General features: G+C 42.1%; 1 protein-coding gene across 1 annotated transcript; it reads right to left on the bottom strand.

Moving 5' to 3' along the window:
- Positions 1 to 36,551: 36,551 nt before the first annotated feature.
- ZPLD1 (zona pellucida like domain containing 1) lies at positions 36,552 to 71,718 on the bottom strand. Its single transcript, XM_014570362.3, has 10 exons — positions 71,611 to 71,718; positions 62,541 to 62,761; positions 57,467 to 57,648; positions 56,687 to 56,759; positions 51,427 to 51,524; positions 49,819 to 49,899; positions 47,353 to 47,524; positions 44,416 to 44,524; positions 39,797 to 39,826; positions 36,552 to 38,182 (listed from the first exon to the last, which is right to left on the bottom strand). The coding sequence occupies exons 1-10, from the start codon at positions 71,714 to 71,716 to the stop codon at positions 38,007 to 38,009; spliced, it is 1,248 nt and encodes a 415-aa protein (XP_014425848.2). The 5' UTR covers positions 71,717 to 71,718; the 3' UTR covers positions 36,552 to 38,006.
- Positions 71,719 to 72,089: the final 371 nt, after the last annotated feature.

Below are 72,089 nucleotides of genomic sequence, written 5' to 3'. Positions count from 1 at the left end.
CTTACACTAGCTCCACCCTCAACCTCCAGCACAGAAGATATGTGTATTCATCAGGGTGGGAGGAGGACTTATAGTATGGTATGGGCAAAGCTGTACAGCATTGTGTTTTCTCTATTCTCAGCTTTCCCTGGGTCCTTGGCAAGCTAACAAGTTCGATCACCCTGAGGCTGTTCTGACTGGCAATAGGGACTGCAGTGACCCCCAAATGGTCACGGATTACAGGGAGTGTAATGGTGGCCCAAAGCATTAGGTACAGGAATAGCATTCATGAGAAGTGAGTCACAGGCACAATTTAAGGTTAGCTTGTTGAGGATCAGGGAAAGCACAGTGTGCTTTTATCTTCCGGGGAAGAAGCCAGAACTGAATGGCAAAAAAGTGCCACCGTGGCTTAACAATCAGGTAAAAGAAGCAATGACAGATAAAAAGATATCCTTTAAAAAGTGGAAGTCAAATCCTAATGAGAAAAATAGAAAGGACCATAAACGTTGTCAAGTTAAGTGTAAAAATATAATAAGAAAAGCCAAAAAGGAGTTTGAAGAACAGGTAGCCAAAAACTCAAAAAGTAATAATAAAATGTTTTTTAAGTACATCTGAAGCAGGAAGCCAGCTAAACATCCAATGGGGCCCTGGATGTTTAGACGATCAAGATGCTAAAGGAGCACTCAAAGATGATAAAGTCATAGCGGAGAAGCTAAATGAATTCTTTGCTTCAGTCTTCACAGCTGAAGATATTGGAGAGATTCCCAAACCAGAGCCATTCTTGTTAGGTGACAAATCTGAGGAATTGACCCAGATTGAGGTATCATTAGAGGAGGTTTTGGAACACATTGATAAACTTAACAGTAACAAGTCACCGGGACCAGATGGCATTCACCCAAGAGTTCTGAAAGAACTCAAATGGGAAATTGAGGAACTATTAACAGTGGTTTATAACATATCCTTTAAATCGACTTCTGTACCTAATGATTGGAAGATAGCTAACATGACACCAATATTTAAAAAAGGGTTCTAGAAGTGATCCTGGCAATTACAGACCAGTAAGTTTAATGTCAGTACCAGGCAAATTAGTTGAGACTATAGGAAAAAATACAATTGTCAGGCACATGGATGAATATAATATGTTGTGAGAAAGTCAACATAGTTTCTGTAAAGGGAAATCATGCCTTACTAATCTGCTAGAGTTCTTTGAGGGGTCAACATACATGTGGACAAGCCAGATCTAGTGGCTATAGTATACTTAGATTTCCAGAAAGCCTTTGACGAGGTCCCTCACCAAAGGCTCTTAAGTAAAGTAAGTTGTCACAGGCTAAGAGAGAACGTCCTTTTGTGGATTGATAATTGATGAAAAGACAGGAAACAAAGGGTAGGAATAAACGGTTAAGTTTTCCGAGTGGAGAGAGATAACTAGTGGGGTCCCCAAGTGTCTGTCCTGGGACCCATCCTATTCAACTTATTTATAAATGATCTAGAGAAAGGAGTAAACAGTGAAGTGGCAAAATTTGCAGATGATACCAAACTGCTCAAGATTGTTAAGACCAAACCAGACTGTGAAGAGCTTAAAAAAAATAAAATCTCAAACTAAGTGATTAGGCAACAAAATGGCAAATAAAATTTAATGTAGATAAATGTAAAGTAATGCACATTGGAAAAAATAATACCAAGTATATATATATATACACACACCATATGATGGGAACTAATTTGTCTATAACTATTCAAGAGAAAAGATTTTGGAGTCATTGTGGATAGTTCTCTGAAAACATCCACTCAGTGTGCAGCGACAGTCAAAAAAGCAAATAGAATGTTAGGAATCATTAAAAAAGGGATAGAGAATAAGACAAAATATCTTAATGCCTCTATATAAAACCATGATACGCACACATCTTGAATACTGCGTTCAGATGTGGTGGCCTCATCACAAAAAAGATATACTAGCATTGGAAAAGGTTCAGAAAAGGGCAATAAAAAGGATAGGGGATTGGAACGGGTCACATATGAAGAGAGATTAAAAAGACTTGGATTTTTCATCTTAGAAAAGAGGAGACTAAGGGAGGCTATGATAGAGGTCTATATAATCATGACTGGCATGGAAAAAGTGAATAAGGAAAAGTTATTTATTTATTCCCACAATAAAAGAACTAGGGGTCACCAAATGAAATTAATGGGCAGCAGGTTTAAAACAAACAAAAGGAAGTTTTTCTTCACGCAGTGCAGAATCAACCAGTGGAACTCCTTGCCAGAGGATGCAGTGAAGGCTAACACTTTAACAGGGTTCAGAAAAGAGATAGATAGAGTCATGGAAGTTAGGTCCATCAATGGCTATTAGCCAGGATGGGTAGGAATGGTGTCCCTAACCTCTGTTTCTCTGGAGGTGGGTGACCGGGGTGGGATCACATGAGGATTATCTGTTGTAATCCCTCCCTCTGGGGCATCTGAATTTAGCCACTGTCGACAGACAGGACACTGGTCTTGATGGACCTTTGGTCTGACCCTGTATGACGGTTCTTATGTGCTTATGAGTGAGAATTTAAAACCAGGAAATAGGGAAGAGATGGTTTTGAGGGATCAAGAACTTGGAAGGATGGGGTTCAGATGCAAGGCTGAAGGACTAAAACAGAAGAACAGGCAAGAGTCCTGCTCCAATTCCCCTCTGTCCTTGGATCCAGCCCTTATTATATTAGTTGGACTTCATGTTTGTACTTGCTACAATGAGTCAGCAGAAATTCCACGTCACCTCCATAAAGCAACAGATAGCAGGATTCTTAAAGAGAAGATTCTACATCCATGCTCCATTTTCTACAGCATGTTATGGGCTGGAAAGTATGAAAATGTTTAAGTACTGCCAAATAGTGTTCCCGGTAAACTGTGCACTCATGCTGCCACTCAGAAGACATGCAAATGCCACCCAGCTGATTAGCAGAGTGCTCACAGCTAGGGTTTTTGTGTGTGTTTGTTGCTGTGGATGGTGCCCTCTCGCACATGCCTTGGTACACAAACAAATTATTGTATATGTGAATGGAAAGAATTAGAAGAAACATTGCTGCAGAACCCCCTGGAACACACAATTCACTAGCTGCTCTTTAACAGGGATATTGCTTCCCCCGCTTCTTAGGATGATAGTAGTTAGAAACGTAAAAGATCTATTAGATATTGATCTATTGCCTCTATTTTCATGCAGGACTGTTGGCTTTTAACTCCTCAGCATTTGCAATGTGCAGAAGGCTTACAGTGTTATTTACGGAATAATGATTAACATCACTGCTTCGGAGGCATCACAACTCTGTTCCTTTTTATTAGGCTGGTTTAATGAAAATATTCCCATTGGCTTCAATGAGCTATGGATCAGGCCCAGAGTGACATCCTCAACAGACAATGGACAATGATTTAATAGCTCTTTGACATTTCTAACTGCTATGACCCTAATAAGTAGGAAGAAGTAAGATTGCTAGAAAGGCGAAGAGTGGGAACCATGTAAGAAAATTAGTGTCTAACTCCCCTAGGTGTTTTTGAATGTTGTGTGCCAAAAGACCTAAATATGGATAGCTTGGCTAAGTGACAACTAAAATGATAGGACATAGGCATGTGAGGCACAGAAATAAGATGGAATTAAGTGAGTGAGTAACAGAAAGTGAATAGCAGTGAAAAATTCCTACTGTTAGATTATGGAATAATTTCTCCGGGAAACTAATGCCAGCCCATCACTTGGTAGATTTAAATGTGGACAAAACAATAGCAAAAGTGCTAGAGAGAAAAATTCTGCAATGGTAGGGAAATGGTTATCTAGATGATCTAATGGTTTTTTTCACCTTTAGATTTTATGGATATTAGGATATTAAATACATGAGTTAAACACTGAAAGTTCAGTGACAAATTATGTACACTTTATGCAAATTTCTGAATACAAATTATGTGGTTATTCTTGTGCACATTCCCAAAGAATCATGCCATCTTTTATGTCCTTTCTACTGCACAGAGAATAGAGGTAGTCGCCCATGACAAATCTGTGCTTTCAGAGAAGCAATATACTGTATTCCTCAGTGGCAAAGAACTGAATGGAACTGCCATTTGAAAATGTAAATATTCATGTAGAGAGGACAATTAAGACAGTCTTATATGCTGTTATCAATGAAATGCTAATAAGTACTGCAAATGGCCATGAACTCACACCCTGTTATTTGCCAATGATTTAACATGAAATGTTACTTTAGATGAGCAAATACAAGTACCATATGATGTGCAATTTAAATTGTAGTGTTTTATGCTATTTGGGCTTCATAGCTACTTTTCCTGGCAATGTCTAATTTCACCCTTTTATTGTGTCAGTAATAATAATAATTTGCTCAGAAACTGTTCTCTTTCAAATGGCTCAAAGTGACTTATAGACCTGATTTTTAAAGGAGCTTAAGCAACTTAGGGGCCTTTATTCTACTGAAATTCAGTTGAGGTCCTAAATCCCATGGACTTCTTTGAAAATCTCAGTTTAAAATCTCGGATCCTGATCCTGCAAGTTGCATGTGGTCCCATATGCCCACAATGACCTGCATTAAAATCCATTGGGCTGTGCATGAGATTAGGGGTCTGTTTACATAGCCCAGCTTGGAGATTCAGGGTCTTAATAAAGCTTGATGGTATGCATTAGGAATTGTAGAAAGTATTGCCAAACCCATTTTACAGGTAGGTGAAGAGAAGTTAGAGATTTTAAGGACCAGAACTAAACTTCTTTTCAAAGCAATGGAGAGACTCAACGGAAGCCAGATCATGCCAGGGCTCTCAAATATTGTAAATAATTACTCATGAATAATTTATTCAATGACTAATGAAAAACATCAATACGTTATTTGTCAGACTGTTCCAGCTGATTAAACAGTTGCTCGAATAATGGGAAAAGGTTATTTGTTGGGTTATTCAAATGATTAAAAACACCCCCAAATCCATCAAACTGTTGGCTGAATATTCTTTCACCTATCTATTATAAAATGGGTGACTGGCAATGAAAACTTGATTCGCTGAGCCATACTCTAGCCACTCTAGAAAAATAGGTCAGATAATAGTAGATAACCTTACAGAGGGTAAAAAACTATACAAATCATGGTTGTGGCTTGTGGGCAGCAGTAGATAATAGGCTATGTCCAAGAGTGGGGTTGAGGAGCAAGGATAAGATGCTGAGCGCTTGCATACACTTAAAATGCTCCCATTAGACTGAAAATAAGTCTAGAACGAAATGTGCATATAGTTTATCGCAATCTTTTGTAAAACTAAAAGGTGTGAGAAACAAAGTAGCTACAAAACCCAAATGGTTCAGTCTACATGTGATAAAAACAAACATTTCAGGATCTGCAAATATTACAAGAATTCACCAGCGTGCCAAGTTTGGGTGGGCGAGAGAAGAAATTCATAGTATCAAAAATGAAGTAATAAAATCCGACGTACCCTGAAAATGTTATACTCTGGATCCTAAGGATTAAAGGTTTGTCTACACTTAAAATGGGACAGCAACACAGCTGCACTATGGTAGTGCTGCATTTTAGAAACTACCTTTGCCAACAGGAGGCATTCTATCATTCATGTAGGTAATCCACCTCTCCAAGAAGAGAATTTTCTCATCAACCTAGTGTTCTCTACACTAAGTGCTTAGATTGGTTTAGCTGTATATCTCCAGGATGACCTAACTTCCTAGCATAGATAAGGGCTGTCTACTCCGGCTTGTGCAACAAAATAATTATGAGGTGGGTTGAGTTAAAAATGTATTCAAGATGATGCATGAACAAGCCCTCCATTTAAAGACAGTTATAAGAGACAGATAAGAGGCCAAACTTAAAACAAAACCTGGTGAAGTCTGCCAAGGAACTAGCACTTTGGAAGTGGCAGGTTCAATTAGGTCTTATGACCAGGTGGGTGTAGATGTATAAGACAGCACACAGAAAGAAGCTGAAAATAGACAAGACTGCAAGGGGCATGGGAGCAGAGGAGTAAGAAAGTCCAAAACAATAGCCTGTGAGAAAGAATGGGTGATTTCAGATCTGATGCATTGGCTATAAAGACTTGGGTGTTATAAGTTAAGAAACTGCTCTTTTTGTTCTTTGAGCCCAGAAGGAACCAAGACACTGGAATTTGTATGTTCTTTGTAAATAAACAACACTACACCAGTGAAATACCTGACTATCACCAATTCCTACTTCCAACCGGAACATCTTCAGAGCCCTGAACTTTGACTAGCAGCTTGGGTCACAATGGGGAAACAATACAATGTAAGTGGCATTTTTAGAACATGATCATGCCCCTAAATCAATGAAAGTCTTTCCATCAAGTGGCGGTCTTAAGACTTAGATCAGGTGCGCCTTTCAAAAAGCACGTTAGGCCATTTTTTTAAATGATACTGTAACAGGTTCGGTCCCATGTGCGTGTGCCCCTTGGTGGCTGAAGGGGGTCTTTCAGTGTTTAACTTGCCTGTTTGTAGGTGAGTCAAAGTCCAGTCCATGGCCAAGTTCCCCTTGTCCGGGGTTCTGCAGAGTTGTCACTGGCTAGCCTTTAGCCACAGGATCCAGCTCCACTTAGTTACGAGGGCCCACCTCCCACTCGGAGTTGTCCAAGATTCTGGTGTTCCCAGTCAGCCCAGAGTCTGCTTGGGTTGAGCTCCAGGAAGGAACTGACAGGTCTTAACTAGCAGCTCTTTATATAGCAGCCTGCCGCATCCTATAATTGGCTTCAGTGAAAGCTGCCCCTCTACCTTGCTCGGAGGACCTCTCCACTGCTCTTGCTGCTGGCTAGGGTGCTGAAAGGCCTCCAGCAGAGAGGTCGGGCTTTGTCTGCCCCATCACAGATACATTTGGAGTTCTTTTTATTGGCCACTGAGATTCTCATTTTCATACTCTATATCAGGTGAATTAAAAACTCTAAGTGAAACACAAGTTTCTCACATAGTCACATGACTACAAGGATGGGGGCTTTAAGGAAATACAACTAATATCTGGAGACACCCAATAATTTCATGAGAGTTGGAAAGATTGTTAATGGGTAAAAAAATGGGCAAGGACAAGGAGCTTGATTCGAGGTTAAACAATATGACATAGGAACACAACAAATATCTTACCACAAAATAAACTCAGAGCTTTTACCTTCCTCCACAATGTGCAATCGGAGACCTCTCCATCAGAGTAGGGTGTCTGGATTATGGTGCCCCCCAAACAATATATCTACAAAAGAGAAAGTGGCCAGTGTCTCAGAGTTCCCCTTTCTGTGAGGTTTGCAGAGATCATCCTTTTTGATTTCCAGGAGGTTCTGGTGCTCTGGAAGTTTTGCAGTTTTCCAGAACAATACAGTCAGGTCCATGTCTAGAATAGTGATCAAAGCAGCTTCCTTCTCTCTTTCCACTTCCCAGTCTACAATCATCTCTCTCCAAGGCTACCATTATGCACAGAACTAGGGGTATGATTCCTCCACTTGTGTGCACATATACTGGTGGGAGCTAAGATGTAGGCTAAGATGGATGCCAGGGATCCTCTAAAGAGGCAGGGTCTTACGTGAAGCTTATCTGGGAAACTCCACTACTCTGATTCACAACTGGGCCATCTAAAGTCTGTGAAGAGGTGACATGAAGTGGATTATAGTGGTTGATTTTGCATTTTATGCTGAAAAAATATAAAGAAATCTTGCACTGACTTTTCTGCTGGGACACAGCTTATTCTACATCCTGGTCCATTATGCCGGAATTGATTATAAGCATTTATCAGGAGAGTACAATAAACATATATAAATATTGCACAGAAGAGAGTTAGTCCACTTAGATGGATGGTAGTTAAATTGCAGTCAACAATTTAAAATATTGCATTTGGTTTAAAAACATTATGCATATTTTCTTCCAGCTTGGGCATCACAGACAAAGCCAGAAGAAGAGTTTGCTGAGAACTGACATTCTGAGCTCACAAAAATTTCCTATTAGACTGAAAATATGGTGATATTTGACCCTCACTGTCTGGAGGTCGGCAGATGCAGAAAGAGGACATGAAATTTCCCTTTCATACCCCCACAGCACACCACAGCACAACTGAACACTGCCCCGCAATATTCTAGTTAAACTTTCATGCACAACAGTTTGAACATACATTTGATTTTTCTAGGTTTCTGCCTCACTACAAATTCAATTATCTATTTCCCTTAGTAGATTAAAGCCATGCAGTTGCCTAACAGCATGGCCTAGACCTGCAATTGGTTTTAACAATATTATCAGTAGAGTTGTAAAAAAGCTTGATCATTTTTTCTTTCCTCCCAGGATCTAAAATCTTGTTCTGCTCTGTTTTATTCATTCCCTTCTCTCATTATCACATACAGTAACACCGCAGTGCAAACAAAAATTGGCTGGCAAGATGAATATTTAAAAGAGGGAGCTTTAGATGCGTCACTTGACTACATACGACTGCGTGTTTTAACATGGGTAATCAATACATCTTAAAGTGCCAACATGTTTCACTTGGGTTAACAAATGTTTTACAAATGACCAGATCCTGACCTTGGTAATGCCCAGACACAGCCAAAAAAGCCAAGTTTCAATGGCACTGCAGAACCAAGCAATGGGGAACATGCACAAAGAACTCCAAAAAATATTCCGCTATGAATAAGAGATCTCCTTAGTAGCTCTAGCATTGCATTGAAGAATAGTAAGAACAACTTTGGAGCTCCAGGCCTTCAGGTTTGCACACAGAGAGGTTGCACTGACCACTTCTCCTGTTTCTCCACAGCTGCACCAGTTGCATGTGCAGGGTGCACCACCCGGGACATGCTCCTGCACCCAAGGGCTCCGCAGGACCATCTGTGCAGTGGGGGGGGGGGTACCAACAGCAGCACCTGAGGGCACTGCAAACCCTGCACCACACCCTCCAGCACTGGGTGCAAGAAGACCGCAGCTCTGGCGGGAGCAGCTTGCCCAGGGCCGTGCCATTTGCCAGAACCTGCAGACCCTGGTGCAGAGCATGCTGTGTCCTGCCGCTCCAGCTCCTGCTGCCTCCCCAGCTACCGCTCCTCCACCCACTCCTTCTCCCCCACCCGCTTCTCCCTCCACCTCTTCCCCACCCTCCATCCCCCCGGGACACCAAGGCCCCCGCACCCACGGTGCTGGGAGACCATTGGCCCGGCGAGACCCCCTACCGTGAGCCCTGAGCTTCCCCACCCCCTTCGTTCCTTTGCTTCCCCCTTCCAGCTCCCTCCTCCCAGGTTTTTCCTTCCCCTGTACCACCCTCTCTCCCCCTTCTCCTGCCTCCTTTCCCCAGTCTCACCAAAGTTTCATCCTCCCCTCCTCGTTTTGTTAAGTAAAGAGAGTTTGTATTTATGAAAATATATGTATTTTATTTTACACCAGCATGGGGTTAGGGAGGGGTAAGTGGAAGGAGGAATGAGGCACAAGTCCAGTGGGGCAGACCAGGGAGACTGTTAGTGCTCCTCAGGGTGGAAGCTCTCCTGCAGGGCCTCCTGGATACTGATAGCCCCCGATGGACCTTCCAGATGGCAGCCTGCAGCAAGTGCAGCCAGGCTCGCAACAACACATCCAAGAGAAGCACCAGAGCACCCAGGGACAGCTCTGGCTCCATGTTGCAGAGTGCTGTGATGTCTTGAGTGAGGACAACGAGAGCACGCGGAGACAAAAATGCTTTGCTGTCCCTCATCGAGGTAGACAAGCAAACAAGGAACCCTGAGAACTGGCTGTCTGGGGGTGAGGGAGCCCTTTAAGAACAGACCTCAGTTAGCCTCAGGCAGTAGCCCCACACTGTAAGTTCTGACCTGGTGCCCTGGCAGAAGTGGTTCCAGCCAGCCTTAAATGCAATTCAGTGTCCACTCAGTGTGGACACGCTATTTTGAAATAGCAAAACGCTATTTCGAAATGCATTTTGTGTGTAGGTGCGTTATTTCAAAATAACTTATTTCAAATTAACTATTTCGAAATCAGATATTTCAAAATAACGCTGTAGTGTAGACATACCCCAAGAAGTAATTAAGAAGTAACTGACAGCGACAAAGCTTGCATTGTATCGTGCTTGTCCACCTTCTTTCTGATAGTTCTATAATTATTGATATCAAAATCCAGCACAATTTTTCCAAAAGACTGAATGTGTTAAATACATAGAGTGACCATCCGCCCCGTTTTTACCAGGGCAGCTCCGTATTTAAGGGCTGTTCCCGGCATTCTGACTTTTTCTAAAAAACAGGCACATTGTCCAGCATTTCACCTATAGTAGGGGATCGGGAGGAGCTGCCAGCCCTCAGGACTTCAGACACTGAAGCCCCAAGCACCAGAGGCTCCTCTCCCCTCCCCCGTTTGCATGCTGCAGGGCTGAACTTCATCCCTGCAGTGGGGCAGGATGGGTGGGGAGCCACTGATACTTGGAGTTTCAACTGCTGGAGCCCCGAGCACTGGTGGCTCCTCCCCCCGACCTCTCTGGGGCTGGAGCTCTGAGCAGCAGTAGGTTCTTTCCTCCCTCCCCTGCACGATTGTAACCCTCAGTGCCACTTCCCTCCCTCCCCCCACACACACACACACTGCTGCAGGGCTGAAGCCCCAAGCGCCGCCCGCCCTCCCTGCAGAGTTGAAGCCCCAAGCACCAGCAGCCTCCCTCCTAGTGTCTCGTATTTGGCATGAGGAAATATAATCACCCTATAAATACTAGAAAAATGCTATTAAACATAACCTAGCTGAATGGCATAGCACACCGGTTGGGGGGGAATTTGCAAATCTAGTGTGTGTTAGTTATCACTTTATCCATGTGGTTAGGGATTTTGAAGAGTGATTGTAAAACTGACCTTTATTGTCCTTTATAATTTCTAAATCAAATCTGATCAGCTTACAAGATTTTTATTTCCCCAGCTATGAGCCATACAAATTCAGCCTGGCACTTGAAGTCATCTTGACTGTCTTTCTGGCTAATGCAGCATCAAGAAAAAAAGATTCTGCTATCTAAATTTTGTTCAAACAATTTTGCTGATGCTGCATGCACCTGAAAAGAATCAGGTCATTGTCCTATTGTTCAATTGCTTCTCAAGCTCTAAAAGGAGTATCAAGTAATAAAAATGTGTTTCATTCATTAAAGTAAATGTATATGACTCAAGGCACATAGCAGCAAACCTGCTAAATGCTATTTTTACACACCATAGTTATTTTTCAACATAAAACTTCATACTTTTAAAGAAAAAAGAGCATAATAGCATTAGTCCAGAAAAAATATTTTCAACAGTTGGGACCCATGTAAAAATTATTACATTACTAGGTTGTTGAACCCAGTCCTAAGTATGTAAAAAGATATTATGCTTTCAGAAAACCACAACATTCTCGTAACACAGTCTGCAGTAGCTAGTCATTGCAGGTGCCATAAGGAGCGAAAAGGTGGGCAATTAGAATTGAGCATCACATAGCTAGCAGCCAAAGTATAAAGAATGTGTAGAGCCTTAGGATTTTAGAATGAGTAGGGTAATATATTCTTTTTATTAAGATGCATTAGGGTCTCATTTGTCTGATTCCTAGTTTAATGATACAGCCTCTTGGCAGAAAAATATTTTTCCATTATTTAACCTGATTCTGCTGAGGGGTTTTTGTAAACAGAAAAGCCTTAACACCAAATTGATTTTTGTTTTATTCAAAATACATTAGTGCAAATAGAAAGATGTTTTCTGAGACAATTGGTTTTGTTTTGGTTGGGTTGATATTTTTGTTTTGTTTTGCTTTTTTTCCTCCCTCTGAAATGGATCATCACTAATTTAAGGTATTTTTAATTGTAGGAGCTCATTTCCATGGACTCATTCCTTAATGAGATATAGCTTTGTTTCAGTGAAAAAATAACTGTGGGGATGCCTCATTTGCTCCTATTTATTTGAACAACAGCCAAAGTCTTAAAGCCCTTTTGTGAATTTCTGTTACAGGGCAATAAATTATTGATGTAAACAACCTCAACATAAAAATACTAAACAGTCATAGTTAGAGAGACTTATTGAGCATTATTTGACTCGGAAGGACAATAGGAAAGGTTGCAAAGCCCAACATGTTACGTACCATGTTTGTCATTGTCAGTGTTTCCTTGCAAAATCTCTTTAATTTTGATATAAATTGTGTATTTCTTTTTTCCAGATTAATGCTAGAATGCTCCACTTTCCAAAAATTAGAACACAAATTAAAGCCAGCAACATAGCTAAGCCATGCCAGATTCACTGAAAGAGGGGTCTTCTGTTGTTTAGGGGAGAAAGAAAAGGTAGAAGAATTTGGGGTGAAAGAAGGGGATGGAAAATAAGTTCCTGAAGTCTAAGACAAGAAGGTCCGTAGTTGCCTCACCCCTGTTAGCTAGTGAAATAGAATTTACTGTGGTACTACAATACTTTCCCAGGCTTTGGCAAGCCAATAAAGAATTGTTTATTATGACAATGTAATTCTGTCTTTTGTGGCACCACACTCAGTCACTGGCTAACCCCTACGCTTTAAATGTTGAGTTAAAGTATAGCCAACATGAGGCAGAGGTGATGTATCCCTTCGGCCGGTACCACTCAGCAACCAGAAGGGCCGGGTTCAATGTCTAGGGGGGTTCCTTCAACAAGGTGACTAAAACTGGCTCAAGACCCCACCCAGTAAACTGGGAAAATTCCAACCTACCCGCTGGGTGCCTTTAGAGGCAATTCTTCCTCTCTCGCAAGCACGGAGTCAGAGATAGAAACAGTCTGCTTAATCACAGTAGGCAAGCAGGACCACACATAAACAGTGAAAAACCATAACACAAACTACCTGTGAGCAAAGTACCATCCCCAGGGTCTACAGGGTGAAGTCTTTTGCCTAAAGGTCTTTAGTCCAACCCTGCTTCAATCACCTCACTTACAGCTCCGTCCAGTCAGTGCAGACACATCGCCCTGATGACTCCCCTCATAGAGCCGGATGTGATGCTGCCTGTGTGCTGCCCCTGCTGGCCGGTCGCTCAAGCCAGCCCCCTGCTGGCCACCTGCTGCTGCTCCTACCGGCTGCCCACCAGTTGTTCCCGCCAGCCGCTCCACTGGCTGCAGTGGGTCTGGCTCCAGGACAAACCAGTGACTTCAGCTCTTAGTTATTTCAATTCTTTAGCCACCACCTAGGCTGGCAAAAGAGTCCAGCTTCCACTGGATTAGCAAAAAGACTCTTGATGGAGTCTGCTTTAGGTCTATCCTTAAAACAAGGGGAAAGAGGCAGGTTGAACTAGTCTTACAGCTCACACCTGGCAGGCATGAAACAGGCTGGCTCAAGCCCTTTCCCCCCAACTCAGTTCACTCAACTCTGAAATGGGGAGGCTTGTTCATCTGAGACCTCTTACAATGATAGTGTCTCTCCTGCAAGCACTGGTGTCTTATTTTACAGTTCCCACCTTTAGGGGTAGCACAGTCCAAATTAGCTACAATACATCACATTCCATTCTAACAACCAATCCTCTATCAGCCCTGGCTGATTTGGATTTACATAACCGCACCTCGGATTCCTTCGCCATCCTAGCATGAGCTGTGTTTACATATCAGCAGTTAATTATTTTGCAAGGCTAAACAACTTCAATGGGCTGCATTTCAAGCAGTCCTTCAGACCCCTGGCTTACATCGAAATTAAACTTCTCATGAAGGAAAGTGCTTTTTCCCCTACACACAACTGTTCTGGAGAACAATCCATTGTGGAACATCTTATCGGGCTGTTATGGGAAGTAGATTAGTGCAGCTCAGCCTATTCAAATGTCACCACCCGCTTCTGAGAATCAATTGCCACCAGATCTCAGGTAATAAATGGACATTCTGTAGCACAAGCAAAATAAAGCAAAGCAATTTCCTAAAACATCAGTGGCCTCTCACAAACATGCTATTGACTTTCCACTATCTGCTGATAGATAATTGTTATAAGAAATAACGGGAGTGTCTCCTAGAAGATACCTTTTTTCCAAATACTTCTGATTTACTTGTGCATTGTTTGATGTTGAAGGAGGTTACTTGGCAACTTAGGTATTGCTTAAGAATGACTTTTTGTATGCCACTGTTGCTTTTGTTATTAAGCATGGATTAGGTCCATCCCATCATTGTAGGCCATTTGCTTCTCCCACCTTTCAACCTACCACGAATTGACAAATGGAATAACATATCTGTCTCCTGTGGTACGGAAAGAAACATGGCTCACAAGCATTAACAGGATGGCTCAAGTTTCTACAGGCCATTGTACTGTTTCTCTTCAACTTATATTCTGTCCTGCCCTTCTCACAGAGAACATTAACGAGATAAGAATGTTAGAAAATCGTTAAATGTGATAAGCATGTGTGTGGCTTATTTACTGTGTTTCAGTATAGTAAAAAACAAGGCTAAATAAAAAGGGATTGTCTGCAGCCAAAAAAGCTTGAGATTTGTTTTAGCTGAGGCTGCACAATTTAAAATCCAGTATTTGACACAGGCCAGGTCTACGCTCACAGGGAATGTTGAAGCAATATATGCAACTACAGCTACATTAATTATGTAGCTGGAGTCGATGTACCTTGTTTCATGTTTCCCTGCTGTCCCCACAGCAGGAAGCCAACAGGCGCAAACTCTCCTGTCAGCTTCCCTTACTTCTTGCACAAGCAGGAATACTGGCAGTCAGCGGGGGCAGCAATCTTCCGTCTAGCGAAGGCATGGCCTCAATGAATATCTATTGAATTATTTCTGTGGACATCCATCATTGTTGGTACCCAAGCTCCTCTGTGTGTGCAAATTCCCCAAGTTGATTCTATGCTACCGAGATGTAAAATAGTATTTCCTTTTATTGCTTGTTCCGTTCCGTTAAATAGCCCCTTACTCTTATAGTTAGCTGCTTGGATGAGAAACATTCGAATGTCCTGATCCTGAAAGGCTCTGAGCACCTGCAACATACACAGTAATTACTTGTTTAACACGTACCCGCTTAACATGTTTTCGCAATAGCACAATTTTTTTTAGGGAACGTTTTTTGAATAACACGACCATCCCTGAAATAACACGAAAATAATCAAGTGGCAGATGACTTCGTGCAGCGGTATAAGTTGGTGAGAACAGTGATAATACGCATGAGCAGATAAATACACATGGTCATAGCGCGCCTCCGCTCACGTGTTTATCTTTGTATTTTAACAAACAGCGGCGACTTGTGTTGCTAGATATCTAATGTTGACGTTGACGACAGAGCACCAACAAAAAATTGACTTTGCCGCCACCCCCACCTGAAATGCAACCCCCACCTTTTCCATTATTTTTAATGGAAAAATTGACCCCGCATAGCACGTTTTTGCTTAGCACGAACATTTTCAGAAACACATCTATAGTGTTAAATGAGGAATTACTGTACTGAAGTAAGGAATTAAAAGAAATACATGATATGATGGAGAGGGCGATGGGCCACTTTCCATTAGTTTCATCAAGTCACCTCACAGGGCATATCAGCCTTTCTAGATGTGCTTTAGTCAGATGCAAGCTATTGGGCTTTTATTGGGTGAAATTCGATGGTCACAATATTTAGGAGGTCAGACCAGATAGTCTAACAGTCCCTTCCAGCCTTTAAAAACTATAAATTTAAATGATCTAATGATCTCTTCTGGCCTTAAAATCCATGAATCTATTTATCAGAATTACTTTCCTCCTCCCTACTGGCTACTTAGCAACAGTGAATCAATTAGCATAAATAATGCTCAACCTTTGGGGAGGAAAGTTTGTGTTCTCTGCTTCTGCCAACATTGTTGCCTTGCTGATGTACAAAAATTGAACTTTAAGGAATAGCCCAAACCTATAGACTCAGCTTGAGTCCACATGATAAATAAATGCCCCATTCCAACTCAAAATCTTATGTATTTCACTAGGGGATAGAAGGAGTTTTCAGTGGGCATTTTGCCTGATTAAGGAGTTCAGGACTGGCACTCAAGAGAATATTCATGCATCAAGTGAAGCCAAAATTAGTGTAGATTAAACCCAAAGGTTATGCTTCTGCTATCAAATGTAAATTAAATGGGTAACGCTCCACCAGATATTTCTGGTGTTTAACCTGAATTTCCCCTATAAACAGTTGACAGGATAGATCATCTACTAGAGACAAAGCAGGTGGAACAGACTGGGCACTATACTCCGTCCAACTCACAAGCATGTTAACAGAATATACCTTTATTTATAAAGGAGCAAAGTGCATATAGTATTGAGATGTTATAGCAGCTGACCAAAAAACAAAACAAAACCCCCAGACAAAACCCCTTTGCTGACTGAGTAAGCAAAAGTATACCCCTTTCAGCTTGTGTGCTGACCTAACTGAAATTGATTATAAAACGTAAGAAATATTCCACTAACTAGGCTTTAAATTCAGAATCCTTTTAGATGACATCTCAAGATAGCGGAGAGGACTGATTGCATAGCAATATTAAAGTACCAGGTTAGCACTCCCTACAATGGATGGCTCGTGCCCCATTCCACATCCCTGAGCAGACAAAACCCACAGATCCCAGAGAGGGAGTTATTGAAAGAAAGCGATTTTTCCTTCCCCCTAGCTTCATAGAAAACATGGTGGGGGTGTGCTGCAAGGTTCCAGGTCCACAGGCCACTGGATTCTTCTCCTTCCTCAACCCGTTGGGCAAGCATCCATGTCCCATCTTGGTGCTTGCACCAGTTAACACCAGGGCTGAATTCAGGATGATAGATTTATAGTGAAAGTTCCCTCCAAAGACAGGCTTTATGGCTTTGTGCTTGGAAGGGGAGTGGTTAGTTCAAAACTTAATCTGGTACAAATAGCTGTTTGTCTACATAGAATAAATTAATTTCTATAGAACACAAAATGCACATCCTTACTATAGCTACTGCTAGCTTCCCAAACAGTAGCTTTACTGCCAGCAAAGGAATACTTCACAGTAGTTTACACACACAAAAAATGCTATTTTGATGCAAGGTGAAGTAAGTATCCATCTTCTCTGTGCATATGGAGAAATATAATGCCACCAGGATACAACAACAAAATCACAGCATCATAATGCAATACAATGGAGAGTTTTTACTTGTGTATGTTGTGGAAAAACCTCTTCACCTTGTCATGCCACATTGTGATAGCATTTTAATTTTCAAGCCCAAAATTCATTCTGGGGCTGTAACATGGCCCTGCCAAGTTTTATGATGACAGGCACTTTATAACGTGTGACGATAACTCACTTTGCCAGATTCAGACTCCTTCCACTGTTCTTGGGATGAACTAGTCTTAAGATGACAGATGGTGTTGAGGTATCACTGAAATTTGCAGGAAACCATGTTCATGTCTTCCAAACAAAAGCCAAATGATAAGCTCAAGATTTCAGGCTATTTATTTACACAGTGGCACATCAGTTCCTGACATTTCACCCATTTCATTTCATTTTAATACTGATCTTTAACGCCATTACATTTCTTTTCCCGACAGCTGGTTGCTAAATGTGATAACTGCCAAAGAAGTATTCCCCCAAACATCAGTATTATGAGCAGCACAGCCTGATATAAACAATGCTATAAGCAATGTTAATTTGAACAGCTTCTGAGCTTACATCTACATTGCTGACACCATGACATTATGTATACTAACCTTAATGGCTCCAGTTATATGATGCCTCAGTAAATTTGCTAACATTAACTTACAACAGTGGCAACTTAGCATTCCCTCATGCTGACTTATATTGATTTGGAAACCTGCTGGTTCAGGAACAAAATAGCACAACCGTTAAACTGATTGCAGCTGTATATCAGTCATAAAGATTTGCTTGTTGGGCGATGTTATAGTTTAGTCTCTGTGTGCTCAAAAATGAAATACAGAATCTGTTACTCTGATCTAGTTTGCTGATGTGCCCATGCTGAAAGGTGCTGTAATCCATAATGAAAAATATTGTTTCAGAAAAAAAGAACCAGGCCTGATCCATTTTCAAGTTGCATCTGAAAAAAAACCCCTTCTTTTCATGCTTGCTTGCATATCTGACGGTCTCTGCCTCTGTGTTCTTGCTGCTATTTAAACTTGACTGTTTAACCCCCTTTGGTATCCAGTTTCTTTGAAACACCCTGTGGAAAATAAATTGTGCTGTATAGTAACACAGTGTTTTCTTTAGGATGTCAACAGTTGCAGGTTGTGCACTTGTGTGCTTTCCCATGCAAGGTCAGCTGAAGCATTTTATAAATTGTCCCCCAGAGAGGTGGATATTAGCATTCAATGGGGCTGAGGGCACGGTGGCCAGTTTTCAAGGACCTGTCCTCAAGGAGACCTGTGAGATGAAGGATCCTAACTGGCTACTCACTCTCCTATAGCTGCAGCCCAGGCTATGTCAACACCGCAATTAAAACCCTACTGTTAGCCCAAGGCTGAGTCATTTGGCATGGACCACGAGACAGTGCTATAAAACCTAAACTAGATACAGCTTGCCCCCTGCACTTCCCTGCCATTACCACATTACAAGTGGAATAGTTTATCATGGTTCATGAACAAAATTAAATATTCCATCGACACTGGAACGGGAGGAAGAACTGTTGCATCCAGATCAAGTGATAGCTTTGACTTTGTGCTAGTCATCAGGCTTGATGGTCCATCTCAAATATTGTAGCAAGGTTGCTGCTAATGGAAATAATACACTTGTCCTGCAAGAGCTTCACTTTACATCTAGCAACAGGAGCTGGTAGATACAAATCATAAAATCGGAGGATTAAAAGGGACCACTAGAGATAATATAGTCCAGTCCCATACAATCATGGCGGAACTAGTCTGCAAACCATAGGGCTACTTCTAGACTGCCCCCTCTTGTGCAAGAGAATATGCAAATTAGGTGAAGCAGTGAATATTGCCACATCTCATTTGCATACTTAATGAGCTGCCATTTTAGCCCAAGGAGCTTTTGTGCAAAAAGGAGCCATCTACATGGCTCCTTTTTGCACAAAACCCCCCTCTTGCACAAAAGCCTTTCTGCCACTTTTTTTCAGAAAGAACAGCTCTTGTGCAAGAGGAGGGGTTTGCATAAAAAGGAGCCATGTAGACGGCTCAGTTTTGCGCAAAAATGAGCCATGTTGATGGCTCCTTTTTGCACAAAAGCCCCTTGTGCAAAAATAGCAGCTCATTAAGTATGCAAATGAGGCATGGTGATATTCACCGCTTTGCCTCATTTGCATATTCGCTTGCACAAGAGGGGACAGTCTAGATGTAGTCTAGGCATTTGTCTAACTTGCTCTTAAAAATCTCCAGTTATGAAGATTCCACAACTTCCCTGGGCAATTTATTCCAGTGCTTAACTACCTGACAGAGAGGAAGATTTTTCCTAACGTCTAACCTACCCCACCCTTGCTGCAATTTCACTCCGTTGTATCTTGTCTAATCTGCAGAGATAAGAGAGAACCATTTTATGTACTGGAAAATTGTTATGACCCTCTCAGTCTTCTCTTCTGCAGATTAAATAAACCCATTTTTTTCCCAGTCTTCCCTCATAGGTCATGTCTTCCAGATCTTTGATCATTTTTTGTTGTTCTTCTCTGAACTTTCTCCTATTTGTCCACATCTTCCCTGAAATGTGGTGCCCAGAACTGGACACAATACTCTAGTTGAGCCCTAATCAGTATGAGCTAGCATGGAAGAATTACTTCTCATGTCTTGCTTACAACACTTCTGATAATACTGTAACATTGTTGACTCATATTTAACTTGTGGTCCACTATGACCTCCACGCCTTTTTCTGCAAAACTCCTTCCTAGGCTGTCATTTCCCATTTTGTATGTGAATAACAGATTGTTCCTTCCTAATTGGAATATTTTGCATTTGTCCAAAATGAAAGTTATCCTATTCACTTCAGACCATTACAGTTTGTCTAGATCATTTTGAATTTTAACCCTATCTTCCAAAGCATTTGCAATGCCTCCCAGATTGGTAACAGCCACAAGAATTATAAGTGTGCTCTCTTCTACACCATTGATGAAGATACTGAACAGACCCAAAGCAGGACACTATTCAATATTCTCTTTCAGCATGACTGGCCCACTGATAACCATTCTCTAGGAATAGATTTCTGACCAGTTATGCTCTGACTATACTAAACTATACAATACACCAGTTATAGTAGCTACATCTAGGTTGTATTTCCCGTTGGTTCATGAGAAGGTCATGCAAGGCAATATCGAAAGCCTTACTAAAGTTAAGATATACCAAATCTACCACTTCCCCCATTCACAAAGTTTGTTACCCTGTCAAAGAAAGCTATTTGGCTGGTCTTACTCAATTTGTTCTTGACTAATCCATGATGTCGGTCACTTATCTTATTATCTTCTAGGTGTCTGAAAATTGACTGCTTAATTATTTGCTGCTTACTATTGGCAAGGCAGAAGCTGAAACCAATGAGAGGGTTGTGTTTTAGAGGTATTGAGAAGCTAAAAAGGGGACTGACAGGAAAGGAAGAAAGGCAATAGAGAGATAAAGAGGTAAGAAACTGCAGTGTCTGAGGAAAGAAAGGGGAGGAACACAAAAGGAGAGTGGCAAGAAAAGGAAACATAGAATTTATTACAGAAAAATCCACATTTTCTTCCATAAAACAGGCACTTTTTAGCATTTCAGCCAACGATTCAAGTAGGGATCCCTTTATGAGATTCACTGGAGCCTGAACTACAGCGCTGTTTTCATCACATCGAATCAACACACATGGATGTTAACATTTATTGCATTGTGAGTTCACTGCCTGGAAATTGTCGCAGGCATATGCCTCACAGGGGGTGTTGGGTTTATGCCGTACCAACGGCAGCAAAGATCCAGCTCAGTTGCTTTGTCCTATTAAGCTGCAGGTAGTGAAATAACATGCATATCACAATTAAGAGACATTATTGTCTATCCCTCTGGCAATTAGCAGCGTCAATCCCAGCATCGAGCACTACGAGTATAGAGCAGGATTTCATCTCACAAAGCAATGAGTATCGCATCCAGCCTCTCTAGCACCAGACCAAGCCCATTGAAATCATCCGAACAAACAGCTGAAAGTGTTTGGTTGGTTTTTAAAGGAGAGGAGGGCGCCTTTTGAAAATTCAAATTCAATGATAAAGGCTCAGATTCTGATTTCACACAAAGTATAAATTGAGACTAATGCCACTGAAGACATTAGGCTGTATGTGAAACCAGGCTGTATGGGAGAGGGATAGCTCAGTGGTTTGAGCATTGACCTGCTAAACCTGAGGTTGTGAGTTCAATCCTTGTGGAGGCCATTTGGGGCAAAAATTCATCAGGGTGGTACTTGGTCCTGCTGTGTAGGCAGGGGACGGGACTCAATGACCTTTCAAGGTCCCTTCCAGTTCTAGGAGATAGGCAATCTCCATTATTTTATTTTTTTAAAAAAGCCCCAGAAAAGAATAGCTGAAAGGCAATGTACTAGATTTTTTACATGTATGATTTACAGTAACTACAAAACTAAACTATATTCATGCCATACAAAAGAACAAACGCAGGAAATACAAAAAAGTTAATGTTCCTATAGCAACAACTCCAAGGCAACATTGTTGAGAAGTAGAATTTTCTATTCCTATTTACCGGAAGGCCTCAATCCCCCAAAGATTTTTGCCCATGTTTAATCTTTATATGCCAGAATAGTCCCACTGAAGTCAGTTCTCTGGATACCTACATTGTACTACAAAAAGTGCAAAATATTGATAAATGTGATTGTGACATACTATGGACTTCCACATTCCTCTAGTGGATGGCTGCTTTTATCTGTGGTACATTTTATCTGTTGGATGTCCTTCAACACCTGCCCTGAAAAGACAAGGTCAGGACAATATCTCTACTACAGAAGCAAAGAGAAGGTTTACTTGTCCATTCATGAAAGACATGAACTCAGAGCAACAATTCTAAAGGTCATAACAGAGATCTCCTAAAAAACTCTCCAAGGGAATACAAAACAACAGCATTAGTGAAAGTACCCATAAGAGCACATAGTTGGTTTATATAGTATAACTGGTCAAAAACTCCCATGGAACATTTCTCAAGAGCTATGTCTACACTATAGTCTTTTCTGCAAAAAAATATGCAAATGAGGCAAAGAGTGGACTAGCGTGGTACCTCATTTGCATAATTAATGAGGCTCCATTTTTGCACAAGAGGCTTTTGTGCAACAAGGAGCTATCTATACAGAAATGCGGAAGAATGGCTCTTGTGCAAGAGGGGGGTTTTGTGCAAAAAGGAGCTGTGTAGATGGCTCCTTTTTGCACAAAAGCCTCTTGCACAAAAACGGAGCCTCATTAATTATGCAAATGAGGTGTGGCGATATTCCACGCTTTGCCTCATTTGCATATGTTTGTGAGGAAAAGAAGGGTAGTGTAGACATAGCCCTGGTTTCCTTCCACCCAGCTCCCTGATAATCCAGCTAGTGGACTGTCAGGGAACCAAGAGTCTGGAAGCCATTTCTTATGCACCCAAAATTCCTAGCAGCTAACCTGACAAGCTGCAGGGGAATGGGCTACCTGGCTCACCATCAGTCCACCAGGCAGTCAGAGGGAAGGCCTCCCAGCAACTCCCAAGGTTCTGGAACAGCCAGGACTTCCTAGCCCAGCTGTCCTACAAAGCTCCAGGAGGGAAGATGGAATGATTCCATAATTATGGGGCAGCACGCCAGGCAGACTGAGCCCGAGCAGGGAACCACAGGGCTTTCCTGGAACCATAACTCCAGGTCCACCCACCACTTGAACTGCTCCAGAGCCAGGACTCCATTCCCTTTCATGGAGCATTTTGAAATTGGGACACAGTAAGGTTTCAAAATATCAAAATCCACTGCAAAGTGGAATTACCTTTCTTCCCCAGCATGGCTGTGTAGAAAGAGAATGTTTTGGGGATGGCATCTAACAGGTACATGCCTTTACTGAGGCCACGCTGCTGAGTTCTGGACATACACCCCAAGTTCTGACTGTAGAAACTCTCATCCTGAAAGCAGCTGAAAGGGGAGATTAAAGGGCTCTGTACAAGAATCATTTCAGACATTTTGTCCAGAAAATGACGTTTGCGTTCCTTAGGTCATACTCCTCCTGACCAGCGGGGAAGCCAAGCATTTAGCATCTGTATTGATTTCCAGCAGTGAGAACTGTGCTTCTTCCAGGAGGAGGAAGTGTCTGGGTATGTCTACACTACAGAGTTTTGTCAGAAAAACAGCTGACAAAACTTGAGGAACATCCACACTGCAATTGCATTCTTCCGCAAGAAAATTGAAAGAATAGAGGGGTTTTTCCGACATTGGTAATCCTCATTCTCTGAGGAAGAAGCCTTTTTCTGAAAGAGCTCTTTCACAAAAAGGCATGTGTGGCTGTGGAGGAGGGAGTTCTTTCGAAAGAAGAGGAAAGAGGAAAAAGCACAGGTGCCCTGGTGGCCACTCCGTCCAAAGTAATCACAGCTTACATACAAGAGAGTACCTATTCAGTCTGGATGCTCTCTTTCGAAAAAAGCAAATTGCTTTTTCAATGCACTTTTGCAGTTTGGATACTCTCTTTTGGAATAAGTTTTTCTGAAAGATCTCTTCCAAAAAAAGCTTCTTCCAAAAGAAGCCTGTAGTCTAGATGTAGTCTCTGTGTAAGAGGAAGTCAGACTATAACATTTCTGGGATTGTGGCAGTCAAAAAGGATTAAAAAGGCACTCGAGAGAGAGTTAAAGGCTTCAGAGTTCCTTCCATTCTGCTTTGATCAGGGAGGGAGACCCACAAAGAAGCTCAGAGCTGATAGCCACATTTCAAATATACATAAGCTCCCTTGTGCTTACCAATAGGGGCAGCCTCCAGTTTCTCTCCTTTGCTGTGGGAAGAGGTGCCAATGGTATGGGGAGCACATACCAGCTCTGCTTCCACTGAACGGCATGCCAAAGTGTGTATGCTAATCCCTGCTGGTATAGAAGTAGGCCCCAGTTTCTATCTCTCTGGAAAAGGGTGGGCATAAGATGAGCATCTGAGGGAGCATCACTTGGCCTTGTTTGGTAGGTGTTTGCTTAGCCAGCCTGCAATTTTTAGTGTGGGTTAGGACTGAAATGTTTTCTATCCTGGGCTGCAAAACAGGGCCAGCCCTGCATCTTTCCCTTCAAAACATATCAATAGTCCCCTCAGAAAAATAATTTTGCCCCTGCCACCAAAGCAAATAATTCTGCCTCTGCACCTGGCTCTCCCCATATGCATTATTTATTAGTTCCTCTGTCACTGCTTCCCTCCAATGTTCCTACTTGCAGAGCCTCAACCACTGCCATTAAGAGCTGTTGGCTTCTTGGATAAGTTCATCTTCACAACACGAGCATGACTTACTATTATCAGGTTTCCCATTTTAAGGCCAAAAATGTCAGATGCATCCACTTATCCTGTGTGTTCCGTGTGAAACACCTAGGCCTTGATTTTCCACAAAAAGTAATCTGTTCAAACAACAGTTCCAAGTGATTTTAAGTACATCTGTGACAGCTGAGCACTTCTATAAAAGTTGGACCCAAATATCTCACACTGGGCATCGTATAATAAGGGATAACCAGCTAGTAACCAGCTGTGAACGGTTTGGTTTAAGAGTATGTTTACCATTCGTGGCAGAGGCTGAGAAAGAGTCCAGTCCTCCAGAGAGCATTCAGCTGTCTTAACCACGAGACTGCCCTGTCTCTCAACCAAGCATTCGGGTGCTGGGAAGCTTAAGGTAGATAGGAAGCCACTTTGAGATCCTCTGATGAAAAGTGGTAAGGAAATACACTGTGTTAATATAAAGTTCGAGCCCCTACCTCAAAAGAAAATATACGTTACACATGAAAGCTCGTGATTCTATACATTTTTGTTAGTCTCTAAGGGTAAGTCTACACTGCCACCCTAGTTTGAACTAGGGTGGCTAATGTAGGCATTCGAATTTGCAAATGAAGCCCGGGATTTAAATATCCCAGGCTTCATTTGCATCTTACCGGGCGCCGCCATTTTTAAATCCCCCTTAGTGCGGACTCCGTGCCTGCGGCTACACGCGGCACGGAGTAGGTAGTTCGAATTAGGCTCTCTAATTCAAACTACCGGTACACCTCTTTCCACGAGGAGTAACGGTAGTTCGAATTAGAGAGCCTAATTCGAACTACCTACTCCGTGCCGCGTGTAGCCGCGGGCACGGAGTCCGCACTAAGGGGGATTTAAAAATGGTGGCGCCCGGCAAGATGCAAATGAAGCCCGGGATATTTAAATCCCGGCCTTCATTTGCAACTTCGAATGCCTACATTAGCCACCCTAGTTTGAATGAGGGTGGCAGTGTAGACATACCCTAAGGTACTAGAGGACTACTCTGTGTTTTTAAAGTTGCAGACTAATATGGCTGCTTCTCTGTTCTCAAGGGGTTAAACTACAGACAAAGCTGCTATTGAGACAATTCTATGCTTTAGAGCTGTTTTCTACTTGCACCAGTACATTCTCCACAATAGTATCACTCTGATTCAGGCTGCAACCACAAGTTTGGACAAGTGGAAATATACATTTGTCTTCATTTAGCAAACTTAACTTAATGAAAGGCTCTCAGCCCCAGCAGCATTCGATGTTTAACCAATCAATATACCAATACCAGTCTCTGCTAATGCTGATAATCAGTTCTCAGCATTTCTTGCCATTTTCAAAACTCTGCAAAAACAGTAAGGCACATCCTGAGGTGCAGTTGATCTGCTTCAAGGGGCAGGCTGCTTAGATTTCACTTTTGCATGCCTCTGAGCCTGCTGCAGCCTCCCTGTGAGGTTGGTCTCCCTGATACAGACAGCCTGGGTGGCTCCTCTATCGCATCCCAGCCACAAACTGCCTCAATAGGCTAAAGCCATGGTCAAGAGTGGTCAGGGAGCGGCATTATAATTTAGCAGCTGATCCAGCATTCACTGAAGTCAGAGGATAATGGCTCCCGTTCATTTGGCAAGGAATTAACTTTTGTAACTCAGCTGCCCAGCTGAGTCTTTTCTCCACAATCCGGGTCACTGGGCCACCCAGTTGTTTAGTTAAACAAATTCCTTCTCAGTTCAGTATTTGATGGACTTCCCAGAAAACGTATGTCTGCTCCCTGAAGCAGGACCATGCAAACAGATGCTACTGCCTGCTCGGAATTATAAGCCTGACAGCATGACAACAGGCATAAGAACAACAATTTGTTTTCAAATGAAGAGGCATGGGACCAAATACATACTCTTATCTACCCAGGGAAAAACACATGCAACAATCAGATGGAGGGGTAGTGGATGTCATGCAGTTTCTTAACAGTGAGAGGACATAGCTCTGTACTGCATTGATGTGAGTGTCATATGTGCGATGCACATGCTATATTCATGGGGATCTCCTCTGGCCTAACCTTTCTGAAACAAAACGGTTTCATTTATTTGAAAAATATGAAAATTACAAAGAAACAACCTCAGAGAACTGCTTTTAGGCATCAATAAAACTAGCCCAAATTATATGCAGAGATGCTACATGCGGCTTCTGGTATTCAGGCACAAAAAGCCATCTTGGTCACAGAGTGTTTGCCACACTAAAACCACATAAGAATGTAAAAATAGCCATATGTATCCCTCCATGAAGTTATCTGATTCTTTTTTAACCCAGTTATACTTTTGTCCTTCACAAAATCCCCTAGCAATGAGTTCCACAGATGGAGCGTGCGTCATGTGAAGAAGTACTTCCCTCTTACGTTTTTAACCTTTTACCTATTGATTTTACTGAGTAACCCCTGGTTCTTGTGTTACGTAAAGGGGCAAATAACACTTCCTTATTCATTTTTCCCCACACCTGTCATGATTTTATAGACCTCTAGCCTATTCTCTGCCCACTCCTTGGCTGTCTTTTCTAAAGTGAAGCATTTCTGTCTTTTTAATCTCTCGAGTGGAAGCTGTTCAATACTCCAATCATTTCTTTTTCCCTTCTCTGCACCTTTCCCAATTCTAATGTATCTTTTAACCTGGATGACCTAAGTCTTTTTTTTAAACATTCCTGATTTCTACTAATTAATTTGTAAACACAGCTGGTTATTGTAACTCTGGACCGGTCTGTGAAGTCATCTAAACCACTTTATTAGGTCCAGAATTCAGTGTCTCACCGTCTACACCTCATCTGTCCCAAATTCTTCTACTCTACCAAGTCTGAAGCCTGTGTCTTCAGTCTCGTAACATGGATTTGGAGGGAACGAGAGAATGCATCCAGAACTAGGCTGTTTGTTCATAGAGGGAGACAGCAGAACAGTGGATATAGGTTTTCTATTAAATCAGAAGGTGGTTTATGTAAAAAGCCAGAGGCCAGGGGCTACTAAGAAAAAGCTTCACCCTAATTTATCACAAAGCAGTATATGCCTCATACCAGGTTGCCCTAAAGTATGCCATTTGCATTTCAACCTGTGCCTAGGACCCAGAGGTCCTCTGCAGCTGTAAATCTGTAGCTATATACTGATCAAGCCCTATTCATAAAGCATTCACCATATGGCGCAGATGAATAGCATTCATCCAGTGTCGTTTCATGAGCTGTTCTATTTGTGGAGAGCAGTTCCTAATCACTCAAACAGCATCCTTTAAAAACTCATACTGGAGCATACAGTACAAGATTTCATGGATGACTGGCAAATCGTCTACTTGTGGCACAAAGTCACAGAAGTTTTTGGAGTGCCACACCCTTTCACAAATAGCAGCCCTTATTCAAATAAAGAGTATGACCCCATAAGGTCTAGTATATCAAACAGGGGGAATTTAGTCACATACCTTTGTAGATTTGTTTTTCTCCAACAAAAATTATCATCTATGCTCTGAAGGCACTTGGAAAGATTTCAAGATTTACTTACATAAGGAGTGCCAGGAATCTGCACGATCATTTGCATGCAACACTGAGAACTTTCCATGCTTTAATATTGTGCTCTTCTATCCTGTTTGCCCTTTAGATAACTTATAGGCTAGAGCATCACCTAATCATTTTAGTATCTATGGTACCTGCTTGTGGAATACACTGGTGCACTAACGATACCAAAAGGCAGCCATCAGAAACTTTGCCTTCCCAACCAAGAGGGAAATGTGTTATACCCTGAACTTTCCTTATCCAGGAGCTAGTTGCCAAAAAAAACTGAAATACATTAGCAGCTGGGATGGGTTAACTCCAGCTGGTTATGCTATTCATTTCTTCCAAATTAGGGGGCCAAAAGTACTCACAATTCTCCATAGCTTTATTAAGTTCCCTTGGACCTAGGCCAATCCTCAGAACCTTCTGTGGTTATTCTACCAACCACTAATCAATTGGTTCACTGGCTTTATAGCTTTTTAAGCTTACCAGCTTGTCTGCTGGACTTAGGATCCACAGGAGTATTGGAATAGCTGGAGTTATCCTGAGGGTCTACAGAAATATCATGCACAGCCTTTATACAACCAGTTTTATTAGCACCGCTAAACATTTTTCTAGTTTATTATTTTCACTTAAAAGCCAGGAGAAGCCCATTATGTGTGTGTGAGAAAAGGCTGAGTTTTCACACCCAGAAAAAGTCACCAAATCAGATGACCTTGTGATTTTTCTAATTTATACCTGCGGCAGACCCTGCAGTTACTGGTATCAGTGGAGTAGCCATGTTAGTCTGAATCTGCAAAAGTGACTAGTAGTCCTGTGGCACCTTATAGACTAACAGATTTATTGGAGCATAAGCTTTTGTGGGCAAAAACCCACTTTATCAGATGCATGTAGTGGAAATTCCAGAGGCAGGTATAAATATACCGTAATTTGGCAAATATACTCTGCGTTTTTTTCTATTTCTGTAAAAAAAATCTTGCATACCCCATGCATGAGTATAACCCGCAGAGTATACAAGACTGTGCTGGGGGTATATTTATGGTGCGGGGGGGTTAGGCTCCCAGCCCATGACAGAACAATGCGGGGAAACTTACAAGCAGCTGGGAATGCTCCGGAGCTGGGGCAGAGGCATCCCCAACAGAGAAGCAAGGCGGGAGGCTTCCAGCCTAGGCTGACAAAGGGAAGGAGCCCAGAGCAGGCGGCCCCGCCGCCCCGAACCATGCCCCAGCCCAGGAGCAACAAGCGAGCGCGCAGCGGGTCCAGCGTGCGGTGGCAGCGGCTGCAGGCAGGGGAGGGCGCCTCTCTGGATTGTACAGGAGCAACGAGCACCATGCCCTGGCCCCGTTTCTGAGAGCTGTGGCTGCCTGCAGACTCCAGCCGCTGCTGCTGGCTGCCGAGACCTGCTCCAGCAACTTGCTCCGGGCTCCTTCCCTTTGTCAGCCCAGGCTGGGAGCCTCCCACCTTGTGCCTCTTCTGGGGATGCCTCTGTCCCAGCTCCGGAGTGTTCCCGGCTGCTGCGTCCCTTGTAAGTTTCCCCGTGTTCTTTGGTCTTGGGCTGGGATAACCCCAGCTTGGCAAAATTAGTGAAAGGGGCAGGGGAAGAGGATCCTCTGCTATTTCAGTTAAAAAAAAAAAAACCTATATAACTCGTGCACAACTATAGCCTGTGGTGGGGGGGTTGTGCGGGGTTTGTAAAAATAAATATAACCCACTGCTAAATTATGGTACTCTGTATACTGTACACAGTCTTGGAGTAGGTCCATATGAGGTGGGGAAGCCAAAGTGGTGTGTGCGCATGCGCGCACGCCCGCACATCTCTGGAATTTCCACTACCTGCATCTGATAAAGTGGGTCTTTGCCCACGAAAGCTTATGCTCCAGTAAATCTGTTTATCTATAAGGTGCCACAGGACTCCTCGTCATTTTTGCAATACTGGGGGTATCTCTCCATTCTGTGTCACTCATATTCCCTTCAGGCAGGCCAGCATTAGGACATTCTAACTGGAATTTACTTTCCTCTGCCCTTGCTATGTAACATGAGTCCTAGCTCATGCTATAGCTCCATTCATCACTTTGGCTTCCCCACCCCATATGGGCCCACTCCAAGGCTGTGTCAACACTACAAAGAAAAGTTGGGAAAAGGTACGCAAATTGCGAAGTGCAATTTGAGTATCGTTTTCCGCTTTTCTTCCGAGAGAGGCTTTTCCAACATTTGGCCCATCAAATGTCGGAAAAAAACCCTCTTTCAGAACATCCCTTCTTCCTCGTGAAACAAGGTTTACTGAAAAACGCATCTGCTTTTCCAAAAAAAATTTCAGAAAGCAAACGTGTTCCTTGGATATGGCAGAGCTTTTCCGGGATATCAAAGGTATCCCGGAAAAGCTCTGTAGTCTAGACATATCCCTAGAATAAAGAGTGGGGAGGGCATCAAGAGGCACAGAAACCATGAAAGGCCAGGAATAATTGAAAGAAAAGGAATGGCTGGAGTGGCTTTTTGGAGGCTATACTCCAGGCCTAGGCAGAGATGTGGGCAAGCCCAACCTTAAACTGCACCATCATAAGCAAAATCCCCCACCCTGGAAACCCAGATTACACTCTTCAAGGCAGAACAGAGTGATTATTTGATCCTATGTAAATTCCCAGTGTTTTTGAAAAATTCCTTGAATACATCTTATAGAAACAAACTTTAAAGGCTTGCTTTACTGGCTTTGTGTAATTGTGTACCTTGTGGTACATCTCTGAAGCACTTCTACTAAGGTTACCAATACCACTGCTTGATGCTCTCAGTGTTAAAGGTTATACAGTATATATTTTAAGAACATTGCTTTCATAAGCAATTAGAACTTGAGGATACATCAGTGCGACTTGTCCCTTCTGGTTATTTTTATCTCTGATGGACAAGCGTGCTGGGATCATTTGACACATTGGTGTGCAAACTAAACAAAATCATCCAAAGCCAGATCATTTCATTGCAATTCTGTTTTTGCATTGATATCTATCACTTGCCACTTGTAGATCACAAAGTGCTTCTCAAATAGAGTAGGTAATATCTCTTTTGACAGATCAAGAAACTGAGGCACAAAGTAGATAAGTGCTTTGCCCATCAATAGGATCTTCAATAACAGAATCCATCCCAGCCTGGTACTTAAGTCCTAGGGGCTTGATCACATCCCCACTGGCATGCATGGTGTAGTCTTTAGAACAGAATACATTTTTCACTCACTTAACAGAACATACCACATGGTTAAATAGTCAGGGTGTCAAGGGGAAGGGAAGTTAAATCTGATACTGGAAACTAACTTGTCATCTACAAAGCAGAACAACTGAGTTGTAAGATTGCAGTAGCACAATACCCAAGCTGCCAGCAGGATCAGTGGGGGGGGGGGGGAGCTCCTTTGTTAACTCTTATAAATTATGTCAGTTTACAATAGTTCCCTTACGGTACTATTCCCTTCAAGAGTTGAGACCGATACAAAGATAAAACACATGTACTGACCTGATAACAGTTTATGCTTTGAATTTTTTTTTAACGACTACTGTTTTTCAGTGGTGTCACCCAAATCATAAGAGAATGCTTAAAGGACTGAAAAATATGCCTTTTGCTGAAAGATTCCAGAAGATCAATCTATTTAGTGGATATAAGAAAAAAAGATTAAAGGGTAACTTGATCGCAGTTTATAAAAAACCTACATGGTGAACAGAAATCTAATAAAGGGCAAGTCTACACTAGGAAATTATTTCAAAATAATAACTCCCAAAATAACTATTTTAAAATAAGATTATTCCCCATGGAATGCAGGAGTTATTATTTCAAAATAAGCAGCCACCTGTTTCAAAATAACAGGCTTGGTAGTGTGGACACTCTGCATGTTATTTCAAAATAACTCCCTACTGTACAGTAGGGCAGAGGGTTCTTCAGTCCACCAGACAAAGGCATAACACAATCCATGGCTGAAAATTGCAACAAGACAAATTCAGACTAGAAATAAGGTATACATTTTTCACACTGAGGGTAATCAACTATTGGAACAATTTACTATTGGAATCCAATTTAACCATTGGATTTTCCATTGCTACCCATCTTTAAATGAAGACTGGATGATGTTGATAAGATATGTTCTTCAACCACAACCATTTGATTCAATGCAGGAATTAATTCATAGAGCTCCTGTGGCCTAAGTTATACAGGAAGACTGATTAGATGATCACAGTTGTTTCTTCTGGCCTTAAAAAAATAAATCTATTGATCATGACATGGGTGGTGGGTATAAGACACAGGGGAAGGTGATACCTTCAAGAACTGCCAATCCAGTCCTGCCCACAATCCACCTCCAACCCCCACTCTCCTTCAGTGAGTCTCCCCCCTAGGACTGTCTGGGATTCACAGCATCATAGAATCCTAGGGCTGGAAGACACCTCAGGAGGTCATCAAGTCCAGCCCCCTGCCCAAAGCAGAACCAACCCTAACTAAATCATCCCAGTCAGGGCTTTGTCAAGCCGGGACTTAAAACTTCTAGGGATGGAAATTCTACCACCTCCCTAGGTCACCCATCCTAGTGCTTCACCACTCTCCTAGAGAAATAGTTTTTCCTAATATCCAACCTAGACCTCCCCCACTGTAACTTGAGACCATTGCTCCTTGTTCTGCCATCTGGCACTCCTGAGAACAGCCTCTCTCCTTCCTTTTTGGAGCCTCCCTTCAGGAAATTAAAGGCTGCCATAAATTTCCCCTCACTCTTCTCTTCTGTAGACTAAATAAGCCCAAATCCCTCAGTCTCTCCTCATAGGTCATGTGCTCCAGCTCCCTAATCATTTTGGTTGCCCTCCACTGGACCCTCTCCAATGCGTCCACATCCTTCTATAGTGGGGGGCCCAGAATTAGACACAATACTCCAGATATGGCCTCACCAGTGCTGAATAAAGGGGAATAATCACGTCTCTAGATCTGCTGGCAATGCTCCTCCTAATGCTACCTAATATGTCATTAGCCTTCTTGGCTACAAGGGCACACTGTTGACTCATATCCAGCTTCTCATCCACTGTAATCCCCAGGTCCTTTTTTGCTGAATTGCTACTTAGCCCGTTGGTCCCCAGCCTGTAACAGTGCTTGGGATTCTTCCATCCCAAGTGCAGGACTCAACATTTGTCCTCGTTGAGGACAATGATGTGGCTGTGCTGCCAGCTCTCTGGAGGGCTGGGGAGATTAGGGCCAGGCATCACCTACCCTCCCATTCCCCCATGCTTTAGTTGGGGCCAGGTAAGGAGGATATTGTGTACTGCCCACTCTTCCTCCCATGCTCCGGGGCTGGGAGGTGGGGAAGGCTGGGGTTGTGTACCACCCACTGGGGAAGAGGTGGCCTATACCTACAATGGGGGTGCCTTTAGCTCCCACAGAGTCTGGGGAGCAAGGGCAGGGCAAAACAGGTGTGGCTGGGATCTTGCCTTCTCTAGTCCTAGACTTAACCGCTGCCCATGAGTCATGATAAGCTTTTAAATCTGCATCTCTCTCATTTCTTGGTGCAAATTTCCAGTTTCACCCTACTATGGCTATCTGATGTTTGTTTAAATTAAATCTTAGGGCACAGCCAGTAAATGATTTTTAATTTAATGGCCAAACTAAAATATCTGAAACAAAAATTATTTTTTTTTACACACAAAAGCAAAAACAAAACACTCACCACAAACCTTTGTTTTGAGATTGAATAAACATTTCATTCCACTCAAAACTAAATATTTAATTTTTAGATATTTTACTCCTTTTCTTTAATTAAATTTAGCTGAATTTCAAAACAAAAATGTCAACATATTTCATTTTTAACCTATTAAAATGAACATTTTGACTTTGCATTTTTTCTCCATTTTTCAGCTGAAATCATTAGCTGAACTGACCAGAATTCATGGAACACTTTATATTTTCAGGAAAATAAACTACAGGTTGAACCTTTCTAGTCCGGCACTTTCTGATCCAGCAACGTCTATGGTCCAGCATGATTTTAGTTAGATGTCCACTTAGCATGGGAATGGCCAAGTTTCCCATGGTCCCATAAAGTTTGTTTACAGCCACTAGTCTTGGCTCTCGGTGTTCTGTGCTGTTATCCAGCTCTAATTTACCCCTAAATGTCTTCTAAGAGCCCAGTAATGTGGAAATTTAATGTGGATAAGTGTAAAGTAATTCACATTGGGAAAAATAACCCCAACTATACGTACAGTATGATGGGGGCTAATTTGGCTACTACAAATCAGGAAAGAGATCTTGGAATTATAGTGGACAGTTCTCTGAAAACTTCCACACAGTGTGCAGCGGCGGTCAAAAAGGCAAATAGGATGCTAGGAATTATTAGGAAAGGGATAGAAAATAAGACCCAGAATATCTTACTGCCCCTGTATAAAACTATGGTACGCCCACATCTTGAATACTGTGTACATATATGGTCTCCTCACCTCAAAAAAGATATTTTGGCCTTGGAAAGGATTCAGAAAAGGGCAACTAAAATGATTAGGGGTTTGGAACGGGTTCCATATGAGGAGAAGTTAAAGCGACTGGGTCTTTTCAGTTTAGAAAAGAGAAGACTGAGGGGGGATATGATAGAGGTATATAAAATCATGAGTGGTGCTGAGAGGGCCAATAAAGAAAAGTTATTTATTAATTCCCTAAATAGAAGAACTAGAGGACACCAAATTAAATTAATGGGGAGCAGGTTTAAAACTAATAAAAGAAAGTTCTTCTTCACACAGCATGTAGTCAACCTGTGGAACTCCTTGCCAGAGGAGGCTGTGAAGGCTAGAACTATAATAGAGTTTAAAGAGAAGCTAGATAATTTCATGGAGGTTAGGTCCATAAAAGGCTATTAGCCAGGGGATAAAATGGTATCCTTGGCCTCTGTCTGTCAGAGGCTGGAGAGGGATGGCAGGAGACAAATCGCTTGATCATTGTCTTCGGTCCACCCTCTCTGGGGCACCTGGTGCTGGCCACTGTCGGTAGACAGGATACTGGGCTAGATGGACCTTTGGTCTGACCCAGTATGGCCGTTCTGATGTTCTTATGTTCAGTAAGCAGTGGAAGTGTTGGTAATGCTGTTAAATAATGACCTCCTGTGGTCCAGCAAGCTCTCTGGTTCATCACCAGTCAGGTCCCAATGGTACTCAACTAGAGAGATTCAATATGTAGTCAGAAAAAATATCATTTATATTGTAAGACATTTACTTAGATTAAATATGTGAACCCAATTTCACCTTTGTAGGATGAAGTATTTAAATCTGAAACAGAAGCAAGACAATAATCCCTTATAAGAAAGGCACTCAGACAAATATTTCTTCTGGTATTTTTTCAATTTTATTAAACAATCATGTTTTACATGTCATCAGACCTAACCCCTGAATTGCAAACAAAATGTTTCTGAGGTATTAAGACTGGAGGAAACATGCACAGCGGTGGTGTTAGAGATCCTACACTACAACAGGCTGGATAATTTCCGAACAGGCCTTTATACAGCATTTTCAAGGACAGAGGAGAGTGATATGGCATGTCTGTATTTGCATTAAGTCTTGAGATCCAAGACTCCTAAACATTAACCTCTAGTGTGGCATCACAGAGAGCACAGACATGATTAATACAGAAGAAGTGATAAATAACAATGAGGTGCTGCTGAGTCAGTCTGTACAGTACGTGGTAAGTGAAGTTAAAAGTTTACTTACTGAGCCCAGGCCCAAATCCTAAGTGTTTAGCAATCAAAGTTACACTATATACGTAGTGTATCTACCATTGCCTTGCTTGTTATCAGTACCAATATGCTCTTCCAGATTCCTGAAAAGATGTACCTAAATTCCTATTAATACCCACCTATTGAAAGAGAATACAGGACTATGTAGCACTTTAAAGACTAACAAGATGGTTTATTAGATGATGAGCTTTCGTGGGCCAGACCCACTTCCTCAGATCAAATAGTGGAAGAAAACAGTCACAACCATATATACCAAAGGATACAATTAAAAAAAATGAACACATATGAAAAGGACAAATCACATTTCAGAACAGAAGGGGGATGTGGGGGGGGGGGAAGGAAGGTGAATGTCTGTGAGTTAATGATATTAGAGGTGGGGAAAGATAGATGTCTGTAAGCTAATGGTATTAGAGGTGATAATTGGGGAAGCTATCTTTGTAATGGGTAAGGTAGTTGGGGTCTTTGTTCAATCCCCCACGGAGTGTCGAATTTTAGCATGAATGCCAGTTCAGAGGATTCCCTTTCAAGTGCAGATTTGAAAGTCTTCTTGAGTAGGATGCATGTGGTTAAGTCATTGAGACAGTGTCCTTTCTGGTTAAAATGGCAAGAAACTGTTTTTTCTTTGTGATCCTGTCTAATGTCTGTTTTGTGGACATTGATTCTTTGGCAAAGTGTCTGAGATGTTTGTCCATGTACATAGCAGACGGACACTTTCGACCCATGATAGCATAAATTATATTTCTGGATGCGCAGGAATATGTATTCTTGATCTTATAACTCACTTGGTTAGGCCCAATAATGGTGTCAGCAGAGTGAATATGTGGACAAAGCTGGCAATGGGGTTTGTTGCAAGGGAAAGTACCAGGGTTGGTATTAGTGTGGTATGTCCTGTGGCTGTTGGTAAGAATCATCTTGAGGTTAGGTGGTTGTCTATAGGAGACTATGGGTCTGTCTCCCAGAGGTTCTTGGAGTTTAGTGTCCTGTTCCAGTATAGGCTGTAATTTATTGATAATGTGTTGGACAGGTTATATCATTAACTCACAGACATTCACCTTCCTTTCCCCCCCCCCCCCCCATCCCCCTTCTGTTCTGAAATGTGATTTGTCCTTTTCATATGTGTTCATTTTTTTAATTGTATCCTTTGGTATATATGGTTGTGACCATTTTCTTCCACTATTTGATTTGAGGAAGTGGGTCTGGCCCACGAAAGCTCATCATCTAATAAACCATCTTGTTAGTCTTTAAAGTGCTACATTGTCCTGCATTTTGTTTCAGCTACACCAGACTAACACGGCTGCATTTCTATCACTATTGAAAGAGACACATGATGATTCACACTTAATTCAGATGGTCTGAGGTTTATCAGATTAGCTGGAGCTGTGATTCTGGTAAGGCACTTGGCCTGTTCTTGTAAGATTTTTCCCCAAAAAGGAAAGGAAGTCTAGTTCATGGGGGGGAAGGGAAGCATCACACTGTGGATAGCTCTGGGTGAAAGGATCACCTTATGTTTTCAAACTGATGTGACAGAATCAGACCTTTCAAATTACTACTTCAGTGGGGCTTTTGCTCAAACTGCAGAATTTGGCCCTAAAACATCCATTTGCCTGGAAAAGCAGTGGTGAGTTTTGTTGTTTTGTTTTGGGAGAGTTTTTGGTGTTGCTCTATGGGAGGGGGTGTTTTTCTTTAAAAATAAAGGAAGAAGTTCATTCCACCCTAGCATGGCCAAGAGAGAAGAGTTGAACTCAAGGTAATAGCAGTGCTGATTGCATCTAAGTAAGGCTTAGTAAAAAATGATGATGCGGGCAAGTGCCCATTAAAAGTTATCACTGAAAGACTTCACCGTGAGAGTTTTTTTGTCTGAGTAAACTGTGCCCTGGGAATGACTTTGAATTTTTAGTACTACACAGTTTGATGGATAGATACCATACGTAGTTTTGCCTTGACTTGCACTGTATGCAGTCCCACTGAATTCAATGTAACTACAAGACGCGGCAGAATTCTGCCTACAATGTCATATGATCCCGTTTATAGATGAATGGGAATCACGGCCCACTCATTTTTATTCTTTTTGTAGTTATTTTTAGTTCAAATTGAAAATAAAAATGTATGTTCCAAGCTACAATAACTTGTTCAAAAAGCTCACACAATAAATTGGGAAAAATACAGAAAGAAGATAAAAGTAGAAGCAGTCTTTATCAAAGATGTTGATTAAATATGAATGTGTCCAGTTGGCCAGCTCTGACACAGTAATATATTTAGAGATATTTTACTGTAAGACCCAAGTTTAAGACCCAAGTTGGAAGTCCGGCAGTTATTTTATCACCAGTACACCCATGGGCAAAATGCTAGTCTGATCACAAACACATTGATATAAGTAGCCAGGATTTTCACTGTCATTATGACTGTTTACCTATACGATAAAACTACAACACTACAAATAAGAGAAGATGAAGTTTGCCTTGGTAAATTTATAACGTAAGAACATCTCATGGACAATGAAGGCAATCCTCCGCCCCCAAAACAAGTGCAAATTAATTTTCCTTTTAATTGAAAGCTAGGTTTTGTATGCCACCCAAAACTGAGCTGCTAGACCATTTCCTGCGCAGAAGGGTGAGGGAACATGCAAAGAAGAAAACACTCATAGTTCCTAGAATGACTATTCCTGAAATCAATGCGCTGGTGACTGAGTTCAGCTGAAAAGGAGGTCCATTTGGATGAGCTACAAGGAAATAAAAAAAAAAGGCACTGAACGGTCTCATCAGAATCAGTTTCTACAGAGCTTTGTCTTCCTGCTACATTGCAAAACTTACAGCTATCAGGCTAATACTGAAGGGCACAGTAAGTGTATCGAATGTATTTAGGGAGCGGCTACAGGTGCATAGGTCCTTCACACACACAGGGTGAAGTGTACGTGTGCATAAGATTTGACAATATTTAAGGCATAAGCAGACCTGAACTACACCCTCAGGTGTGCAGGATGTCAGCTGTCAGGAAACCTAACTCTTTCTTATTTAACTAGCCAATTAGCCCGTCATAAGACGGGATTTTCAGGTCTCTCCTCCACGTTGGTCTTCTCTCCTGAGCCTTCGGTCTCTCGCTCCATCTCTCTCTCCTCCTCCTCCTCCCTCCCCCTCTCTCAGCTCACCTCTGCCTCCTGCCTCTCTCTCCGTCTCTCTTTCTCTTCTCCTCCCCCTCCTGCCTCTCACTCGGGGGACTGCGGAGCCCAAACGGTTGCTTGCGCAGCTTGCTCCCGTGCGGCAGCCCAGCACAGATATCGGCCGACCACCACTGTGGGAGGTGAAGGGGGGTGGGCCGGTGATGTTCATGGCCAAGGGGCAGGACCTGAAGCTGCTGTCACGCTGCATGTCAGCGCGCCGCCCCCCCCTTCACCTCCCACAGTGGCTCTCGGCTGACTTTTGCGCCACTCATCTGGGCTGCCACGGGGGAGCAGCACAGAAGTCAACCAAGCGACACGATGGGAGGTGAAGGACGTGACTCAGGCAACAGCGCCGCCCAGAGGGAACTGCCAGCATTTCAGCCTTACAGAGTCACAGACATTGGGCTACTATATATATGATGCCAAGTAACCAGTAGACATGATTTTATTATGGAGGAGGAAACCTTAACAAGGATCTGGATTCCCCACTATTTAAATGTGCTGGAGGACGGAAGGACTAGGGTAAAGGCGGGGAACCTTTTTTGGATCGGGGTTGCTGACCCCCAGAAAAAAATCACTTGGGGGCTGCACACAAGGTGATCTGGAGAAATAGCACTTCTGACAAATTACAAACCTCCTTTCCCCTACACCACCCCTATACCACCACATTTTTTCCTTAAAGCCTACTACCACCAGAGCAGAAGCATTGGGCTCTGTAGATACCTTACCAAAACAATTTGTGTGGTTCCTATGGTTACATCCAGGACAAAGGTCATCAACAGGAGGTCTTTTACCTTTTTGCACTCTGAAGTTGCACCGTAAGGGCCATTCCGTGGTTCAACTCATCGGCTATAGGAGATGACTTTATTGCTTAAACCTTAGGTTTTGTCTCTGGTACTTGCACTGCTTTGGAATGTGTCAGAGCAGCATAAACAGGGTTGCATTTGCTCTGCCATTTCATTTCCCTAGTAGAGACTGAAATTCACTATCATGTTGGGGCTGAGTACAATGAACTTAATTGAGCACTCCAGATCTACCAGCTGCTTTCTTTTTTTCATTTTTAAATTCATGGTAATAAAGAAAAGTGTACACTACATACAACTGAATCCAAATAGTTTCTGCACTCATTAGCGTAGCCCTCTTGTAACACTACTCTTCTGAATCTGATTAACTTACCAAGCTGTGAATTGTTGGTTGGTGTCTCATCTGTATAAAAAATACAAATATCGAGGTATTATATTTTACAGACATCAATATCCGCACCCCCTCTGCACTTCCAAAAAACAGACAAAAATAAAGCTAAGATTATCCCAAAACTCCACAAATATACTCATCACTATAGATGTCTTTGTTCAAGTCAGGCTAGGAACATTAATTATGAGACTCTTCCTAATTTTTACTGTGAGGATATATTGGTCTTATGCACCAATAATTACTCCGCAAAAATAATCTTTGTTCAAGATCCATTTATCTGAACGTATTGCTAATTCTTTTCTGCCCCATTTCATAAAAATATGATGCAGAAAAATGCAGCAGGAATGTCTCCTTCTGATCGCCTGCTGTCTAAAGGGAGAAACTCTGTGATGGTGGTGGTACTTTATCTTTGTTTCATCAAGGAAATCCATAACTACAGAGCATTATAAAGCTTCTCCTCCTCCACACATTTTTTTTCTTGGCAGTAGGGTAAAAGGGATTATAATTATGAATGAATTTTCCCCTAGTTTTCACTTATTCCCCATTGTTCGTCTTGAAATGAAATGTTGTGTCTTTTCAAGCCTCAGTCATAAATCAAAAGTACATGACTTATATTTATTTCTAAGTAGAACATACAATGGCTACCATTACTTTTTAAACAGTTTTGCCTACACAAATAGATAACTATTTAGTTTCTGTACATAGAGAGAAAAACATATTTTGTCTAAAATGGCTTATTATAGATGAACAAGTTCAAGATCTCTGTGACAGAGACCAGTGTTAGAAGAGCTTAAAACAAACACGAGAGAGACTCTCATAAACAGCACCAATGCTATGTACCCATATAGGTAATTATATGGCACCTTGTCACCATAGTATCAGGGGGTATGTCTACACACAATTATTATTTTGGGAGAAGGATGCAAATAGTACTGCGAATATGCATACTTCCTCCTTTTTTTTTTTTTTGGAAGTCGCTCTTCCAGTATTTATCCGTGTCTACATGCAGCCAAATTTCTAAATAAACCGCTATTTCAAAAGATCCCTCTAAACTTCACTGTAGGAGGAATAAGGAGTCTTTCAAAATAAAGGTTTATTTCAAAATTTGGCCATGTGTAGACGCGGGTAAATATCGGAAGAACGTCTTCCGAAAGAAAAACCCGGATGAAATATGCAAATGCACAGCACTATTTACATCCTTTTCACAAAATAACAATTGTGTTTAGACATACCCAGGGAGCCCAATAATTATTAATAGATTTTAGCCTCAAGGTAGGGAAGTACCATTCCCCACATTCCACGAAAGGCGAACTGAGGCACAAGGTAGATTAAGTGACCTGCCCCAAGTCACACTGGAAACCTGTGACAGTCATGAATTCAATGCAGCTCTTTCAACTCATCGTCCAGTGTTTTAATCTACCCAACTGTCTTGCCTGCCTGAGCAACATAAAAGCTAAAAGTAAAAGGTAAAAACTCCATTTCTGAAATAGACTATTGTAAAATTATTATTTTCCTTTTTCATACTTATTCATGGCTACCCTTCAGCTAAACAAAATTTTTTTCCACAAATTGTATATGTAAAGAATTTAACAATCTTTTCTGCTCATGAAATATCCACAAATAGTTTGTGGTTTACTTTAATTTTTTCAATAACCAAAGGCAACTGATTCATATTTTTCTATTTATGATTAGTCAGATAAATCCTGTGGTCTTGTTTCTATCCCAATTGGATATAAAGTCTGGTGCAAATAACTGCAAATCTGAAATTCAGTCTCCTCATGCTTGCAACTCTAAATTAGTTTTTCCCCAGATACTTTTCAACTGAACGTTCATGAAAAGTGATTTTAAAAGGGCCATGAGCATGGCTGAAGCAAATGCCTTCTCTACTTCTAATACATGCAGAATTTTTGGCATTATTCATCCAGTTCTATTAAACCCCCTTTTTCTATCTGGGCACATACAAAAACCAGGATATATTCCCAATTCTGTAGGGGCAAATTTCTCCTCTTGCATACGTTCAATGTATCTACCACCCCACAGCCGAAGGAGACAATTTAGTCCTAAAGATCCTAATAATTCTTTTCCCTTAGTGGGATTACATTCTACTCTCAATTTAATTGGTTTTGATCCAGATTAACTTCACTGAACTGACCCAATGACAGTTACTTACATGCATCTGATACAATATTTTGTCCTAAATTCTGCTATCTTTACTATGTTACCATAGGTGTTCACAAAATGTATGCTTCTCAGAAATTCTAAGATGTATTGGCAGTATTTTCAAATTCTAGAAGAATGGAAATCAGTGGAATTAAATTGGTACCTATCCAGAGTCTAAAGCTACATCTGTACTTTTTCTTGCACAAGAACACACTTGTAGTGTGGATGCTCCGCAAGTTTTTGCGCAAAAACTCTATAGTGTAGATGTAGCTTGAGTGAGAACAGAACCGGGGCAACCATCTTTATACTGAATACTAGCCAATTAGCCTGTCTTAAGACGGGATTTTCAGGTCTTCTCTCCTGAGCTCTCTCGCTCTGTCTCTCTCTTCCTACTGCCTCCCCCCTCTCTCTCAGCTCTCCTCCGCCTCCTGCCTCTTTCTCTGACTCTTTCTCTGCTCCCCCTCCTGCCTCTCACTCTCCCTTTCTCTTCTCCTCCTGCCTCTCTCCCCCCTTCCCCATCCCTCCCCTGTGGTGCTCGGCTGAGTGCTGCCTGCTCAGCCGGGCTGCCTAGGAGGGGTGGGGGGGAGGGTGACGTACACTGCTGGGGCCGGGACCGTGTACATCACCGTTCTCCCTTCCCCTCCCACCCCAGGGGAGCCCAAACAGCCCCTTGTGCTGCTGGCTCCCCCGGCAGCCCGGATGAGGGATGCACCACTCAGCGCCATGGCGGGAGGAGGAAGGGGGGGGTGACTTATACAGCCCCGCCCCATGGCCGTGTATATCACCGCCCCGCACCCCTTCCTGTCCTAACAGACCCACCTGAGCAGTGGGCCCCGGCAGGGGAGCAAGCGGCGGCAAGCGGCCCTTTGGGGTCCAGCTGCGAGCCAGTGGCTGCACCGTCCCCCCCCCCTCGCCAGGTCTGCTTCCCACCCCCCTCCTTCCATCCAGCCCCACAGCCCTCCATCCCCTCCCACCCCCTCTTCCTGCCGGCCAGCCCCACAGCCCCCGATACCCCCCAGCTCTGCTTCCTACCAGCCAGCCCCATGGTCCCCCAGACAGCCTCCCCCCCACCAGTGCTGCTTCCCTCCCCTCTTCCTCTAGGCCTTCCCAACCTCCCCTATAGCCCCCAATCCACCCCCCAGCTCTGCTTTCCACCCCCCTCCAGGCCAGCCCCGCCCCCTTCCCCTCCTTGTCTAGTACACTGCGCCACTCCCAGCTGAAGCAGTGCTCCGGCAGGGGAGCAAGCAGCAGTGCGTGGCCCTTTGGGGGTCCAGCTGGGAGCAGTGCAGCGTGCCAGGCAGGAAGGGGAAGGGGGCGGGGATGGCCAGGAGGGGGGTGGAAAGCAGAGCTGGGGGAGGATTGGGGGCTGTGGGGCTGGAGGGGAGGATGAGGGGAGCTGGAGGAAGGGGGGAGGGAAGCAGCACTGGCACGGGGGGGTGTCCGGGGGGGCGTGGGGCTGGCCGAACGGCCACAGAGGGAGGGGAAGGGGGGGCAGGGCGCTGACGTACACAGGGGGGCGTGGCCGTGTACGTCAGCGTTACAGACGCACAGACACTGGGATACTATATATGATGGGAGCAGTTGGCCTCAGTCTCTATTTATAGCTGAAAGCTGAGCAAAAAGTATATTATCAAAGCAAGCCATAGTTAATGTCCTTAAGGTTAGGTCTACACTGCAAACACTGGGGTGTTCTTTACTCATCCTATCTATGTTGAATTAAAATAGCAGTGAACGTACAGCAACTTGGGTTTTAACTCAGGTTAGCAGCACTATAAGCTTTAATTCAAACTTTCAAAGTCAGCTAAGAACTAAATTGCTGTCTTCATTGCTAACAATGCAAATGAGTGAAAGCTAATTAAGAACACACCCTTTTTTGCAGAGTAGACATACCCTAACAAGAAGGAGGCATCAGAAGAGATAGTCAATATTAGAGGAGGTGTTCATTATCTTCTAATTTTTTTCCTTAATGTGTGGCTTTCTCCTGTTGATCTCTGATTTTAAGCAAAATTAGTCAGGCTCGGTTTTTTCTTCCACCTTCAATGGAAGCTGCAGCTGTATGACAAATGAGAATTTAGCCTATTGAGTGTGGGTGTTTATGCCCATCTTGGATATGTGCACATAAACCATAATGACTTCACAAGGGCCTGGTCTACACAAAAGGAGAAAGTGTCTTCCCTAGACCAACTAATTCAAACCCTAGAAAATTGATTGCGGCAGCTTCGGTCTTCTCTGTAATGTAAACAAGCCCTGAGTGTTTTGAGTGCGTATCTGGTCACTAAAATTGGCTTAGAACTTTTACGTGAAAGTTTACTCTAACAGTAGGAACAGGCCCAAATAAGCAAACGGTTGTTTTGAGTCACTGAAATGCTTTTTAAACAGCAAAATATTTCCTCATGTTTTTGAAATTCCTGCAATATAGAGAAAGTTTTGATCATTCCTACCGCTCCTTGTAATGATGGGGCCAGCGGAGATTACAGCATTTCCAGAGGTGCTCTGAGCATTCCAGGTTGTTCTCCTAACAGCAGCTCTTCTTTCTCTGTTACTGCAAATCTGAGCAATTAATCAAAACAATCACAGTTTCAGAGTGGAGAAGAATTATTGCCTTCCTGAGCTTCCATGTTTAATGCCAGCTCTTTTAAAAGTGATATTAGAGCTTTATTTCTTGGAAGCACTCATTTACTTGGCAATAAAAGCAGATGCAATGTCCCCTGTATGTTATAAATGATTGGCTTCCAATTGTATTTCACCTCATTTCATTTATGAAACTGCCCTGTTCTCATGTACAGTATCAATATTACAGTATAATAAATTTTTCAGTAATTAATTTACTCAAGCTTTGTTCAGAGCCACCTGTACCTGCCAGTGTGTATGTGCTAGACTAGGAACATAAAAGATATGACATTGAGATTCTTTCAAATCCTTTTCATTAAAAAAAAAGGGGGGCATCTGTGTTGCGTCAGTCATATTCTGAATAGCTCTTCAGAATATCATGTAGCTGACTTTATCATCAGTTTTTATATTAGAATAGTCTGACATTGTATTGTCTGTGATCCATCTTTAACTGGCCATTCACCATGGCCACACATACCTTAGGTATGCAAACCATGCTGAGACCTTAAAAAAAAAATCTAACTTGACTATCTTTTCATATTTTATATTTCAGGCCCTAATTCAGCAAAGAGCATTCTAAAACACTAACATAAACATCATATTTTAAGTTATTTGCTGAATGGGGCTTACATGAGTAAATTCTAGTATGTTTTTTCTTTCAAACATTTTAGGGCAGGCATGTCCAAAGTCCGGCCCGTGGGCCAATTGCAGCCCGTGTTCCGGTTTAATACGGCCCCCCGGGTAATTTCGCAATATCTATCTTTTAAGGCCCCCAATGAATCCATATGTATTGAGATGAATACATTGTAAAATCTCAGTTAATGTCAGTTGGTCTAAATCAGTTATAAATATATTTGGACACAACATGTATACTTGGTGTTATGTTCCTGTTCATATTTTTTGAACTTAAAAGTTGACAGACAACCTTTATTACCAATAATATGTAATGTACTTTACAATGTTCCTGACATATATTTCAGCTTCCTGGATTTTTTTTATCTGGCCTTCAGATATGAAAGGCAGAGTGATTTAACACCTGTTTAGATTTGTCATCCATGTGACAAAATGAAAAGTATGCCGTTTGCAATAAACTTTGCATAAAATAGTTAATTTGCATTTAATTTTAATGGTTCAAAGAATGTCAGGCAAAATGGTCGGCCCTCACACATGTTCACTTCATCAAATCTGGCCCTCTTTGAAAAAAGTTTGGACACCCCTGTTTTAGGTGGTCATGAAAGCTGCTGGACTGAGCTGTGTGGGAACTGGCATTTCCATTTCACAGGAAATTTTCCAATTTCAAAATGTTTTTAATTCCAAATTGCCCTGAAAGCACAGAATTTCAAAATTTCCCACACAAGTTTTTCAAAAAATAATCGCATCAGAACATTTTCTTTTGATCACATAATTTTGTTTCCATTTCATCTTTATCATTTTTATATTATTAAGAAAACCATAAATGAAATATTTTCTAAACAATAAAAATCAAAATATTCCTTTCTAAAAATGTCAGTGGGGACAAAATATAACCTGCTCCTGGATGAGTAATTTAATGATGAGTACTCATTTCTATCGAAGGGTGTTTTTTACACTCTTTCCTCTCATTTATTCTGGTTTACACAGCTCTGTCCAATATATCAACCTATCCTTCAGACAAAGAGCACCTTTTTAAAAATGGAAGAACTTCAGTACAACTGAGCACTGTTTTCACTTATCAGAATGCCTCCTTCCTCACCTTCACAGTTTTTTCCTGAAATAAAATTCCATTAAAATAGACATGTTCTGATAGGAAGTTTAAGTTTCAAAAAAATGGTATTTTCTATTGGAAAAAATGTTCTATGAGAATATTTTCCACCAACTCTACTGCTAAATCAGTCTAGCAGGTGAAAGTGATAGTGCAACTTTCCTCAAAACATCCTATGAATGTTCAACATTGTCTTATGGGGACTTGTGGTGAGGCAGACTGGCCTCCCAAAGGCTTGGAGTAAGAGGAGCCCCACCAATGGCCCATTGCAGGCCACATCTAGAAATGAATGGATAGGTCAGTCTAAGGCTCAAACTCATTGACTATCTTTGATTTTTCTATTGACATTATTCTACTGACATTATTCCAAACTACCTTATTTTCTAGGGGCTCTTCTAGACTATGCCGAAGTTCCGAAAGAGGATATGCAAATTCTGTGGAAATTTGCATATTTCTTCCAATCTCACTTTTGAAAGTGGAGCTTTCGAAAGTGAAAGTAGTTGGAATACATTTTTTCGGCACCTCCCTTTTTCAAAAAGCCACGTAAACCTAATTTTTCTGAAAGTGAGATCAGAATTTGCATATCCTCTTTCGGAACTTCGGTGTAGTCTAGACAAGCCCTAGGAGGTGAACTGAGACCACTGTCTCATTTTTCATACACTCTCTGAATGGTTTTCCGACCATGATCACCTTTGAACTCTATCATCCTAGGCATGATTTGACCAGAGACCTAAGAGTGAACATTTCCCTTACCAAGTTTCATTCCCCTGAGGTTTACAGTTCCAAGTGTTAATTCACACAATACTGCTGAGATTGAAATGTCACCCTTCATTTGTTGTGTTCTCATTCTCTAGAGACAGATGACAAGTTCAAACTCTAGGTACTGTCTAGGTACTGTCTGCACAACCCAGATGCCCTCCACCTCTGCTAGCCATCTGCAAATTACAGACGTATCATTGCCCACAATTCTGCCTCTGGCACAGCACAGATTTATGAATGTTATTGACAGATCCCCCTCAAAACTTACAGGTGCAAGAAAGGGGCAGTCATCTGTTCTGCACAGCTTTGTCACACAATGGAGGAAGACTGTAGACATCTTCTGGTTCTTATGCTTCACAAAGCGGAACACCTCAAAGGAAAACCGGCCCATCTGGCTCTTGCCATTCTCAATTACAGTGGTCTGTGGGTCCTTGTCGCAGCTAATTAGTATAAAAGATTAAAACTGAGATGACCATGTGTCCCTCTGATTTTTAGCCCCTGAGAATAAGGGTTTACAAGTAGCAAGATCAATGCTTAAGATGTATGGGGAAAAAACCAAGGCAGCACCATGACATCCAAAATGGGCAGCTATTAGAGACTCATGCGTGCTATAGTAGGTCAGTGATCCCTGCACAGAAAGGCAGAGAAAGACAGTGGACAAAATGCTCAGTGTCAGAATTACTCTTACAAACATTAAAAAAGGATCTGTGTTCAAGAATGTAATATGTCTGATATTTTCTTAAGGCAAGTCACTTGCCTTAGGCCAGGGTGGGGAACCTAAGGCCCAGGGGCCAGATGAGACCCCCGGCTTGCCTGGATCTGGCCCCCCAGAGCTCCAGGTTCCCCCTCAGCATTGGGGAACATGCCCTGGCTCTAGAGTCCCCGCCACCCATCAGTAAGGCTGGAACAAATCTACTAGGCTGGGCCCCCTTAGGCTCTGATGTGTGATGGGAATGTGGGGAGTGTCTTTCTCCTTCTTAGTCGGGGTTCACATCAGTGAGATTTTGTTTTGTTTGTTTGCTTCTTGTGTGCAGCCCCTGATTGATTTTTCTGTGAATCAGTGGCCCTGAACCAAAAACGGTTCCCCACCCCTATCTTAGACTATCAGGAACACATGGGATTTGAGATAACTAGCCCTGATCCTGTACTGTATATGCCCTTCACATTAGTGGGAGTTATGCCAGAGCACCATTTTGTCTTTGTTGCATTTTGTCTCTAATGCTGATGCATTCTTAACTAATGCAGATAGGTACCCAAAAATACTGAGCATTGGAAATCAATTCTGCTTCATATTGTATGTCTAAGAGACTATCACTCTGACCTGGCCCTTTAAGAGGGTTTAGAGCTCAGCTGGACCAGTGCCAGCTATGGCCTGCCTCCCTAGGAGGAGACCATGAACCCAGTCACCTGAGAAGGAGTCTGGGTGACTAGGAGATGGGACTGCTGGCGGGGGGGGGGGGGGGGGGGGGGAAGAGAAGCCCTGGGCCAAGAAAGAAGATAGCTGTTGGTTGCTGCTGAAAGGAATGCTATATCAGGAAGAAAAGCCATTGCCAAAGAGGTCCGAAAGGAAGCCATTGTGTGTGTGTGTGTGTGTGTGTGTGTGTGTGTGTGTGTGAGTGAGTGAGTGAGTGAGTGAGTGAGTGAGTGAGTGAGTGAGTGAGTGAGTGAGTGAGTGAGAGAGAACGAATGCGCATGCGCACTCCACATTTTGCGTACCTTTTTCCTGATTCTTTTGTTGGAAGAGGCTTTTCCTACATTTGGCCCATCTAGAATGGGACAAATGTGGGGTAAAAACCATCTTTTGGAAGCCTCCTTCATCCTCGTAAAACGAGGAATACAGGGGCTTCCAAAAGAGCACATTTTCTCTTCCGCAAAAAAAAAGGAAGAGCAAACACATTCCCTGGACATGGCAGAGATTTTTCAGGATACCTCTGGTATCCCAAAACCCCCCAAAACTCCCCCGCAGTCTACCCGTACCCTCAGAGCCTTAGAAAGTGTTCTTGATTTCAAATAAGGTGCTAAAAGCTATGCAAACCCACCAAATCAAGATACTCTTGGCTACACAAAACCTAAACTGTGTATTTTGGTTTTGATGTTACAAAATTAAGGTAGTTCAGATCCAGGTTCCATTGAATTCAAATCCCCCAAATAATTATGAAACCTGAAACAAGATGTTATCCAGTAGCTAAGCACCTCTGACAGGAGGAAGCAGCTCCATCAAGAGCCCCTGATAGGATTTCATCGGAGGTGTTGCTGAGACACCAAGTTGCTGTTTGCTAGCTCTTTTAAGACCCCAGTTCAGAAAACCATTCTCATTCATAATAGCACTTAAGCTTGTGCTTAAGCAGTTTCCTGAATCAACCCCTTAGACATTTCAGATGATTATCTGCCTATAGGGCATTCTCCCACTTTCTTGCATTAAAATGCATGTTAACAAATATCTATCCATTGAAATGTGAGTATAAAGGACCCTTATTATGCGCGTGCAAAATACCAATTTCTATACCTATACTGCTGCACACAATTTTCATGACTATGCACACTTACCTACCTATTTGTGGATACAAATATTGGGTAAGTAACTAAAGTGTTTACATGCATAGACTTTGGACCTTCCTTAAAACCCTCATGCCCATCAAGAAATGTAAGCATTGCACTATCATACAGAGACTCATAATTGCAGTCTTAAAAGGAGGGCATTTGCATACAAATGCTGGATTTGCAAAGTACCTACCTAAGGAAGAGATCGTATCGGAGCTCATCATTGGGATTACCAGATGGAGTGGTGTAACAATAGTCCATCAAAACATTCCATCTGCATGAGGAGCAACATAATTGTCAGGCAAAAAGATTTAAAATAACGGAGGTACAAGTTGATAGTACTAGCTGATGAATTGAACCTACACAGTTATGCACAATTATGAGCCATGTATAGAATGGGCCATGTATAGAATCCCTGCATTCTCACGGAGACCATTCTATATCAGCCTAATGGTTTTCATTTTTCTGCATTGCTTACATTACTGAATAGTGTATTCCATGGTTTATGGATGATACAGTTCAACCTACATGTTTTTATACCCATCTGTTCCACAGTAAAGCAGCTGGTACAAATCAGTGGCCACATACCAGACTGATGGGTATCACTTTGCTCCTCTTAGAATTTCATGGCAGCATTGGACAAGAGGCACATCCTCATAAGAACAAAAGAACAGCCACAACGAATCAGACCACAGCTCTAGCCCAGTATACGGTCTTCTGACAGTGACCAATGGCAGATGCTTCAGGTAATTGCCAAGTGATCCACCCTGTCACCCACTCCCAAGTTCTCGCAAACAGAAACTAGGGACACCATCCCTGCCCATCTAGACTAATAGCCATTGATCGGCATATCCCCCATGAGCTTAATGCAGTTCTTTTTTTTTAACCTGCTATATTCTCAGCCTCCACAACATTCTCAGGCAAGGAGTTCTACAGGTTGATTGTGTATTGTGCGAAGAAATACTGCCTTCTGTTTGTTTTAAGCCTGCTGCTTATTAATTTCATTGTGTGACACATACCCCCCTCACCAGTTCATTTGTTATGAGAAAGGGTAAACAGAACTTCTTTATCCGTTTTGTCTATATCTGTCATGATTTTACGGACCTTGATCATAACCCTCTTTTGTTGCCTCTTTCCCAAGTTGAAAAGTCCCACTCCTTTTTAATCTCTCCCCATATAGAAACTGATCCACATCCCTAATAGTTTTTATTGCCCTTTTCTGTACCTTTTCCAGTTCCAATAGATTTTTTGTGAGTGTGTGAGATGTGATGACCACATCTGCATACCTTATTCAAGATGTGAGCATCCCATGGATTTATATAGAGGCATTATATTTTCTGTCTTATCTACCCCTTTCATAATGATTAACAACATTCGGTTAACTTTTTGACTGCCACTTCACATGGAGTGGATGTTTTCAGAGAACTATCCACAATGACTCCAAGATCTTTTCTCTAGTGGTAACAAGTAATTTAGACACCTTCATTTTGTATGTGTAGTTAAGATAATGTTTTACGATACGCACTATTGTGCATTTAACAACATCGAGTTTTATCTGCCATTTTGTTGACCAGTCACCCACTTTTGCAAGAACCTTTTGTAACTCTCTGTAGTCCACTTTAGACTTAATTATCTTGAGTAGTTTCATATCGTCTGAAAATTGTCACCTCATTTGATTATCCCTTTTTCCAAATTATTTATAAATATGTGGAACAGGATTGGTCCTGGTACAGACCCCAGGGGGATACTAGTAGTTACTCCTCGCTATTCTGGAATATTTAAACAGCATCCTTTACTGTACCTGCCATCAAGGTTGGTTGCTCTCACAGCTGCATATATTTTTGTTTTCAGAGGTAAACCTATACTGGGGATAACCAGCAGCTGGCTGTAGGTTGAGTCCTGAAAAAACAAAGCACACATTTGCCATAACACAACGGCTATACCAGCACCTTGGAACACAAAAACTTTTTTGGTCAGCAGTGCTATCAAATTTCACACACAGCTCAAGGTTTGCCTTCAGATGATTAGAACGGACGTTTTGCTCCTCACAATGCAGCTTTAGAATAGGCATGGGAAGTAGGGATGTGGGAGGTGCTGTTATACACCTCAGGTTTTTGACCCCGATCCATGTCAAAGCTGGTTGGCTGCTGTCCCCCACGCCCTAGGTCTCAGCTGCTGGCTCTGTTCCTGATTCCATGTCCATCTGTGCTCCCAGCTCAGGGGAAGAGAGGCGAACAGGAGTGAGGAGGCTGGTTTTCAGCAACCTCCACTGCTAAAAGTGCAACCCCACCACTGACCTTTAGTGGAAAATGAAGTGTTCAGTAACAAATAAACGAAGATTATATTTAAAACACGACCTCCTTTCAAAAGCTCCATTACCAGAACAGTGTAGGTGTGTGTACAGAACAACAGAGAATCATGGCTTATACAATATTGTAAAATGAATATGCAGTATCAGACCATGAGAGCGTGCTCTGAGCAGTTATAAACTGAGCTCTTTGGAAGCCCAGCACTCTGGTCACATAGAACAACCCCGGGCACTGGATATAGCTAGAAGGGCCTTGGTTAGTTGGGCTTAGAAGGGTAAGAGAGATCTCTTGCATCTGGAGGGAGCCTGAGGAGTTGATTAGGCTGAGAAGAAAGCAAGCAGTGCGAACAGCTGAGCTTTGGAGCAGGAAGGTGACCCCATATAACTGCTACTATGTATAAGCAAATGAAATCACCTGGAAGACATTTCCTGGTGGTTTGTATGTGCTGCTAAATTCACAAAGGGCCTACCAGTCAGGGTTTCCAGGAGCTGCAGTGAATACCGTTCACACAGACACAGTTCAACAATACAAAATGCATTTAGGGGAACATTATTTAATATACTGCAGATGAGCATTAAAAAGAGGGGAGCTTGGGAGAGGTTCACCATATGGGAAAAAGGCTGCTAGTGAAAGATGAAGACATCCAAGGCTCAGTCTGCATTTTCAAAGTCCTGCCGTGCAAAAGTGTCACAATAAAATCATATTTGCATGGCAGATAAACACCAACAAGTCTGACAAACTTAAAATTACATGTACAAAGCATGTAATATTTCTAATGTAATGAAATATGAAATTTGTAACTTCCTATATATCCCTATGGAAGCATCCTTTAGAATTAAAAAAAAAAGAGCTAAAACTGGCTATAGACTGTTGAAACCAAATGGTAGAATTTGGTAGCAGGTGTATACTTCTCTGTTAAATTCTGTAGGTTGCTAAAAGAATCTGTAGAAAAGATCTTAGTCTTATTAAATTCTACATGTTTTTAGAACAATTTCTATAGATCACAGTATAAGACCTATCTTCAGACTGCTTTGAAAATCTCAGCCTAAACCAATAGCAATTGAGAGGGGACACTGCAACAAGCTAACTTTGATCAAATTATATTGCCAAAAATAGCTGCTGCAGCACAGACTACATCAGTGGTTCCCAACCTGTGTTCTGTGGACCCCTGGTGGTCCACGACGGTACTGCAGTGGGTCCGTGGAAAGTTTAAAAATGAGGATCGGGCCCACCGCTGTGAGCCCGATCCTTACTTTTCTTTTCCTTTTCCTTTTTTTTTTTTCTACTCCAGGGGAGGTGAGGTGAAGGGAGGGGGGAGGACATCTGTGAAATTTTAATAGATTGAAAAGACATCCATATGCTTGAAAAGGTTGGAAACCACTGGACTACATCTTTACCCAGGGACTATGAAGGGATAGTACTTGAACAACTACCTTTTGGGACTGCCTGCACTGCCATGACAACCATGCTATTTTTAGCAAGCTAATTAAAGCAAAGCTAACTCAGTTCCTGGCTACATAGAAAGACGTTTTTCTGGAAGATCTCTTCCGGAAAACCTTCTTCCAAAAGAAGCCTGCAGTCTAGACGTAGTCTAAGGGGTTCAAACACAGGTAACAGAACTTCAGCACCTACATCCTTGGCTATGTCTAGACTGCAGATTTCTTTCAGAAGAGATCTTCTGAAAAAACTTCTTCCAAAAGAGAATGTCTACACAGCAAAAGCACATCAAAAAAGCCATCTGCTATTTCAAAAGAGAGCGTCCATTCAGTGTGGACACTCTCACATTTAAGCTGTGATTACTATGGACAGAGTGGCCACCAGGGTACCTGTGCTTTTTCCTTTTTCCTCTTCTTTCAAAGCAACTCCCTCTTCCCCGTCCTCACACGCCTTTTTCTGAAAGAGCTCTTTCAGAAAAAGGCTTCTTCCTTGTAGAAAGAGGTTTACCAGTGTCGGGAAAACCCCTCTGTTCTTTCAATTTTCTTTCAAAAGAACACGATTGCAGTGTGAACGTAAGTGAAGTTTTTTCGGAAAAACTGACATTTTTTCCTAAAAAACTCTGCAGTGTAGATATACCCCCAATTTGGGCACCTAAAACAGTGGTTTGATTTTCACAGTTAAAGCCTGTGCATGTTAAAAATGCACAACATATTTGACAAGCAGAATGGTTAGATGCTTAAATATGGCTTTAAATGTCTATTTTGGCCTTTAGCAGAAGCAAAATGTACTGTGCCTAAAATAATTACAATGACTAAAAGAGGATCTAAATGCTTTGTGTTTGGCTGCTTTTTTCATGTTTCTGTGAGTTGTAGTACTTCTTCTAGGAGCATCTCACAGGACTAGCACTCAGAGTCAAAACCAATGATTTCATTCTTAGTAACTTGAATACCTGGAATTTGATTTTACTCCCATTAACTTCAGTTGTTCAGGGCCAGGCTCCTCAAGACCAAGAACTTCATGCGGGGGCAAGTCCCAGTAGGATATTAATTTATTTTATCATTCTCTCACTGCAGAAACTGTGACTGGGTCTTCCAACCCAGTATTCATTTCCTATCGTTTTGAGGGATTTGTGTGTCTCCTCTTTTGGCCACAAATTTATTTAAAAATGGAATAAATATAATCTTCATTCTAACACAGTTTAATCTGTTTTTAAGACCTCTGCTCTGCCAAATGACAAACTTACTTACATGAATTTTTTAAAAAATGCCTTTTGAAAATGTCCTGTTACAATATTTATAGCTCATTATGTTCTAAGAAAAAAGCGCTGACTTTTAAATCAGTTGCATGAATTATAACTCAGCATCACGATGACATGAATAATAAAGCAAAAAAAATCAAATTCATAATTTACAAAAATGTTGCTTGATAGATTGAAAAATTGATATTTAAATCAGGTATTTAAAATGTATAAATACAAATTTTAATCAACCAAAAATATTTCAGAGATTAATGTTGCAGTTATAAATAGAAGTCCATATATTTTTTTACATTTTACTGTTTTCCATATTTACATAATAAAAGTTTAATACAGTCATGTGTATTCAAACCCAATTATCAGAAAAAGTATGAACGAAGTATCAGCAGCCAAAAGCTGTTATTGACAATAACCCACACAGTATGTGCAATAAAGCATCTGTATGGATGTATAGATTGGGGCTAAATCCTGCATACTTCACTCTTACTTAAAATGGTCAATATACCTAGACAACTCTTGACTCTATATGTGCTTGTGAAAAATTTAACGTATCAACATTGTTGATATAATAGATAGGAGGAGGGCTGACCAGCACTCGGTGACTAAAGGGGTTGTACTCAGATAGCTAGCAAAGGTATTGGCCGGGGGAACCAATTGAGATAGAGTGTTGAAATGTGAATTGTATGAAGATTCCCTGCCTGCTTTCTTTGTGTGGAAGAGAAAAATCAGCAGTTGAGAGACACAGAATGATTTAAACCCAGGCAGGACTACCATGTCTCCAAGGAATTTGGGGCATGGGAGTGGACTGAACAAAGAAAACTGGAAGTAAGTAAAGGGAAAAGTGAATCTAGTCACGTTCTGGGTAATTTTTCTTTATTTTGTGGTTTGGTTTGAACTGCTCTGGTTACAAAAACTCTCCCCGAGAATCACAACCCACAGATCTGAGGAATTGAGGCCACCATCAAGTGATTTTTATCTCTAAAAAACAAGGATAAAACACTTGAACCCACTTTTGCCATAAACGAGCTTGAAAAAAGAAAAGAGGAAAACAAGCTGCAATCTCTAGTAGCTGACCTCTCAGTCTGAGACATGCAGATACACACAGACAGATCTTGCTGGACACAAACATTTTAAAAAAACACCTTAAAAAGTGATTTTTTTTATTACAATACAAAAGGTAACTTGATAAAGCATACTTGGCTGCTAGATGTTGCAGAGCAACTAAGGGAAACAAATTAAAACACAGAGAAAAGTCTCTGGGAACAGTGCTAGATGGTAAATGGGGAGGAGAGGCATAGATTCACAGAGAGCAATTCAAACCAAACCACAAAATAAAGAAATATCACCCTGAGTGTGACTAGATTCACTTTTCCCTTTACTTACTTCCAATTTTCTCTTTGTTCAGACCACTCCCATGACCCAAATTCCCTGGAGACATGGTAGTCCTGCCTGGGTTTAAATCATTCTGTGTGTCAACTTCTGGTTTTTCTCTCCCACACAAAGAAAGCAGGCAGGGAATCTTACACAATTCAAATTTCAATAGTCTATCTCAATTGGTTCCCTTGGCCCCGGGCCAACACCTTTGCTAGATACCTGAGTACAAACCCTTAGTCACTGAGTGCTGGTCATCCCTTCTCCTGTCTATTACAGTTATAAAATCATATTTAGAATAAATATAATATACAGGTTCAGTATGGAGTAAGCATGAATGCTAGTGCATCACTCCTTATAATTTGTATAGTGGTAGAACCTTGATGCCTTAATTGTTGATTAGGGCCCCATTATGCTAGGCACTGTACAAAACGCAGGAGAAAAAAAAGATATACGGAAGGTCATTCAGGGCAGATTCTAATATGAGAAACAAAAGGTATATTTTTTTAGAAAAGAAAAGCATAGGGTAACAATTAGGTGAATGAAAACTCTATGGAAGGCTTGTTTCCCTCATGGGGAAAACAGCATAATGAGCACATAAGGAGCCTAATTCTAGTCTGTCAATGAGAACTGCACCCATGAACTTCAGAGAATATTACATATAATTTGTATACTAATTTTATACTTACATTGTAAAGCAGTAAGCTCAGAGTGCTGATAAATGTCCCATTGTTTTCTCTTACAGAAATAGCAGCTGATGACCTAAAACAGAATTTGAAACCAAAAAATTATAGAAGGGCTCAAGGGATTTTATTATTTGTTTGTTTTTGCTCGTGCTTTCCTATTTCAATGTTGCTTTACTCCTAATTAGTTCTTGAAATGCATGATAAGGAGGGAATTTTTTTTTTTAGGTTTATGTTAGAAGCCTCTGAAAATAGGAAATTTTAGTGGAGATAATGACAGGGCCTTAACTATATGGAAGTAATGGATGCTATTAAACATGAATCGGGCGAATAATTAGCAGAAAGGCAAAATGGCACAAAAGAACAAGTTCTCTGTGATGTATGGCATCTGCTCATAGAAAAATGTGTTTTCATGCACTACATATTCATTGATTACCCCATACAAAAGATATATGGCATAAGAAATGTAAAATGTGTATGGAGCTACCACTCTAGCATAAAACCACATGCGTTCAGAAAGCAAATTTTTACCCTAGTCAGGCAACAAAATAGAATAGCTTTTGGTAAATAATTTTAATCATGCAGATCCTCTAGGAAACTTTCCTTCTTTTCTCAGTCTCCCCTTTCTGCCTGCCACGTCTTCTCACAATCTTGGTTTTAAATTTTTTAAATTTAATGAAGACCACAAATGTATGGAGATAAATGTTGGGGCATGCACATGCATGTAGACAGACACTCTCATCCTTGCACATACGAATGAATGAAAAAAATGAAAAGCATACTTACGAAGCCAACTGTGTATTGTTGACCAAGTATTCCAATGGGTAGCTACAACTAAATTTGTACAGAAGTCCTGGTAAGTAGCTGATGATGGTTGGTGGATCTGGAGTATCTATATAGCCTGAAATATTACCTATCTGTACCACAGATACATTCCCATAGGCATTGATGCCTGGAACAGAGGATACCTGTTGAGGAATATATGGAAACAAGACAATACCAAAAGATTAAGCACAGAGACAGACACAGAGAGATAGAGAGAGATTTTGAAAAATATTGATGCTTTCAGCCAAATTCAACTCTCGTGTAACTTCATTCTATACACCAGGAATTAACTGGGCTTACTAAATCAGATACTGTTTTCTTTTTTACCTGCACAACCTGTAGTCAACTGGGAATACAGGGGTTTGACTGAATGCAAAATGTGGCTCACTGTAGCACCGAAACACAGATCTGGAATAATTTTTCAGGTGGGCATTTTCTCTGAACTTTCCTGATTAATTCCCATGGATCACTAGGGTAGCTGAAGAATCAGTTCTATTTGGTTTGAATGACAACAAAATATTGGAGCCTTTAATAACTGAAAATAAAGTTATTTTACAAGTAACACGTGACCATTACAGCATGATCCTCTGTAATTTGGCACACTCTGGTCTGGCAACTTCTGTGCTCTGGCATGATTTTAGTTAGTTGGATGGCCACTTACAATGGGTGTGGCCAAGTTTCCCATGGTCTCAAAGTTTGTTTACAGCCACCAGTCCTGGCTCTCAGTGTTCTGTGCTGTTACTTAGCTCTAATTTACCCCTAAATGTCTTCGAAGAGCCCAGTAAGCAGTGAAAGTGTTAGTAATGCTGCTAGACAATATTGACTTCCCCTGGTTCATCAAATTCTCTGGTTCAGCACTGGTCACGTTTGACATGGCACATTTTTGTTTTTTCGATTTTTCTTTTTAAAAACACAGGATGCCTGACTAGTGAGGTTCAATCTGTACTGGCATGTTGGCTTGTGAATTTTTTCAAATCACGTAACAGATGATGGAAGTGTGAGTATTGTAGTGGTTTTAAAAGTGATTTAATGAGACAGTAAAGCAATGCAAGCCAACCAATTTAATATCTGGTCAATGCTTAAGTCTGTCTGTACAACAATACATATCTATGTACGATAAATTACACACAAAAAAAATAATTTAAAAGAATGCCAATGCTGCAAATCCAAGCACTCGATATTTAGACAATGCCATGATAAAGGTTGCCCATGTAACCTTAATTGAATCCCTTTGCATGTTGGAATTACTTCTGCTTTGTTCAACCTCATGTAAATATGTAGTGGACACAGAAATAGGACCTAGCTCTCCTGGGTCCCCAGCCACTGAATTCAAAACACAAGTGAACATCCTTTCTCTTCCTGTAAACCTCTGCTTCATCCACCATACATCCGTGTACTAAGTGAGTTAGTGATCATGTGAAGAAACTGTTCCATGAATACATAATTAAAGAGTGTCTTGTCAAGCATGAAATTAACTGTGGCATTTCCAACTTGTTGCTTGATTTGACAGTTTTCATGAAGTTGTTGTATAGAATGGCCTGTATTTTTAAAAAGAAAATCTGAAAACACAAAAATGTGCCATGTCAAACCACACTGCCCTCTGCATAGCTAAGTAGTTCATCAGGGTTTGAACCCCAGACCTTCAGATTCCCAGCACTTATTGATTTTCTGAACTAAAGGAAAACTTTGTAACAGTAGCAGGCTGTTATATCCTGTACACTTTGCAATGGTGTACCTAACTATTTGATAGACAGCCAAAGGAGAGCTGGGAATCCAGACCCCTGAGTTTTGTTCCTGGTTCTGGAGAAGAGGGTGTGGTCTAGACATTACAGCCTAGCACAAAAATGTAGCACATTAATTCTCAACACTGGAGTGAGTAAGAGGGCATCACTGGAGTGTACCACATTAGAGTCCTGTATTCTAGCCCCAGCCCATCCAAAAGTATCACATTTAATTACTCCATCTGAAAGGGATACCTGCCTCTTTCATGAAGTAGAGGCAGAGCCACACTACAATAGGCTAGTTTGAGGAGGCTGCCCCAAGTCCCTGTGCTTGGGGTGACCCCACAGTCGCTGCCTCAAACATCCTATGGACACAATCCACAAGGTCTGGTGCAGGGCAGCCCCACCCAGGGTGTGCCCCACCCTGAACTCAGCATGCCAGCTGTAGCCAGCATGACCTAGATGCCTACTCTGTTCCACGGCCAACTCTGCTTCCCACTGCTATGGTGAAGCAGAAAGCAACAAGCTGAGAAATGGGCGGCAGAGCGGAGCAGAGCAGACTGCCAGGTCGCTCCAGCTCCAGCTCCCACCAGCATGGTGAGGAGGAGGGGGCAACTCCTGCTGCCATCCTGTGCCAGGCCATCGGTAATCCCCCGGCTTGCTCGGGGAGGAGGTCTTGTGGCAAATGGATAGAGCAGAGGCTAGGTGAGAGCAGGGCCTGTGGCGGGGAGGTTGCCCTGAGCCCCATGGCTACAACAGAAGGTAGGGGTTGCCCCAGGCCTGCAGCCCCCTAGGGACTGCCCTGAGCAAAGGTCTGAATCTTGCTTAGTAATAAGGATTATGTGGTATTATTAATACCTGTGAAAGGAAGAGCTGAAGTCCGTATTCATGGTTGCCTCTTGACTATCAGCTCAGTAATCCTAAACCAAAGGAGTTGACAGTGGTGGGTTGCTGGCTCAACTTTGCATGAATACGCAGAGGAAGCACATGTTCAGAGAATTTGCTATAGAGGTAGCTCCGAGGGAATGAGAGTGTGCACAGAATAGCCAGAATGGCTAGATAGTTTAACAGCAAATTTCTATGAACATGAGAAAATGGCTATTTTCTGGACTTATACTTTTTCCAAACGAGGGTAGTTTTCATGGGGAAAGCAAAAGAAGTCTGTCTGACCTTACAGCTATCTGCCAAATTGTAAGCCCTTGCTCCAAACTATGGTGTTTAAAAAATAATTAGATATAAATAAAATATTAATACAAATTATTGATATAGATATAATTTTAAACACACACACACACACACACACATATATATATATAAATAAAAATACAGTATAAAATGAAAAAATATTTTAAAAATAAAAAGGCTACTTAGCTTAGGGAGGTTTGAGCATTGGCAAAACTACTCATTTTCATAACCTTATCCTTGGAAACAATGAAACTATTTTTCCTGAACCTTTAAAAAGAAAGCTCAACCCGAGACAGAGAATGCATAAAGAAAGTGCAAACTGAACACTTTGGAAAATGTATAAACAACTGAAAAGAGGAATGTGTAATAGAAACTCCGACTAGAAATGTGGGCTCTACAAAATATTAAGTTGTCCTTCTTTTGTAAATTATATAATATGCATTTTGGAGTTGTCAGTGACTCAAACTTCCCATGTGTTTGTCAGAAATTTCCATCTTACATCTGAAAGCATACTACAGAGATCCTGCATATGGTAAAAAGACGAACAACAGTTCTTAGTGAGTTAAAGGAAATTCTGACCTAAAATCTGGGCTTGACGCACAGATCAAAGCATTGTTGGACACCATACTTTAGAAGAGCAAGGGCCTAATTCTGCTCTCATTCACATTAGTGTAAATGAAGAGTGATACCGTTTAAGTTAATTAAATGATAGGGCGATGAAAAGAAAGGTACCAGAATCTTGCCTAAAGTGATGATTTGGATATATAAATCTGTGGCTCTCTGCACCCAGCAGGATATCATAGCTGTCATTTATGCTGCACAGCACATAAAGTCTGAGATGTTTAACTCTAGAAACACAAGAATTTCACCTTCAGCTAAAAACGATGATCAACTAGTTGTTAGCACTTTTAAGGCTTCTATCATGCTGCTGACAAAATCACTACTAAGCAACATAATTCAGACATAGGTGTCAACTTCATGGGTGATGCAAGCCTGGGGGAAAATTAGTGGATGCTTAGCATCTACCAGCAGCCAAGTTCTCACCCTGTGCCTCACCTCGCCCCACCCTGTACCTTGTGCCCTCTGGTGGCCATACTGACCAGGTCCTCCCAGCACTTCCGGAGTGCTACAAACAGCTGATTTACAGCATTCAGGAAGCTCCAAGAGGGAGGGGAAGGAGCAGGGACAGGGCATGCTCTGGGGAGGAGGTGGGGAAGGTGCAGGGCAGGGATAGGGACTTAAGAGAAGGGGTGGAATGGGGGCGGGGCAGGGTAGGACAGAAGGAGTCAGGGGCAGGGCTTGGGGAAAGGGTTGAATGAGTGTGAGGCCTGTGGCAGAAGGAGGTTGGACACCTCCCAGCTAAAGGGGAAGTCAGGACCTAGGACATCAGACATTTGAGCAGTTCTTACACCACCCAGCAGAAGCTGTGGTACATACACTCACAATATATTAATAAGATTCAGAGCTTAGTGGGTTCTGAATTTTCCTGTGGGAAACTTCAATGGTTTTTTTTTTTCCTGAAATCAGATGGGGGAAAAAAAAACAAATATTGAAATTTCTTGAAGAATGTGAAGTTCTAAAATAATTTTATTCAGGAATGTCATAGCATTTTGTTTCAGGTCAAATCAGCATTACACAGAATTTCCCAATGATGGGACATTGCCTCATGGGAGCTGTAGTTCTAAAACCTGATGTCTGGATTCTCCACTGAGGGTCAGAATTCCTGGTCTGATTACATCTCCCATAGTGCACCTGCGGACGCGTTACTCCCAGAGTGCACCAGGCTGCTCAGGCGGCAGATTGTGTTGCACCATGAGAAATGTACTTCAGACAGGGATCTTCATGTGAAATAATCCTTTTGATGGAAAATTCCCCAACCCACTTTAATAAGGATAAAGTTGTTTTCTACCACTATGTCCTAGTCCTGGGCTTTTTATTAACACTCAAAAATCAATGAAATATCCATTTTTTTAAAAAAAGAAAATGTATGTATGGTGAGCTATTTTAGAAACTATATAAAATCATGTAAATGATTTTTGTAAGTGATACAATGCTAGTGCAACCACACACACACACACTAGTTCATGCACAACAAGCCATTGTACAAGCTGACAGCAGTCTTGCCTTACCACTAAAGAGCTGCCACAGGATTCCAGAGTGCTGAGATTGATGATGAAGATCACCACTGCTGGAAAGGTATTGTTATTTATAAACCCCTTGCAATGAGCATCCCCATGCCTCCCATTTAGGGCTAAATCCGTTTCAGAATAACCAGAAAAAAGAACTGTGCAAAAATTAATCTTCATAGTAATTGCCTGTACTCCGCAGTAGACGCTGATATCTCGTTCTGCTGTAATGAAAATACAGGAAAATCAAATGTAAGGACAGGGATTTCAACTGACAGCTATGTAGGCATATATAGGAACACGACTCCTACATCAGTCTGGTTAGAGCTGTAGACTAGATCAAATTACTCTTCCTATTAATGTCAGAGGATTGGTCCATCATGCGTTATCAATTAAAACCTCACTAATCTGTTCTTTAACTAGGCTGATGAAGAAACAGAAATTAATCTACTTTGGAACTTAAGTAATTAACCAAAAATCTCACCATTAAATAAATCACAGTCTCGTTAATAAGCTGAGAGAATGCCAAGGGAGTCAATCAGACAAAGGGTTAAACATATAGGCTGTGTCTACACTGGCATCCCTTTCCAGAAAAGGGAGGCTAATGAGACACATTGCAATTGCAAATCCATGGGGGATTTAAATATCCCCTGCGGCATTTGCATTTACATGGCTGCCGCTTTTTTCCGGCTTGGGGATAAGCCGGAGAAAAGCGCCAGTCTAGACGTGATTCTCTGGAAAATAAACCCTTTTTTTGGAGGATCTTTTATTCCTACTTTCAAGATCCTCTGAAAAAGGGTTTATTTTCCAGAGAATCATGTCTAGACTGGCGCTTTTCTCCGGCTTATCCCCAAGCCAGAAAAAAGCAGCAGCCATGTAAATGCAAATGCCGCAGGGGATATTTAAATCCCCCGCAGATTTGCAATTGCGATGTGTCTCATTAGCATCCCTTTTCCGGAAAGGGATGCCAATGTAGACACAGCCTAAAAGCCTGAGCCTGAAGCACTTATGTATTATGCACCAGCACATGATTGTGCTAGGCATTATAAACATACATATGTAATTCCCACTGATTTTAATAGAGATTGAGGGGATAGAATTCTGCATGCAACTGCTCAACTCTCATAAAATCTGAGAGTGCTTATCTGAAGCAGGATAGAGTTCACCTTATGTACCATGTAGAGCAGGAGTGGGGAACCTTTTTAGGGCGGGGGCTGCTGATACACAAAAAAGTCAGTCGGGGGCCACACACAAGTTGAGAAGTAAAAAAAAAAAGCCACCCCAAAATATCACTGATATGGCCCCCTATTGAGGAGAAAGACACTCACCACCTTCCCCTCACACATCAGAGCCTGGGGGGCCCAGCCTAATAGATATTATGTGTTCCAGCCCCATGATAGGGCAGCAGGGAGGCTGGAGTGCAAGTGCAATGCTGGGGAGGGGGCCATGAGCTTCAGGGGCTGGATCCAGGCAAGCCAGGGGCCACATCCAGCCCCTGGGCCTGAGGTTCCCCACCCCGATGTAGAGGATCAAGTAGTACAGTTTGACCTACAATCAGCAGTTTCTAAGAGAAATTCATTGTATGACTATTCTGAAGTTTTCCTTTTTAAGAGCACTCAGCATTAGCATTAATATAAAATCTGTTGGCCTGCAAGAGACAGTGATCCATGCAGTGAAGTATTTTGGAGATGTACCAAGATAACACCACAAAACACCCAGAAAAATGGCTGGTCACATCGTTTTGTTCCAAACACATTTAAATGAAAAATGGCCTTGTGTTTGAAAATCCTGAAGACTCTTGCAAGCTCAGTGAACAAAAATGTGCACATAACAAGCAGCAGACTGAGAGAGTCACCTTTAGCGACAGTGCAAGATAATGCTACTTTTGGCTTCTAACTCATTCCTAACCAGCAGCATGGAAACAGTTTCTGGAGAGGAGGTGTTGAGTTGCATTCCCCCTTTACCTTGGTCTGCACCCTCTCCCCTTAGAGTTGAGTCTGGCAGTCAGGACTCCAGCAACTGAGTGGGATCCAGGGCTGGCATCTGAAGCCTTGTGCATGGAGACAGCAGCTAAGTCAGAACCAGGGCCAGTGAACTAGCCCTTGTACAGGTAGATGGCAGCTGAGCAGAGCCCCAGGCTGGAAGTGGAGTCCCTGGGGAACAGCAGGCCCCATGGCAGGCCCCTACACGACAGAGACATGGGGCCGGCGGCTGAAAACCCAGAGGCATGTGACTGGGATGCTCAAAACCAGGGGACTGTTGCAACAGCCCCACCCCGCACTCCTATTCCTCGCTGCACACTATTACATATTTTATTCAGTGCTCTACAAAGTGACATTTTTCAGTGTGTTAAATGCAGGCATTCCTCCTTGAAACAACAAGTAGTATATTACATCTGCTTAATGATTTTGTGCTATTAAAAATGGCAGAACACTACGCCATTAAAACTGCTCAAATAAATTGTGCTGTATTTGCCACAGCAGAAGGAAATGAATCTCCATTACAATGTGCTGGCTCTTCCACCTGGAACAGAAACCCAGGAAATTTCATTTCGACAGCCTTAATAGTGAGACCAGGTGGGTGTCAGATACTCTGGACTCTGCATAAGCGACAGCAACACTATATACAGTCTTAAATGGTGGCATTAAAAAAAAAAATCAGATATACTATATAACCTGCCAAACTCTGTCCTGCTCTACACATTGGGTTAGACGTAAAGCACTGGACAGTAATCAGTATAGGTAGGTAAGCTAAGAGGAACTGAGTTGACTTGGGATGGGATTCTCCGCAAACATAAACTTATGCAATTCTGTTGATATCCAAGGAATTACTTCCCCATACATTCCCCAAAGATGTGATGCAAATCAGGCCCTTCGCCTTCAGTAGATCTGGGGAACAAGTCACTCAGTCTAGTTATATGTTAAGGAAAAAGGGCGGCAGGAAAAAAGGACATAGCAATGTCAATCTGCCATTAAAGTTCTACTGTCATGTAAAAATATCCACGCTCACCCCAACCATGTTTTGGAGTGTGCTTTTACTTTACCTTTCAAGTCATTTTCAGAACACCCATTGACTTTAAGAGGAGTAGTGCCCTAACTCTGCAAATCATATTATATATATATAGTCTTTCCCAATACCGAGTCCTTCCCTGTCATGGTTACTCTTGTCTAATGTGCCCATTCTACAACACAAACAGAGACCACTTGAAGACAGACATGCACTTAAAGCAAGGGCACCTGAAGGAAGAGGTGTGCTCTCTCATTTTTAACTGGAATTTTTTGACTTGACAATTTTTTCCTCTGGTTGAATAATGTGACCTTGTAGTGTCTACTAATATTATCTTGCATGCCACCAATGCCAGAGAGCAAGGAACTACTAAACTCTGGATTTTTGCACAAGACACAGATGTTCTAGTGCTCTCTATAAGACTCCACACAAAACTTCCACAAGATTCTGATATTGTGCAGGCTGATGGAGACAGAATCACTGTAGATCCTTCCAAGATGTGTTCCTATCACTCAGACCATTAAAAACTGATGCACTGCCAAGTTTTTGCCCTTTCAAAAAGCAACATTTCTAGCAGGTTTGATTGGAAATACCGAGTTATCTTACCAGAAGACACTTGATTCAGCCTCTGAAGACTCGGAGCACTTTCAGAGCAAGGAGAGCTAAAACAGTCACCAATGAGTTCATAAATGCACTCAAGATATTTATCTGTAGTCTGCAGAGTTTACCATTGGAAGACCAACACTGTGAAATTTGCAGTGCTATAATCAGTGGATATTTTTCAAGAAGCAGACAAAGAAAGACTGCCACTGACAAGCCATGCATTTAGCTATGTCCTCTTACATTTGCAGTCAAGAGGACAAATTATCAACCAATGAAATAGCTACAGGATGATGGAGTGCATCCAAAACTACTCCCCCCTGTCAAGAATGGTTAGTCTCAAAGGATGAACTGATCACACCAGTTGTGTGTCAAATACCATGTCCTCATGAATCAATCCTTCAGCTAACAAAATGCTTGTGTCCAAAGACCAGATGCACTCAACCCTGCAAATGTTTGGTGAGCAGCTTAGAGATATCCAAGTGTGGCATGGACAAGGATCTGCCCGACAATTTATCTAGCAATGGTGCACTAGATGAATATACAGTAACACTACTTTCAAGGCTAACTTTTCTGGGAGTACTAAAAATAATGTCTTTTTCCTGTAAATAAAGCATCCTTGTGTTGAATTTTAAAAATTAACATTGATCTTTCAACATAGTTGTGTCTACACAGGAGGATTTGCCAGCATAGCAATATCAGCTAAGGGGTGTGGTTATTTTTTCCACACTCTTAGATAACAGAGCTATGCCACCAAAACTCAGTCCCTGCTACAAAGTTCTAGTCTGCAAATATTAATGTATATAATTTTCAATTTATCAGAATAATACTTTTTCTTCTATCCAACAAACTAGTTCAAGCTTTAGCTTGGAATCAACCGACAAAGAGCATAAATCAAAATTGTGAGAGATTATTTATGCAATGCCACAGGTGTGCAAGATGCCACTCCAGCAATAAATGATAAAAACATAATCAAATGAAAAATGGATAGACTGCTACTGCTTTTCTGATGTTTGCTTTAGGGAGATTTTATTTCTTTTGTTTACACATGCAGAAGCCAAACTTGAATATATTTGCCAACTTTCATTATTATTGTGCAAAACAACTTTCAGGAAAAAAAACCCCACCTCATCTGGAATCTGCAGTGCAGATCTCAGTTGGAAATGCTACACTTGCCAATGGGGAGTTCCAAGCAAGAATTAACAAGGGAAATTCTGCATGTGGAATGAATGGGGAGACTCAGAGGTAATCTCTACCATACTCAGGCTCAGGGACTGCTGTCACACCTTGCTCATTGTACTAGCCTTTGAGGCACAGCCATTCCTCCCCATTTGCCACCTCAGAGAAGACAGGCCAGATGCCACATGATCCATACTCATGTCAAGCCCATAAGCTGTGCCAAAGTCCTGCATGCTGGAACACAGGGAGTTACCTCAGAGCACATCTCCCAAGCAGACAGGTATATGAGCTCACAGGGAGCCTCACAGTCGTGTCCACAAAGCAGAACTGCACCAGCTTCACTGCATAACATATTGCTGCTCTGTGTGTACTCACAGTGAGATAGGTGGACTAGATCCAGAGACCCTGTTCTAGAGGCTAGGGTTGCCAGATGGTTTAACAAAAAATACCGAACACCAGCAGCAACAGACCCAAGCTCTGTTTATAAAGAACCAGCTGAAACAAGCAGCCCAATTTTGCAACACAGCAAGGATAGCTGGTGTTGATACAGAAGCAAATATGGCAAGTCCAACCGGGAACTGAGTTGGCGATGGAACTGGTGATTGATTGGTTTGGGGCCTGGCAAAGCTCAGACTGCACAACGATCCATGTGATCCTCCTCTGGACCTTTCATTGGGTAGCAAAGGCAAAGGATGGGAGGAGGATGCTTGCTTGGCTCACATGGTACCATTCCTGACAGCTGAGGCACAAGCATCTTACCAAACAGTAAGCAATGAGCAGGGGAGCTCTAGCAGTGGTGGAGGCAGCCATTTTAAATTAGTTTGGGCCTGACTCCAGAAGCCTACAGGCACAAGTTCTGGACAATATCATTCCAGCAAGGGGTGCTACCATGCATAGTGGCCCAGAAGTTACAGGATGGTTTTGTTCAGAAGCCAGCTTGTTGGAGAAGCTCCTGGATCAAGTATCCTGGAGCAATTCCTGAAGGTCCTACCAGGTGGATATGGCTGGATAAGGCATTCCTAGCTGGCCTCCATGATGGAAGCATTTGAGCAAGCTGAGGCCTACTTTGAGGTCGAAGGAAAGTAATGACCTAAGCTTCATGGTAAACTGAGTAGGTTTCACAAGGGAAGCCTGCAAGGGAGAAAAGCCCCCAAGGCTTCTAGACTTAGGGCATGCGCTACAAAAGTAAAGGGTCTGGGGAGCCCTTCAGCCTACAGAAAGTACTAATGGGAAGGAGCTAGGAGACCCAGTAGTCTGCCACTAGTATGGCCAGCTCAGGCATATTAAAAGGAACAGCCCAGTAATGGCATGTGACTAAACTATTGCCATAGTGGGACCAATCTGTGGGACTATATGCCAAAGATCAGGGGATCTCCACCACAGTTAGTCACAGCTAGACTGAGAGGAATCACTGTTAAGGGTTTGATAGGATATAGACCTTGGTGTTGGGTGTTGTAAGACCAGGTGATTACAACTGGCCTGGACTGACAGCTCCCGGTAAATGTCTCCTGTGTCCATGAAGAGACTGGAGCCTATCCCACAGCAGAAGTTGAGCTGGATATACAGGGCCAGAGAGCTCTACTCTGTCCATGTGGTCAGGGACCTGCCATGGCCCATGCTTTTTTGAAGAGACTGGGTGGTTTATTCAGCCTTTCTTTTGGAAAGGCCAGGGCATCAATCCAGGACCCTTTTCAGGCTCAGCTGGAAAGGGAAAAAGAGAGGGACTGGGATACAGAGTAAGGAGACCCTAGAAAAGAGCCCAGAGGCAAGACCAAAATGCCTCAAATGCGAGGGACCCACTGAGGAGGAGCCAGCAAGAGTTGGAGGGGCCAACACATCCTGAGGGAAAGTCATTAGCTGGCTGGTTCCCATAGAGCAGGAATTGACCCTGGCAACAGGTGGAAGCCAAGGAGCGGAAGGAACAACACTTGTTTTTTCAGAAAGTATTGGCCCAGACCCAGGGGGAGAGAATCAAAAGGGCTACTGTGAGAACACAGAGGAAGCCCTGTAATTCAGACTGAAATAACCAGTCTGGTAACTACGAAAGAGGCCCAGACAGAATCTCCTAACAAAGAGTGGAAAAAGAAGGGCTGAGGTATAGACCATGACACGGGGATAGGGAGGAGTAACAGTACACGCAGATTTTGTGAGTTCCGTCCCACAAAGGCAAAACAAAGGAAGCCAAAAGGGAGCTGGAAGATCTCCAGTTCAGAGATCGAAAAACAGTATTTGCTAAACACAGTATTGATTATGAGATGCAACTGATTCATACCAGCATCAGTGAGAAGAGAATCAAACCTATTGTCTTTTAATATGCCCACAGGCACCAAGCATGCTGTTGGCAGAATGGAAAAAAATACCACCACTACATATTGCAACTTTGCTGCTGGCTCATAATTTTAATAATAATGACTGACTCTTTTAGCAGATCCAAGTTCCAATTGTAAAAAGGTATTTGGGAGCTAGTACAGCACAGGGCTGTGCTAAGAGTTCAGTGCTCTACTGGCGGATTCACTTACTGGAAGAACTACAGAGCTCTTCTATCATGGCTTCCTGTTTTGGGGGGGGGGGGCGGTGGGGAAGCAGCCAAGAGACAAAGAAGGGAGGGCGAGGCAAGAAACAAAGACTGAATACTTCACCCACAAGCCAATATCGTTTCATTTCAGGTTCGATTTACGTAAATATATCCCACAAGGTCTCCTTTCATTATTTGTGATGTCTCCAGAGTTCCCTATGTAATTACAACCTTCTTGCATACACATTAGTGTACATCTTTTGTATATTTATATACACATCACAAAGGCTCAAGTTATTAAGGCCCTGCTACTCTGTAACAGCCATAATTTCAGTTCTCAATATACGATTTTTTTAAAAAAATTTGTTGTCGTAAGGGGACACCTAAGGGTATGTCTAAACTACAGGGTTTAAAAAACGGCCTTTTTTCAGAAAAACTTCCCCTGTATCTAGATTGCTGCTGCGTTCTTTCAAAAGTAAATTGAAAGAATGCAGCAGGTTTTTTGATCGCAAGAAAACCTCGTTTTACGAGGAATAACACCTTTCTTCGAAAGTGCTCTTTTGAAAAAAAAGGCACTATGTAATGCAAACTGTGTTTTTTTGAAAGAGAGCATCCAGACTGCCTGAGTGCTCTCTTTCAAAAAAGCAGCTTGCTTTTTCGAAAGTACTGGTTGTAGTCTAGACACTCTTTTTCCAAAGAGGCTTTTTCAAAAGTATCTTTCGAAAAAGCCTCTTTCAAAGAGGATTGCAGTCCAGACACAGCCTAAAAGACCAAATCATTCTACAGTGTAAAAATTGCGAAGTAAAAAAATTCCAGTTATAAAAAGTCTAAGTTAGCTGCACCCAGTTTTTATATCAAGTGGCCGATCCTTTTAAATCTGGAATCATTCCAGCAACATTAACTCCGGTGAACTTTTTGGATGCAATACAGGGCATAAATGGGTTAAACCTCATTGCTGTCAACGGATTTACACCTGCCTGTAACAGTTCTGAGTTTGGCATAACATACAACTCCAGAAAAGTGTAATTGTCACTACAACAGTTAACATTCCTCAATGTAAAGATCTGTTTCTAAACTTCTTACAGAAGGGCTGGGAAAACTATGGCCCAAAGGCCGCATCCGGCCTGTCAGACATTTTAATCTGGCCCTCAAGCTCCCACTAGTGAGTGGAGTGAGGGGGAGAGGGGCTTGCTTTGCTCCATGCACTCTGTGGCTCTGTGTGATTCCCGGCAGCAGTGGCATGTCCCCACTTCGGCTCCTATGCATGGGAGCAGCCAGGGAACTCTGTGCACTGCCCCCATGTTCAGACTGGCTGGGAACTGTAGTCAATGGGCATTGCCAGGGCAGCAGCATGCAGAGCCTCTTGGCCATGCCTCTGCGTAGGATTCAGAAAGGGGACGTGCTGCTGCTTTTGGGAGCTATTTGAAGTAGGTGCCCCCCAGAACCTGCACCCCTGGGTGTCCCCCCCCAGTGTCCCTTCCCCCTGCTCCAGACCTGATCCCTCTCCTGCCCTTTAAACCCTTTGATCTTAGCCCAAAGCACCCCTCTGCAGTGCAAACCATTCATCCCCAGCCCAGCCCAAAGCCCACACCTGCAGAGAGCCCTCCCCCTCCCCCACATGTCAATCTGTGAGCATTCATGGTCCAAATAATTTCCCTAACCTGATGTGGCCCTTGGGCCAAAATGTTTCCCACCCCAGTCTTACAGATTAAAGCTTTGTACTTAAAAATAATCATCACTAGAACTCATAACAAAGAGCCTATTAACACTCACCAGGAAACCTGCTATGCAGGTTGGCATCACAGTTGTATCCATTGAATTGTGCAGCCACTGAAAGCACCTGACTCGTCAGGAGGAGCAGTAACCATTTTCGTTCCATTGCAAAACCTAACAAGACATGATAGAGTTATTATGTGCATCTGTTCATTGCAAAGAGATAATTCTATAGCCACTCAGGTCTTCAACCTCAGAATCAGGGACAAAGCTCACACACTAAACAATTCTATAGCCACTCAGGTCTTCAACCTCAGAATCAGGGACAAAGCTCACACACTAAACAGACAGCACACCACAGGCAAGGGCTCCCACTTCTCCGACTGCTGAATATTAGTAACACCTATTGATTTCTATAGAGTTGGCCTATATCCTATGGCAAGAACAAAGTCCAGGGAGCCTTAAGAAAAACCTCTTAAAACAGTAAAGAAATAAACACTTCTGAAATATGTTAGCAATTTAATAGAGTGTTTAACTTA

This window comes from Pelodiscus sinensis, chromosome 1, assembly GCF_049634645.1.
Source record: "Pelodiscus sinensis isolate JC-2024 chromosome 1, ASM4963464v1, whole genome shotgun sequence".
In the NCBI taxonomy this organism is placed as follows: Eukaryota; Metazoa; Chordata; order Testudines; family Trionychidae; genus Pelodiscus; species Pelodiscus sinensis.
The sequence above is the reverse complement of the archived record's forward strand: the minus strand, read 5'-3'. Positions and strand labels throughout refer to the sequence as shown.

What these genes read in the sequence shown, in the direction of transcription:
- ZPLD1 (XM_014570362.3), bottom strand. Translation starts at nt 71,716, where the DNA reads ATGGAACGAAAATGGTTACTGCTCCTCCTGACGAGTCAGGTGCTTTCA. An exon ending in CCTGCATAGCAGGTTTCCTG is followed by an intron (nt 62,762 to 71,610) that starts GTGAGTGTTAAT and finishes TTTTCATTACAG; the next exon opens with CAGAACGAGATATCAGCGTC. An exon ending in CCTGTGGCAGCTCTTTAGTG is followed by an intron (nt 57,649 to 62,540) that starts GTAAGGCAAGAC and finishes ATTCCTCAACAG; the next exon opens with GTATCCTCTGTTCCAGGCAT.